Source organism: Antechinus flavipes, chromosome 5 (assembly GCF_016432865.1).
Source record: "Antechinus flavipes isolate AdamAnt ecotype Samford, QLD, Australia chromosome 5, AdamAnt_v2, whole genome shotgun sequence".
NCBI classification, from domain to species: Eukaryota; Metazoa; Chordata; class Mammalia; order Dasyuromorphia; family Dasyuridae; genus Antechinus; species Antechinus flavipes.
The window spans coordinates 100,797,204-100,859,475 of NC_067402.1; the positions used below are offsets into that span (position 1 = coordinate 100,797,204).

The following is a 62,272-nucleotide window of genomic DNA, read 5'->3' on the forward strand; positions in this document are numbered from 1 at the left end:
ACCAGCAAGAGAAATCAGGAAGTTTAGAGGAAAAAATGCTTGAAGGAAAATACAATGACCTATTGAAATTTTCATTGGTCAGTTGGTGATAAAGAATGGGAGGAAACTGAGTGTGGACCACAACATAGCATTTTCACTCTTTCTGTTGTTGTTTGCTTGAATTTTGTTTTCTCAGTTTTTTTTTTCTTCTTGATCTGATTTTTCTTGTGCAGCAAGATAACTATATAACTATTTATACATATATTAGATTTAACATATATATTTAACATATTTAACATGGGTTACTTGCCATCTATGAGAGGGGGTGTGGGGAAAGGAGGAGAAAATTTAGAACAGAAGGCTTTGCAAGGGTCAATGTTGAAAAATTACCCATAAATGTGTTTTGTAAATAAAAAGCTTTAATTTAAAAAAAAAAAAAAAAGAATGGGAGAGAAAATGTATAACTAGATGTATAGATTTATAACTTATATGCACAAAAATAATAATTGCCTCCTTTGGAGCTCATGAGAGGACATGGGGAAGACCAACTTTTAATGAGGAGGAGGTAAATGATGATGTAGCAAAGGAGACTGAGAAGGGGTAGTCAGATAGGTTGAAGGAAATCTAAGACAGAGCAGATCAGAGAAGTTAGCATTATAACATCATTAATCTATATCTGGAAGAGATCTTAGAGATCATTAAGCCCAACCTCTTCATTTTACAAATGTGAAAACTGAGACCTGAAATGATTTACTCATGACTTATCCAAGGTCACACAGTTCATAAGGATCTGAGTTGGCATGCAAATCCAGATCTTTATGATGTCAATATTAAGGCTGGAAAGGGACCCCAAAAGTTCATAGACTGGTGTCCCGAGGTGTTTCAGGGGAATTTGCAATCTTGAACCCATTTCCTAGTTAATGGGTCAAAGTTTATTGTAACTATAATGCCAATTGAGGCAGTCTAAATTCCAAGAGAATTTAGCAAAGAAACAGAAGCAAGGAGACACATCTATCTAGTTCTTCATGTACAGATATGCTAATTTTATGGCCCAGAGGTAGAACCAAGGAGTGGTCTCTGGACCACTATCTGACAGCAATGAACTGAGGAGTGGTCTATTGACTATTGTCTCAGGAGTTTGATTTGTTGGACTATCCTGAGTCCACAAGACTTTAGAAACAGATAGATTGTCAGAATAGAAACTCCCTAAAGTCAGGGGACTTTAAAATTATTTCTGTCTTCCCTAGAAACTAGACTCCATCACCAACTCCAATGCTCCTTTCACTACATTGAGAAAATATCATTGGATTTAACAGCTAAGACACTGACATTGACCTTAGAGAGAACACTTTTTTTTGAAAGGTGGGTTAACTCTTTGCAACAATGAGATGATTTATGCTAGTTACAATGATCTTATGAGGAAGAGAACCATCTACATCCAGAGAGAGAACTGTAGGAATTGAATGTGGATCACAACATAACATTCTCACCCTTTTTTTGTTGTTGTTCACTCAGATTTTGTTTTCTTACTCCTTTGTTTTTTTTTTTAATCTGATTTTTTTTTGTGCATCAAGAAAATTGTATAATTATGTTTGCACATATTGGATTTAATGTATATTTTAACATGTGTAACATATTGAATTGCTTGCCATCTAGGAGAGAGAATGGGGGAAAGAAGGGGAAAATCTGAAACATAAAGCTATGCAAGGGTCAATGTTGAAAAATTATCTGTGCATATGTTTTGAAAATAAAAAGCTTTAAAAACAAAAATTTTAAAAAGTGGGTTAAGAAAGCAGATTGTAAAGGTTGTGAAATATGAATCATAATGGAGGTAGAGAGTAAAGGAAGGAATAGAGGAAGTGAACATAATTCAATCCATCTAGAAGTTTGGCTGTGAAAAGGAGAAGGATTTGACCTAAAGAAAATGACACAAATAACAGATAACTTGAAGGGAGATATTTGGGATAGAAGATGTTAATAGAATCCTGGGACTCTCTACAATGGGATTTAGAAACCTAATGGTATTCCCAGGAAGGTATTTATCTCTAAAAGAGATTGGGGATGGAAGGAATGAAAAATATTACAGGAAGAGAACAGAGTGAGTCAATGTGAGGAAAGTGAAATAACTTTAATATTGAACTTGGACAATGGATAGGACGGTGGTGCCACAAGAGAAGAAAAAAACTTGGAAGAGGGAGTGTTTGGGGGGAAATATAATGAATTCTATTTGTATATATTGCAAAGGCATGCAAGTGGGAAATGGAGAATTGCATATGAAGAACAGCAAGTAGACCATTGTAGCTGAAATTATAGTATGTAAGGCAAAAAAAAAGAAAAAGAATACAAGAAGAAAAAAAAAAGAAGTGGAAAGGAAAAAGGGAGTGCAAAGGAACAAGAAGGAAGAAGAGGGCACATAGGGGACAGAAGATTCTGAGTTACATCATTGTTCTCTATATATCCACAGCTCCTCCTCCCGCTCCATTCATACACCTTCCCCTCCCTACATTTGCTCTTCTCCCTGTGATAATCTTAGCCTCCAAAGGGGGTTGGAGGATCAGGGAGCCGATCTCTCTTCTCTGTCTTTTTCTCAAGGACTGCCAATCCTTTTCTCCTCTGACTTCCTCCACCTTAATCCCAAACAGAGATTGGGATCAGCATGTCTCCATTTCCTGAACCTCGTGTTATCTATCTCTCCTGATAATTCTATTTTTCAAGGTCACTGCCTGCCCAAGGACTGTCTAATTCTAATCTACCTCCTTCTTAAATACTTGATAGGTCTAAGATTGGGACAACAGTCTCTAATTTTGTTGTCCTTTTTTTTTTTTTTCTCACGTCCAATTCTTTGTGATCCCACTTGGGGTTTTCTTGGCAAAAATACTGGAGTGATTTGATCATCTCCTTCTCTAGATTATTTTTGTAGATGAGGAAATGGAGCCAAACAGGGTTAAATGACTTACTCAGGATCACACAGCTAGTAAGCCTAGGAGATCAGATACGAACTTTGATCATCCTAACTCCAGATTTCTATCTACTATACCAACTTCCCCAGACTCTAATAACATAATAATTCCACAGTGTCCAAATCAAAAAGAATTAAATTATTCAATGACACCATTTTTATCATTCTCTTAATAGCATGTCTTAAACAAAGATTTATCAGATTCTATGTATGAGAAAATTTAGAAACAATAATAGCATTTACAATATCATGAATTTAAAGCATGAAACAAGATTCATTACTAATCAGATGACCTTTTAATTTAGTGAAATACATTTCCAAATTATTCCACATTAAAAATATATTTATTCTATCACAAGTGGATTTTAAATTTTCAATATTCATATTTTAGAAATGCATTAGTACAAAACATATTTCATTAAAGACTCCACAGCAAAAGGCAATATATGTATAGGACAGATGAAATTAGATAGGACAAATGAAATTTACAGCAAAATTACTAGAAAGATATATGTATATAGGACTTTATCAGTTTAAATTCACCATTATTATTATTAGGTCAAATCAAAATATACTGGATTAAAGAGCATAAGCTATTATTGTTAAAAAATAATTCCTACCATAATTCCAGAGGGAAGGTGGGTAAGACTTAAGAATGTATGCATTTCTCAGATGAAGATACCTTGAAGAGTTTTCTGCCATATCCAAATACAGTAAAAAATATTATCATTATCTATTATGCTTCCAAATAAACAGTTTTCAAACATTTGTACTACCCTCTTTAAACAAGTGAATCTATAATTTCAAAAAAATCCAGACTAAAAGAACATATATTTTTCTAACATTTGTAATACAATAAATTCTCAAATCTAAATTAAGCACTATCTTTATACATTATACAAGTCACAAAGGTAACAAATTTCCTGATCCATGCATTTTCCCAACACTCCACAACTCTGCAACAATGCTAAATAATAGAATAGATTCTAAATAAATAGAAAAGAACAAAATGAAATTCTGACATCATAGTTGTCCCAGTAGAAGAATACATACCACTTATAAATGAGACCAGAATAAATTCAATCACCTATTTCCCAAGCAGTATTATACATACAGAATCACAATTTTTGTTTCATTATTATGTTTCCATAAGGACCATTTATTCCAAGCATTTCATATTATAAGACCTGCTATTTGCAGCTAATCCACTGCCAAAAATATACAAGTGACAGTCTTATTAGGTTCTAATCCACCCCAATTATCCCATTTGGGGAGTACACTTAAAAGTACATTCTGATTTAGTTTAAGGATATATTTCAATCAAATCTGGATTTTATAATACTAAAGGCAACATTTAAAATCTCAAAAAGAATTCATTGCTATTGATACACCCCTAGCTCCCAAAACTTTTCTCTATTTACTTTTTTTTTTCTCTATTTACTTTTAAATCACTTAAAGAACCTGATCTAAACTTGCTCCTACCCCCTGTAACTTTGCCTTCTCTCCCTGCTTTGGAGGATAGGAATTCAAGCTGAACTTTTTATTACTATAGATCCCAACAAAATCAATATGTAAAGTCTCTCACATCCTTTTTACTTCAACCAAACCAAAACTTCCTCCAATTAATTCTTTCCAATATCCTTAAATATTCCTCCTTCTTATATATATCCTTCCATATATCCCCACCTTTCTCATTTTTTTATGTTCTTTTCCTGAACTTTCTTTCCTTACTCAGCCCCAGAATGCCTTTATATTTTAATTGTCTACGTGTTTAAATTCCCCTCCCCTTTTTGTTCAGAGCAAGATAATATTTTATTAGTAGGGCAAGAACCTACCAATAATCTGGATATCTAGCTTCCTCAGTTTATACTAATGGCCCAAAATTGAAGATGCAACTCTTTTATAAGCCTAGAATAAAAAGCAGAACAAGATCATATAACTGGTCAGCATCATGGGGTGAGAGACTATGATTGGTTATGTTAAGATCCATACATGTGGGATCAGGACCACCCCTAAACTGTCTTAAAGGATGCTTTGTGAATTTTTGGACTCAGCTACATCCCAAAGAAGTAGACTCCCTGGCACCTAGAAATAGGATAAGACCGCTTTTAAATAGGCCTAGGATGGAACATGGCCAACTTAACTCCCAAGGGTAACCCAGAGATGCCATGGCATTTCTCAGGAGCTGGAGAGACAAGAAATAACAAGCACACAGTGATTTTCAGGTGGTGCTGGGATATAAATTTCTTTAGTTACACTGTTTTTAAGAGTATTGAACCTTCAAACTTAGCTTGGAGTTTTTCTTTAATTTAAAAATGATCGATAGGGGAGCTAGCTTTTGGCTTTTATCTCTGAAAGAGAGACTGAGCTTTTAAACTCATGAGTTTCTTCACTCAGAAACAAAGAGGCGGAAGTTATTGTAAAATGAGAGTGAGGTACAAAATAGATTCAATGACAGAATGGAATCAAGTATAAAATATAAAATCAATGCTTGCTTCTTTCATTTCTAACAAAAAAGTGAACTTGAAAAACTTTTTAATAACTGATGTGAATACACTTTGTAAGACTGTTGGATACTGTCAATAAAAAGTTTAAAAAAAAGAAGAAGAAGACTGTTGGATAGAGGGTCCAGAGTTCTGGGTTCAAATCCTAGCTCTGCTACTTAAGTATATCACTTGGTTAAATCACATAACCTCTCATCTGTAAAATGAGAAAGAAAGAATAAGGTCCTTACCAACACCACATCTATGAAAGAATTGATTGAATAGTCAAAATTTCTGAAAAGTACATGATGACCAAAACTCTTAGTTGGAGGAGGTTGGGAGGGAAGAGGCAGTTGTGGGGTAGGGGATAGTCAGGGGCATGTTTCCCACTCCTCTGATCTTAAATTTGTTCTGTCCTCCTTTTTCCCCAGTCCTTACACACAAACGTGCTGAATGCCAGCCCAGCTGCCCTCTCCTGAAAGCTGATTATACTTTAAATCACAGCCCAGGGATTAGCAGGGAAGGATCCATGGGAGATGACAATCAGAGCCTGTCCTCCTCCCCGCAGCTTCTCTTCCTTCTATCAAGTTTATGCTGCACTTTGAAACTGGACTCCTAAACTGTCTTTGTGAATTGGCACTTTCTTCCTTTGCCTCCTTCACCCCACCCAATAGAGAAGCTGTCCGCATCTTAGGGGAAAATGGATTCCACGTATACTGTGATGCCATGAACACACTCATGAATACTGAAAAGATGCTCCTAACTTGGCCAGTGAGGACTGCAAAGCATCATGGCTAGGATGCTGGGGTCTAAATAGGCTGACATGACAAAGAACCCAGAGATCTAAAAGAAGGGCATGTTTTATGCATGTTCTACCTCTGGTACCCTTATGACTTGAATACAAAGCATCATGGCTAGGATGCTGGGGTCCAAATAGGGTGAATGAGGAAGGACCAGAGATCTAAAAGAAGCGTGTGTTTGTGCATATGTTTGTACCCCCATGGCTCCTTGCCAACCTCCTCCTCTGGAGTGCAGACCCTATCTGGTGACTTGGGCTTAACCCCCATCTGGGTACTTCTCCTCCTCGGGATTATGTAAGCGGCACCTCCCCACGCCCACAGGATAATCAGATCCCAGGACTACATCCTGTTCCTCCCCTGTGGCACGGTGCCCAAGTATCTCAGACACATATAAGCCAGACCTACCCAGGCAGGGGCTGCCTATTTGCAAGAAAGTTGCCCCGGCCCCCAAAAGGCAATGACTTGTGCCCTGCTTCCCAGGCTACTCCTGCTCTTACCCTTGGCTGCTCCTGCCACAGGAATCCCCCATGGCCCCACCTCCCCGCTTCGCTACTCTAGATTCCTTGACTCCTCCAATGTCATATATCTGCGCTGGGACTTTGACATTCAGACCGAAGTCATCACGTTTGATCTGCAGGTCCGGACAACTGGCTGGGTGGGCCTTGGTGTCACTAATCGCTACAGCAATGTGGGAGCTGACCTAGTGGTTGGAGGTGTCCTGCCTGATGGAACTGTCTACTTCTCGGTGAGTCTAGGTATAGATTCTCTGCTCTCCTAGGGATGAGAGTGACTTGCTAGAGAGGGGCCAGCTCTGGGCCCTCTGCAAGATGGAAGGGAGACCTTAAAAACAGCCAACAACATCACAAGAGTATCAGGCTGCTAATCCCCATTGGGCAATGGCGCATTCAGTCACTCAATAAACAATTATTATGTGTCAGGTCCTATGTGTAGTTTTTATTTTGTATCCATAAACACAACCTGGACACAACCTCATCAATCTCAAGGGAGCTTTCCTGAGACTCTTCACTTCCAGGGACAATGTTTACACCTGGACCTGTCCCAGTATATCTATGTCAAGAAACACATAAAGAGGATCATAGACCATTAAAAATGGAAGAAACTTCACTATCATTTAGTAACAATCTCTTCCTTTGGCTGATGAAAAAAAAATGAGATTGAGAGAATTAAAATGATCGTTTATCCCAGTGGGGACCCGACGCTACTAAGCAGCAGTACATATAGTCAACCAATGTCCAAAACTATCTATTTATAGCTGAATACAATATATTGGGAAGTGCATTGCTCTGGAAGTCAGGAGATATAAATCATTTAATTCCACTATGCCTCTCTTTCTTCACCTAGAAAATAGATTTGAAAATCTTTTTTTCTGGTTCTTCTAACTCTAGTAGTCAGTGGTCTTTGTTCATTTGGAGACACAGAAATATACAATAGAAATGACACACTTTAATAAGAATCACATGATTTGTGTTCAAATTCTATCTCTGCCATTTGCTATCTGCTTACCCTTGGACAAATCAAATCTCCGTGGCCTCCAATTCATTCCTATGTAAAATTAGGGAATTGTACTCTATGATATTCTATTGGCTCCATCCAAATCCAAACCATAAAATGAGAACCTTTGGATATCATTTCAATGTATTCTCTATTTTCTGCCTTTATGAAAGAGAAGAAAGAATACAGGGCATCATTACCACTTAATTCAAAGAATAGAAAATACACACACACATACAGAGAGCTGAAAAGTAATACTTCAATAAATATTTATTGAATGTTTACTATATATAGGGTTTATATTAGCTATGAGTTGTTGTTCAATCATTTCAATCATGTTTGATTCCTCATGACTCCATTTGGAATTTTCTTGGCAAAGATATTGGAGAGGTTTGCTATTTCCTTCTCCAGCTCATTTTATAAACAGGATTAAACAATTTTTCCTAGAGTCGTTCAGCTAATATGTGTCATAACATCATCTTCCTGACCTCATGGGTTATCTTCAAGAATGAAGTGGAAGCTGCTCACTGAGAATGCAATAGAGTTTCTTCCCTCCTTCCTTTCCTTTCTTTCTCCCTCCTTCCTTCTTTCTTTTCTTCCTTCCCTTCTTCCTTCCTTCCTTCCTTCTCATTATTTGCTTAAAAATGAATATAAGTAGTAATTGTTGCTATTCTGGCCAGAAATCCTGAAGGTCTTCCCCTCTCAGATTAACTCCTTTTATATTTATTTATTTATCTATTTGTTTGGCCATTCTTTGCCTCATTTCTTACCTAATTTTAATCACTAAATGGGTGTTGCCTCAATCAAACTGAGACCTGGTAAAGACCTTAGATTAAAAAGGCCAAGGTCTCCCACTGCATCCAGGGCCATCTTCAGTCATCCTGATGGAGCCTTTGGACTCAGCCCCTTTTCATTCAAAGCCAATTCACTTGCATTTCACGGCATCACCTTCAAGACTGAAAGACAAATAACAAGGTCAGATTTGAACTCAGGAATATTCCTGCCTGACTTCAGGGCTGGCATTATACACACTACAGCATCATCACCTAATGGCCATATTAGCTATAAGTAGATGAGTCATAATTTCAGGAAACTAAATTTGTTACATATGATCTGACAAAGGATGTGTCTTTTGCAAAACCTTATAAAAAAAGGACCTACGATGAAGTGAGCAGAAGCAAGAAAATATTGTGCACAGTAACATCAAGAATCAATTGTGAATGCCTTAGCTATTCTCAGCAATACAATATCCAAAACAATTCCAAAAGACTAGTGATAAAAAATGCTATTCACCTACAGAAAAAGAACTGATGGAGTCTGAATGCAGATCTTTTCACTTTCTTTACTTTTTTTCCAAGGTCTTTTTTGGGAGTCTGTGTTTTCTTTTACAATATAACTATTTTGGAAATATATTTTGCATAATTGTACACATATAATCTAAATCAAATTGCTTCCTGTCTCAGAGAAGGGAGAGGAAGGAAGAGAATTTGTAACTCAATTTAAAAAATGAATGTTAAAAATTAACCATGTATGTAAATTTTTTAATTTTTTTTGTTTTTGTTTTTGTTTTTTACATGCAAAATTTTTAAAAGGAACCTATAACTCATTTCACCAGTCTAGAAGTCAGTTTCCTCATCTGTAAAGTAGAGAAAGGGGTGTAGGATTGAAATATTAAGATCATTTTATCTCTGTTACTTATTATCTGATTGGTTTTATACAAATCATTAAGCCCCTCTTGACTTCTATTTCTTCATTTATAAAATCAGGGAGCCAGAGTAAATGGCATCTGAAGTCCTATGATGTAGTGAAGGTATACTCAGCTGCTCCAAATCCTTTATCTTAAGACCAATTATTCCATGAGTTCTTGGCTACTTTCTTTGAAATTAAGACTCTAAGAGCAAAATATAGAATAACCATAGGTATAAGGCATGATTCCCTGCCCTTGAGGAGCTTACAATTTAGTTTAAGATAAAAACAAATTTTGATACCTGTGAAAAATTACCTAATAGTAAAAATCAATTCAGTACTTTGAGAGTATGGTATTAGAAATAATCATTGAAGAGGAATAATGAAAAAGTTGGTGCAAATAGAAAGAGGTGATTATGAAATCAGAGACTTCAGTTTTCTCATCTGTAATATAAAGGGATTAATTTAATATATGTAATTTATATCAATATGTAATTTAATAGATATTCCAGCCTTCATGTGCAAATATTCTGAAACTCTGATGTGTGTGGGGGGGGGGGGGCGGGAGGGGAGAGGAAAAGGGAAGTGTTTCTTGGGAAGTGTGTGAATGTAACAGAGTATTTCCTGAAGCCTTAGCCTGGTAGGTGCTAACTGTTATGAGGAAAGAGATCTAAGCCTTACTCTTATGGCATTCCCCTTCTGATTCAGAGGCACAATTCTTCTGTGTATGGCATCTTCCTATTCTCTTTTTTCCCACATGGCAGGACCAGCACTTGGTAGATGATGATACCCTGAAGGAGGATGGGAGCCAGGATGCAGAGTTGCAATTGCTAAAAGAAGATGCTGTCTACACCACCATGCGCTTCTCCCGACCCTTCCGCACCTGTGACTCCCATGATGGAGACATCACAGTAATAACAGAGGAGGGTAGGGGGTACTGGTGGGTGGGGACCAATTTTCTAAAATTTGAATTCTAAAACATTTTTGTTGAAGTTCTTTCCCCTGAGGGACTTGGAATCACCCCCAAATAAGGTTAGAATCCAAGGCTCTCATTTTTTCTAGGGTTACTTTCCCACTACCCCTTGTCCTCAAACAAAGCCTTCCCTCATCCTCTCTCATGAGCCCTTCTACAGGCTGAAGTCCCATATGTGGGAGACAGATGGTACAATGGAAAGAGAAATAGATTTTGGAGTCAAGAACCTGATTTCGAATCCCATTTCTATCACTTTGTACCTGTGTAAACTTGGGCAAGTTTTCTATATACATGGGTTTTGGTTTTCTTATCTGTAAAATGAAAGGGTTACACAAAGGGTTATCCTCTAAGGTCCCTTTCAGCTCTGAAATCTATTTTCCAATTTTTATTCCCTGTCAAACTCTCCTTAGAGAAACCTATACTGAATAGGAGTAGACTCTGAAGAGATTTATTTACCTTTTGATTATATGTATGTACATTAATTTGTATGATAAACAAGGATTATCTCAATGTAGAGCTGCAACTCTTGGATGAAATAGATAGATATCATGTGTGATTGGCTTATCTTTGCTGAGAAGAGATCCAAGGGTAGAGTCTTTACCCCATTAAGAGGGTATACTGGGCTTAAAAGCACCATTAAGGCTGTATACTCTTTGATCCAGTCTCCAATAGTATTTGGTTTGTCAAGCCATGTTAACAAGAGCTTATGAAGTAAGTGCCAGGAACTGTAATAAGTGCTTGCAATGACCCTCCAAAAAAAGGTCAGAAAAAGCATTCCTGCTCTCAAGGAATACACAGTCTAAGGCAGTAGTCTGCTACATACAAACAAGATGTATATAGGATAAATTGGAATTAATCTTAAAGGTAAGGCTCTAGCATTAAGAGGATTAGAAAATCTATTTTACAGAAGGTAGAATTTTAGCTAGATCTTAAAGAAAACCGGAGAAAACAAAAGGCAGAAATAAGGAGGGAAATGATTCCAGGTATGAGGATCACAAAGTATGTGGAGATAAGGAAACATAAAAAGAATTAGTGGTCCCAAAGGAGTTTTTCTATTAGAAAGGAGCCATTAGACATATGCAAAATACCTCTAATAGTTAAAGTACAAATTGTTACCACTGATGACCATAGGTTTCCTGATACTGATATCACTGCATTTTGTAAGAGGATGTAGACATGGTTCCTGGAATGGATGCTCTAAGGAGAAGTCCATATTGCTCTCTTATAATAAATGCAATTGCATAATTATGTCCCTCATAATTACAACTATCTTTGTCCTAGGTCTTGGAAGCCCCAACCTGCTCTCATTAGAATTTAATACAAATAGTTCTCTGAGTGGCTAAAATGCTGGGATTACTGGGGCTCCAAGCTCCAAACTCCGGGAACCAGGCCCCAGTCCTAGCATTCCCCGACCATCATTGCCATCCTTATCCAACTAGAATTATATTTGCCACAGCTAAAATATAGGTCTTGTCTAGAGACACAAAGTTCAGGAAAAAAAATGGCACTAATGAGCACTCTCAAAGGGATTAAGATTAGCTCTACATTTATTTTTATTAGTTTCACTCCTTCCCACCAAACACTGATTATATAATAGTTCACCACAAAGAATAGTTAGTAAACTCTTTTAGGCAAATAATGCAGCAAACAAAAATCAGAGAAGTGATATAGATTAGAATAAAGCTGAGAAGATCAAGTATGAATGAATTCTTCAGCTGGGGTAGTCGTTAAGATCTTAACTCTAATAATCATGGTTCACAATACACAATCTTAACCAAGGAGAAAGAAGTTGTCTTTCCGCAGTTTCTAGGAAGGAAAAATGGAGACATGTTGAGGAGCCAACTTTATATCTACAGCATCTTTCTCCATGGATTCTTTTCTGAACAATGTCAATTTTAGGAATCATAACATTTCTTTCTGTACGGAGCATACTGCAGAGTTATCCATCATCCACATCTCTTCGTGGGAGCTAGGTTCAATATACATGGCAGTTATGTTTATCTAAGTGTATGATGATTGCTATTGAGAAGACATTCTTCATATCCCTCAACTGATGCTCAGTTTCCTTTCTCAGAGTGACACAATCCGGGTCCTGGCAGCTTATGGGCTGGATGACACAATAAAGCTGGAGAGGGAGCGCACCTTTGTCAAGTCAATCTTTCTGCTGCAGATTGTCCATCCTGATGATCTTGATGCCCCCGCAATCTCTTACATTCATGACTTGGAGATCACTGATGTGAGAAACATGTTCATTGAAATGCTGAGGCCCCGACTTCCAGTTCCCCAAACCTAATCTTCTCAAGCTTTCTCACACTACCCCTGGACCAGAAAGGAGAGGAGAGGCACATATAGGCAGGGGGAAAAGGAAAGTACCAGACAACTCTTAAAGATTAGAAATAGAGTTGGGGGGGGGGGGTAGAAAGGAAGCAGGACATTGAAAATGATGAAAGTGGGAAGGGGACTCTCTTTTATTTTTTTTATTTATTCCTTAAACAAAAACCCTTCAATTTCCAGAATTATAGTATAGTATAGTATAGTATTAAGGGAGTTGATATAAATTGAAAATAATTATTTTCAGCTAATGAATGAGGATGCAAAAGCAGTCATTGAACACTAAATACCTTTCTCTCATCTCATTATCTCATAAATACACCTCACTCTCAGCTATCTAATGAGTAATATTTTACTGATCTTTCAATTAGCTTCTGGATTTTTTCATGCAACAGAATCTTCCTCAAGAAGAGACCAAACTAGATCAACCAAGTCTTTTCTACCTCCCTCCCCAAACCACTCCAAATGTATATACCATATTTCCACATCTCCTTAAGAGTTGACCAAAAATTTAAAGACATGGTTATAATTCAGACATGGTATGGTCAGTTGGACCATACATTTCTCCATTCATCTCTAGAAGAACCTGCTAGAAGAGAGTTTAGAGACCATCCAAATAAAGGTCCCCATTATATAGATGAGAAATGGATCCACAGAAAGATTAAATTAATCTTCCAAGTTTATATCAATAGTATTTAAATACAGACCCTTAGATTCAAATCCTAGGCTCTTATCATGTTTTTCATCCTGTCTTGAGTCTCACCCCTGTTCCCAACCTCAGATTCATGTCCCCATCTCAGCTAGATGTTTTTGTCTCTCTCCAACCCAGTTTCTCATCCCTGAAGATGACACGACTTATGCCTGCACCTTTCTTCCCCTGCCCATCGTCAAGGAGAAGCATCACATCTATAAGGTGAAGCCAAGGTGGGAAGGGTGAAGGAAAAGCCAAGGGACTGAGGAGAAAGGAGCTACTAGACCAAGGTTATAATGAGAGGGAAGGGAATAGTCCTAGATTAAGAATACTGTAGAATGAGACCAATCCTCAAATCCATGAATTATAATTTGTAGCGGATTGGATACTCCACAGAAACATTCCATGTAACAAGTGATAATAGTTAGGTAAATTGTATGTTATGATTAATCACTGCCAAAGAATGAAGAAGAAAATAAATTTTGATATGCCTTGATCTCAGAACTTGATCCATTACAGAAAGTCCAATGGCTTCTAAGAGATAAGTAAAACAGCATCCCTGCCCTGAAAGAGTTTATAGTTGAATAGTACAGGAGGCAAGCAAGCTCCATAAACAAATAATTATAATGCAAAATAAAATATTATAGTAAATAGAAAGTTGCTAACTCTGGTCTAAAAGTTCCAAAGAAGGAAGGAGGGTAATGGGATCTGTAATGAAGGGCAATAAGAAATAAATTTAGTCTTGACCAGACTCTTGCTTCAGAGCGAGGGAAGGAGAACAAACTCCCCCTCATCTCCCTCGTAATCTTTTGCCCCAAGTTTGAGCCAAAGCTGATCTACCACAATGAGACGATGGTGCACCACATCCTGGTTTATGCCTGTGGCAATGCCAGTGCCCTCCCGACGGGCATCAGTGACTGCTATGGTGCTGATCCTGCCTTCTCCCTCTGCTCCCAAGTGATCGTGGGCTGGGCTGTCGGAGGCACTGTAAGTCCTAGATGCTGAGAGAATTATTGGCTTGAAGGAGGGCATGTAGTTGAAAGATCTGGGGGGCTGGACATCTGTCCATCAGAGGATGGGTGGAAGCAAGAGTATTTAGGGGCTAAAATGCTTGGGGGAGGATCAGAGCCTGACTTGTCTCTGCTTAGTTCTCACCATTTTTACCTTCTACCCCAGAGCTACCAGTTTCCAGATGATGTGGGCATTTCCCTTGGGACTCCCCTGGACCCCCAGTGGATCCGGCTAGAGATTCACTATAGCAATTTCCACAATCTTCCTGGTGAGAGAATAGGGATCGGGTGGCTGGGTAAGGTGCAACTAATGGGGATGGGCTGATTTCTTTAAGGAGCAGGACAAATATAGAAATGAGGGTCCCTGTCAGAGACTTTTGGCTCTTCTCCAGTCCCTGAGCCTCTTCTTCTGACCTCCTTTTCCCCCAACTAAACCTTTCTCTGTCCATTTGGCAACTTGTCCCTCACTTTCCAATAAGCATGTTTCCCTTTGGCCAGGTGTATATGACTCTTCTGGGATTCGAGTTTACTTCACCCCCATCCTGCGCAAATATGATATGGGAGTCCTCCAGCTTGGATTCTTTACCTTCCCCATCCACTTCATACCACCAGGAGCAGAGTCTTTCATGTCCTATGGGCTCTGTATGACTGAACAGTTTGATGAGGTGAGGTCAAGATCTCACCACCACTTCTCTCCTTGAGATCCAGAGCTACCCTCTGCCTTCTACATTGTCCCTCTCCAGAACCCTACTATCATCTTTGGCCCCAAAACATTACATAAGATGTGGTTCTGGAAATTAGGTGCTGGGGAATGCCTGGGGAGCAAAAGGAGAATAAGTAAAAGGTACACAGATAGTAGGGCATTTTGCAAGAAAAGTAAGAGCCTGGAAAGAAAGGGAATGAAGGGAGAATCTGGGAGAGGAAAAGCATCACTGAGAAACCAAGGTTAAATGGGCAAAGTGTGACCAAAGGCAAATCACTTCCTCAAATAGAACCTTAGTTTCTTCATTTGTAAAATGAGGCTCATGAAAATACAAGCTTATTTTGAGTAAAGTGATTTTTAAGCCTCAAAGTTCTATGTAAATGTGGGTTGTTATAATTGGACCATAGAATTTTGATAGAAGAGCAACATGACAAAGTTGATTCAGAACCCAAATGCCATGGGTTCAGGTCCTGCTTATGACACATATTAGCTATGTGATTTGGATAAGTCAATTAACTTCTCATTCCAGGTAACTCCCTAAGGATCTAAGCTGTTGGATTTTCTCATTCAGGAAATCTAGATATCAACCTCCAGTTATATGTGCCCAGGTCCAGTTCCCTATTCACATAAAATTTTTAAAGTAGCCAAGTCCTTATAGATCATACAGTTTAATCCTCTCATTTTATAGATGGGGAAATTAAGGTTAAGAGAAATAATATACTTATTTATAATTATACACAGGAAGTTAGGGTACAGCCCCACTTGGGTTTGGATTTGGGGAATCAGATGCCCCTCTCCTTCAATGTCACAGATAAATGGGGTTCCTGTGCCTGACATCCAAGTTTATGGTTATCTTCTGCACACTCACCTAGCAGGGAGGTCTTTGCAAGCTGTGCAGTACAGGTAAGGGGAACACATTGCTTTCTGGAGATATAGTCATAGTAGTTGTAGTTGTGAGAATGGAGATAGGCAGAAGAGGGCCTCTGTAGTTCAGCTGAGTGGGAGGGCTTATATCGGGATTGAGGAGCAGGAAAGGTCTTGGATTGGGACTGAGATTGAGATCCTATTTGTTACGTGTTTTATGGGCAACAAGTTTCCCTGGAAGTCCACAATACCTCCCTTGCCCTGGTTTCTAGTCTATTGTGTTCTCCTTTATTTATTCCATTTCTTCCCCACGCCACTCTCCCTCCCAATAGGAACGGAAAGCAGGTCAGGACCATCTGCAAGGATGACGCCTATGACTTTAATCTACAAGAGACTCGAGACTTAAAGGAGCGAATAACAATCAAGATGGTGGGAATCTTGGGAATGGGAAGGTGGGGGGGAGGCAAGTGGTAGAACTATAGCTGAGGGCTATCCATAACTCCCACTTAATCAAGCCTTAAGACTGGGACTGCTCTTGGTTTCTTATTGTCCCTTTGTCGGTCTGACTTCCTTCCATCGTGTTTCACTCTGGGCAGGGAGATGAATTGTTGGTGGAGTGTCACTACCAGACCCTCGATCGTACCACGCTCACCTTTGTAAGTGCCTCCCAGAGCTGTCCCTAGAAATCTGAGCATCTAGGGTGAGCATCGCTAAATGTGCCAGTTAGACACACTGCTATGGGGGAAGGGGGAGGGATCTTGAAGAGACAAAGGGGAGGGGGAGATTACAGGATATTCCCCGGGTTGGGGGAGATAGTGAAACCCTACAGTACTTCAAGGTCACTATTGAGGATGGGAGCACTTGGTGGGGAAAGAATTCATCTAGAATGCAGCCATCATGTGCTATAATGGAAAAGATCCTGGGAGTCAGAGGACTTGAGGGTGAATTCTGGGTCTGCCATTCTTATCATCCTGTGACTCTGAGCAAGCCATTTAACCCTTCTTGTCCTTGGCTTCTTTTTACATTTATGTAATGTATATGTATATGTATTTATACATATATATGTATACATATATATATATATATATATATATATATATATATTTGGACTACATGTCTCTTTTAGCTCTATGAATCTAGAATTTGATAACCCTGCTTTCTACTTCCTTCAATTACCCCTAGTTTAGATTGAGACTAATCATCAATTATCTCATCTGTAAAATGAGGGGGTTGGACTAAAAGATCTTTGGGGTCCCTTATATAATCCAATAACACTATGATCTTGCCCACTACATTGTATGCTTTTTGCCCTGAGGTTTTGCTCCTTAATATATTTAAGGTCAGAAATTGGGGACAATGAGTCTTGGACTCTGGTTCTATTAACATGGTTCCTAGAAGTCAGAGCCACTGTATTAAGAAACAATCATTGCACTTATATTTGGAGTTAAAATAGTAAGGGGTGAGGTGACTCTATCATAGAGAAAGAGGAGAAATTGAACTCTCCTGGAAGTTCCTTACCTCATCCAAGCTCTGTTGTTTTGTGTTTCTGTCTCTTCCTGCCTCTGTCCTCTGTGTTTCTGTCTTTCTTTCTCCTACTCCAGGGTGGCCCAAGTACCATTAATGAGATGTGTCTCATCTTTCTCTTCTACTATCCCCGGAACAACATCTCCAGCTGCATGGGGTACCCAGACATCATCCATGTGGCCCACGAACTTGGAGAAGAAGCATCGAGTAAGTATACCTGGAAAAGGAGAAGGAGGAGGAGGAGGAGGAGCACAATTAGAGACCTGGAAAACTTCTTTCTGGGCTACTGCTATTCTCCTAACTGCTTTCCCTACCTTTTTTTATTACCAGTATCTTGCAATTCATTACTTGATAAGGATTTTATGTATGGACCTGTCAGCAAGGGCTACTCAGAGAAATAGATTAGAATTATTGGTTCTAGGAATCCTAATTATTATGCAATATGGACTTCTGCATGAATTATGCATGTCTACATTCTTCTCATATATCATTTTGATTTAATCAAAGTCTTTGTTTTCCTTTAAAAGAATATTTCCCACCTACCTAATCTCATATCGGTCTGTTTTTATATCTCTTTCTTCTCTCCCCATCAAATTTCCTCTAGGTTTTTCATTGTGTTTCAATAGAGGAATTCATACATAATTTCTACAAATATAAATTGCTAAAAGAATTAGTGAATGGCCATAGTGAAGGAGAATGCTAGTCTTGGAGAAAGAAAACCCAAGTATGGATCTCATATCTGATACTTGCTAACTAGCTGTAGTCCTCTGGACAAATTAAACTTTTTTGTGCCTCTGATGACTTCCTAGATCTTATACAATGAGTCTTATTGTTCTTCATCCTTCATTCTTGAAGAGGACCAATGTGTTGACTTATGAGTTAATTGAATTCAAGTGAGGCAAAAGTACACAGAAATCCCTCCTTCAGAGCCCATACTGGAAGTTTCTCATTATGAGAAGCCACAAATCATGCTGATTGCCCAAAGCATTTCTTATTGGAGACTGGAGTGTTAGGAAGAGAGAGTTCTTACCTTCTTCTTGTTGTTCAATTCATTCAGTTGCCTCTGACTCTTCATGTTCCCATTTTGGGGTTTCCTTGGTAAAAGTACTAGAGTAGTTTGCTATTTATTTCTCTAAGTCATTTTACAGATGAGGAAACTGAGGCAAACAGGGAGAAGTGATTTGCCCGGATTCATACAGCTAGCATGTGTCAGAGACTGGATTTGGACTCCTCAGGAAGATGATTTCAGTTCTAGTGCTCTATCCACTGTGCTACCTAACTCCCCCAATTTTTATCTCACCATCTACTAAAAATGTCAATTATCCTTAAATTAATGTCAGATGAATAATAATCCCTGTGTTACCTGTCCAGGTTTAATCTTCATGTTAGCATATTCAACTCGACTTATTACCTAGTAAATATTATATGCCATAGAGAATAACGTTTTAGAGCATTAAAACTGTATGTCTTTATTAAAAGGATTATTTGTGTCCTTCATGAGTGCCTCTTCATGTGTTCCACTCTCGGTGGCCATCCAGCTTGTTTATCTTGTACTGGTCTAATTCCCTTTTCTATTCCTTCCACTTTATGTTTTCTCATATTTTTTTTTTTTTTATCTCATGCCCATTTTCCTAATGATTCTTATATTTCCCACCTCCCCTTCCCATTCACTCTCTTCTTACAGTTCCATGGAGGGCATGATGGCCATGAATAATGTTGACTGGACCCCAGAAAACATCAAAAAAGCAGAGAAAGCCTGCAAGATGGCTGACCAGGTGGTGGTAATAAAGACCATTGATGTGAGTGACCAAGTTGGATCGTCTCTGCTTTAAGGTTTGGGGAAGGATGGGAGGCCATGAGGATGAAAAATGAGAGAGGGAAGGAAAGGACTGAGTGTGGGAGTCTAAAGGCTGGAAAAGGCTAAAGAGAGGGAAGGGGATTGAGAAAATAAGGAGGGAGGGCAGCTGAAGAGTAGGACATTGTAGTGATGCTTTGGGAGGATAGGAGGAAAGGAATAATTCCCTCAATGAGGAGAATATCATTCGCTAGGGTGTGAGTGATGGTGGAGCTCACCTAATAAAAGGGGAAGGTGCAGACAGAGGAGGAGGCTCTTCCCCCTCCTTCTTCTCCCAGCCTCTACTTCTCTCAAAGTCATTTATTCTTCCTTTTTGTCTTCAGGAGTTGGTAAAGAATCAGACAGGCCACATTCCAGACATAATTCCTACTCCCCGTGGGCCTTGCTTGGAGTCCACAGGGGGCAAAGTAGAACCAGGAGACAAGACCCCTGCAGGATACCGAGCTGCCCCTCTAGTCCATTCTGGCTCCAGTCCTACAGTTCCCTTAACTATTCTCCTACTTCTACAGGGGGTCTTTTCTTGGCTTCTGGATTCCCTCCAAGGTGCAGTCTGAGGCCATCCTGAGACTCCCACGCTTAGGGCCATATACATGAAAACTTCCTTCCTGTCCTCACTGACCCTGATTCCTCCTCTATCCCTTCCCCCACAAAAAAAGCCTTCCCCTCATCCCACCCCTGATTCTGACATGGAGTGACAACCCTCTCAAAACTCAGTCTCGGCTCTTATCCAATAAAAGTTCTGAAATGATGAAAATTTGCCTAATAAAGCCTGAGGATTCACTAGCTAGGAGCTGGGTGTTTTTTGAATAAATCTCTGATCAAAGAGTGAAGTGGAGAAGCTATCCTAGTGAGGATGTGAGAGCACCACAATTTGGGAAAGGAGTTAAACTCTGTCCATACCTCCTCCCCTATTCCCTGATACTTCTTACTGTCTAATCTGGCACTTCCTTGGAGGATCGAGCAAAGAAGAGAGAAGCTGTATCCCTGAGGGGGTACCGGTTACATGATCTGAAAAGTAAGAAAATTGGGCAAGGCGTTTTCTTCAAATGGGGAAGGCTTCTAAAAACACAACAGAACTCTCTTGTCCCATATCTCCACCTTCTCCCCTTGAGCTAACGTGCTGCATGTGCCAAAAGCTATCCAGTTGCTTGATAATTCAAAACACATTTAAAGTCATAGATTCCCCCATCAGGAAACTCCCTGTATTTGGGCAACATAAATGCTCAAAATATCCCAGACAGGAGCCATACAGGCCCTTATGGTTCAGTCACTCCTGATATAAATGGCTTAAATCCCTCTTATTTCCATCTATCTTCCTCTGGTCTCATACACTCTTAAGCAAGGATCCAGAGCAGGCAGACCATTACAAAGATCTAGGGTACATTCTCCATTCCATCACTCTTATTACACTAATATTTACATACAGAATGATTATACTGGATATTAAGAAAGCATCTAATTTAATTAAGACTTCATGAGTAATCACAGGTGCAAAGAGAATTAAAATACATCCTCTTGTACATAAAGTTCATTAAGTCACGGTCAAAAAACAGCACTTTACCACAGATTCAAATTGACTAATTCTTTAAGATAAGACCATCAACTATCTTTGCCTAATTCACAGGCAGAACAGAGCTTCTTGGGTCCATTATTTTATTGAGAGACATAGAGGGAAGAAAATACACACATACATGTGTGTATAATACATAATATATTTATGTATGTATGACAGGAGCATTCTCTGGAGCCTTCTTAGCTCATAGAAACCTTGAAAGTCCATAACAATAGTTATTAAAACAACCATCTTTACTTTGAATTCTTAAATGGCTCTCATTTTTCTATTCATCTGACCTCCTTGGATCTTTTATTAACCCTGAAGAGGTAGAAAGGGTGGCTCACCTTTAAAGCACAACCACAGTTCATTCTAACACATTGGTTCCAATCTCACAAGCATTTATTAAGCACTTTCTACAGACAGGATATTTGTAGATGAAAAGAAAAATGGACAAAACCACAAACAACCCCTGCCCTCCAGATGTTTACAGTTTTCTGGAGGAATGATATCAGTAGACAAAAGTATATGAGTAAATAAAAATTTAAAAAAATATATTAAAAAAAAGTATATGAGACAATTCATTCAAAAAATATTTACTGAGTCCTACAATGAGTAAACTAGCTAGGAACAAAAAGTAACTTGCTCCTTGATATTAGTGGGCTATGGGGAAAGAAGGTACAACCTGAACCTGGTTTTGTTTTTATGAAATCTGGCATAAAGAGATTTGAGATTTCTTTTTCAGGATCTGAGGGAAGAAAGGAATTATATGGGTTGCTTAAGTATAGAACAAACAAATCAGAATTTTTTATAAATCTAACAAAGCTAGGTCCTGGGTCACTACAAATTGCTCATCTGTGCTAACTACAATGTGTCACATAAAAATGACATAGTAACCCTAAAAAATGCAACTCATCTTCTCACTACTCCCTGAATTCAATATCTTCCACCTCCATGTCTTTGCACAGGCTGTCCTCCCCAACGAGAAAGCACTTTCTATCACCTTTGCTTTAAGACTATAAACTTCCTTCAAGACCTAGCTCTTATCATTTCTTATATGATTTCTTCTCTGATCTCCATAGTGTTAATATTTTCTCCTTCCACAAATTATCATTTATAGTTTTTTGTGGTTGTTTACTAACAGTAAAGAGGAAAAAAACACAATACCTTAACATCTCATTTAGTTATTTACATTACAATCACATAATTACATTAAATGGACAGAAAATATTTTTAATCCATCCCGTCCCAGGCCATTCCCAGACACATGAATTTAAATAAATACACATCTATATGGATCCCCCTTTCCTATTCTCTGAGTTAAAAACATTATCTCATATATCACTGAAAAAACCAAGGCCCAATTCCCCCCACAATAAGTCAATGATTCAAATGGTGAAGGGCTCTAAACAACCCCTCATATCTATTTACACTTGTGTGTGTGTGTGTGTGTGTGTGTGTGTGTGTGTGTGTGTGTGTGTGTGAAGCAAAACATGATCTCTTAATTAGTAACCTGACGGCCTTTTCTTATCCTCATCTTTTATTTTTCTCTGGGGTCTTTGACACTATCAATCACCCTCTTTCCCTTGATACTCATATCTCTCTGGGTTTTTGTGACACTATTCCCTCCAAGTTATCTCCTTCTCTGTGGCTGCTCCTTTTCTTTTGCTGTTCCTGAATCTTTATTCAGATCCTACTGGCTAAAATGTGTGTGGTCCCTTAGATTCTATTCTGAGCCCTCTACTCTTCTTCCTTAGATCTGTGGTTTATCACCAGCTCCTATTAATTTGTCTTTTCCATACTGATGATTCTCAGATCTAGTTGTTGAGGTCTAGCTTTGGGGTACCTAAATGAAATTAGGGTTAAGGTCTAGTGGCAGGTTTGGGGTACAGACTTGGCGCAAAGGGGTCTAGTAGCGGCGCGTGTTCCCAATAAAAGCATTTATTGGCCCAGAGAGCTAGATTGATAAAAGAGGTTTATTATTAGATAAGCAAAGTTAAAGTATAGACGAAGGTAGAGATAAGGAGGGCACTGGACAGAAGGTCCAGTGGACAGAGGGTCCTCACATGGTAGCCATGTTTGGAATCTCTGCAAAGAGGGGTTCCCAGCAAGGCCTTTTTATAATAGGAGACTTAGCTCGAGGGGCTTTCGGGTGTAGCCCCAAAGTTGGCTCATATCTGGGTGGGGCTGGAGATCTGACCTGTCAGATCTTCTATTGGAATTCAAAGGGACCAGGATTTGTGAGTTAAAGGGCAATTTACATTATTAACTAGGAGAGGGTGGGAATCTAGAAAGGAATCTTTCCTGCATCATAGTTATCTAGCCCTGATCTCTCTCCTGACTTATAGTCTAGCTTCTCCACTGCCTGTTGGACATCTAAACTATGTGCTTGATAGAATCCTTAAACTTCACATGTCTAAAACAAACTCATTATCTTAATAACCCTAAATCCTCCTTTCCCCGCAACTTTCCTATTATTGTTGAAGGTACTACCATCTTCTCAGTCACTCAAGTTCAAAATCTAGGTGTCGAGAATGACACTTCTCCCTTTCTCACATCCATTATTCAATCTGTTGCCTACAATTATCAATTCTGTTGGACATTTTGTTTATGCTCTTTTCTGACACTGCCATTACCCTGCTGCAAGCCCTCATCATCTCATTCCTGGATTATTGCAATTTTCTTTGGTCTGGTCTTCTTTCCGTAAGTTTCTCCTTTCCAATCCATTCTCCAATTGATCTTTCTAAAACATAGGTCCACCCATGTCACTCTTTTATTCAATAATCTCCAGTAATTCCCTATCACTTTCAATATCAAATATAAAATCCTTTGTCTGACACTCACATCGTTCCCTTTCCTACTTTTCCAGTCTTCTTATATCTCGCTCCCCTTTACAAACTCTACAATGTGGGAATACTGGCCTCCTTGTGATTTTTTTTTAATTTATTTTTTCCTGAGGCAATTGGGGTTGAGTGACTTGCCCAAGGTCACACAGCTAGAAAATGTTAAGTATCTCAGACCAGATTTAAACTCAAGTCCTCCTGACTTCAGGGCTGGTACTCTAATCACTGTACCACTTAGCTGCCCACTCCTTGTGATTCTTAAAACAAGACAACATATTGCCTGATGAAATGTATTTTCACTGGCTGTTTCCCATGTCTGGAATTCTTTCCCTTTTCATTTCTGCTTCCGGGCTTATCAGTCTTCAGCTAAAACTCACCTTCCTCAAGAAAACTTTCCAATCTTCCTTTTTCCTAGGACCTTCTCTCTAAGATAATCTCCAATTTATCCTATGAATATCTTGTATATACATATTTATTTACATGGTAACTTCTCCATTATTTGACTTCAGTCTCTTGAGAATAGGGTCTGTTTTTGCTCTTGTTTATTTTTGCATTTCTTTGTATTCTGAATGCTTAGCATAGTGCCTGGGATTTCTTTCTGGAGAGTTTGAGTATTGTCCAATTTTCATTATGGGCAAATATCTAAATCTTGTCCTGGATATTTATATGTGCATACATACATATATACATACACATATACATGTATATTTGTATATGTGTTATATGTGTGTGTTGTGTATATATATATATGTGTGTGTGTGTGTGCGTATGTGTGTGTGTGTATACTAATTGTATTCCTTATCTGTAACCATGTACCATCATACTCAGTATTGGTAGTGGTGGTGTTCAGTCTTTTCAGTCACCTTCAACTCTTCATGATCCCATTTGGGTTTTTCTTGGCAAGGATTCTGAAGTGACTGGTCATTTCCTTTTTCAGATAATTTTACAGATAAGGAACTGAGGCAAACAAAGTTAAGGGATTTTCCTAGGGTCACACTGCTAAATGTCTGAGGCAAGATTTGAACTTGGGAAAATAAGGCTTCCTGACTCCAGGTCTGGCACTCTAGTGCACCACTTAGCTGCCCCATATATATAATGATTGTATTCCTTATCTGGATCATGTATCATGATACTCAGTATATAAATTTTTAAACTATTTCAAACTCTCTGGTGAGTAGGTAGACCCTGAAATATGGAACACAGAAAAGTAAGTATTAGTCACTCTAATCATTATTAGAAAGCAATACTAACAATTTTTTCAGATGGAAGAATACTGGGATGTATAAAGAGTTAGCCTGATGAAACGAGTTTCTAGAGCAACATTAATTTCAAAGACCAAACATTCAGAACTGTGATTCGCAATACCCTAAAGCCTCTGGTGCTAAAATAAGTTATGACCATAATCTGTGACAGCTCGAAGAATATTTCTTCTAGAAGGAGGAGGAGGAGATTATACTCATGCTTTATTTCCATTTAAAATACATTCTACTTAATCACAGGTTCATCAACATTCCTCTCCAGGGAACAGATGAATAAGACAATTGTTTGTTTTTTTGTTATTGTTGAGGCAATTGAGGTTAAGTGAATTGCCCAGGTTCACATAATTCATACAGGAAGAATTAGGTGTCTGAGGTGAATTTGAACTCAGATCCTCCAGATTTCAGGGTCAGTATTCCATCCACTGCCCTGTGTAGCTGGTCTGGGGTGGGGGGGAGGGGGTTGGGAGTGTGGGAGGAAGGAAGCATTGCAAGGACATTCTCAAGGTCTCTTTTAAGAACCTTAGCATTGATTCCACAACATGGGAGACACTGGCACAGGACCATCCAGCGTAGTGTGCCCTCATCAGAGAAGGTGCTGACTGAGCTCTATGAGCAAAGCAGAATTGAATTAGCCCAAGGGATGTACAACACAAGATGCACAAAGGTAGAGAATCCACCCCAAATGTTCCTGGGGACTATTTGTGTCTGACATGTGACAGAGCATTCTGAGCTCATATTGATCTGATCATCCATAGTCAGACACATTGAACTCAACCCTAACATAGAGATGACATCTTGGTGCTCTTCAAGAACAAAGGACAACAACCAATCAACCAACCAACCAACCAACCCTAAGACAAATTTTGCACACAGTCTGACCAGCGCAAACTTAGGGTATACAGCAGTCAAAAGGTCTTCTTCCAATTCAGATGCAGAACAAACATCATCACAAATGATTTTTAGACAAATATGAATTCTGGAAAATGCTAGTTTCCATGGTTGTTTATTATTTAAATAAACAGGGTTGTTTGATCTTATTTCAAGACTGGTGAATGAAGTCTGTATAATATATCTATCTACTTATATCTATCCATATGTATCCTTATATATTTCTGATTAAAATTCAATTTTCTGGGTAAATCCAGATCTCTAGATACAGAATGAATGGGTTACGTAAGCACAAAAACCCTTCTTCTGATGAGTTTTCATCTTCTAAAGAGAAACTTCTCTCTCAGGAATGAGTGTTGTTCAGTTCTCATACTAGGAAATATCTAGATCTCCTCCGGGATCTTTTGATTTCTCAATATTTGTTCCCAACAGAGAATAAAGTAAGTAAATAAGGGAGTCAGAACAAGATTAAAGATTGAGGGGGCCACAGGTCAGATGCAATGAAAACAGATGGGAGAAATATTTAATTCAATTCAATTAGTATTTATTAAGTACTTTTACATATAATGCACAATGCTATTTTGTGATGATACAAAGACAAAAATGGATCGTAAGGTTATTTTCTTCTTGGAGTATATAGCATCTACACAGATAAGAACATACAAAGCTTGAACTGTTTAATATTAAGTAATGTCAAGAAATTGAGAGCATTAAAAAGGATAATGAAAGAAGGCTTTAGGTGGCATTCCAACTAAATTCCAAATTTAGGTGCTTTGAAAGAAAGGCATCCTAAGGAGGAGAGATAAGAAACAAAAGATTACAGATATAGATCACATACTGGGCATCATGGTAGGAAATGAAGGTATGTAGAGAACTGGTAATCTGATTTTATGGAATGGAGAATACCTGAAAGTAAATTATATGAAATGTATCCTACATGTCAACTTCTTTCCAGAGTATGTCATTCCTTCAAGTATCTCTACTGAAGAAAAGTTGGAACATTATGAGTCATCCCTTAAAGCCCAAAGCCAAAAGACATAGTATCTCTCTAACTCCCAAAGTCTTCCCAAACCAGCTTCTCACACAATTATGGGGCAGGGAGTGATCATTCTCTACCAATGTGGATAATGTTGTACAAATGAGTTTGAGTCTCAGATTTCAGAAATAAGAAAGGTATGTAGGAATCAGACTGTGCAGTCCTTTAAATATTAGGCTAAGAAGTTAGTTTTTCTTCTAGAAGGAATAGGGAAGCACTGAAGATTTTTGAGTAATTTCATGACCATTTATGTGTTTAGAGATGGGAATTTGGCAAGTATGTGGAAAATGGATTAGACAGGGAAAGAATGGAAGTGGAGAGACAACATAAAAGACTATTGCTATAGTTCAAGAGAGAGATGATGAGGAATTGCATTTTGTATAATAGATATGTGTTTAGAGAGAAGGGAGATTGGATATAAAAGAGACTGTAAAGTTAGAATTAACAAAATTTGGTAACTGATTATATATGAAGGAAAGAGAAAGAATCAAGAATGTCTCCAAGACTAAATACTACAGATGATAACCACTACAACAAAAATAGAGAAATTTGGAAGAAAGATAGATTATAGGAGGAAGGACAGAAAGGGAAAAATAATGATTTTCATTTTGGACATGTGGAATTGTGACAAACTATAACATACTATATAAGGTAACAATTATTATTATTATTAAATTCAATAGTTTAGAAATATCTATGGAGAAAAAATTAAATTATCAGTGGATTCACTTAGAAAACAGTATTGCTTTCCTGGGTAAAAGAATACCAGGAATAGTAAAATATGCTCAAAAAATTACCTAGCTGAAAGGGTGCCTAGAAGGTTTTGCAAAGAGAGGTAATGGATCAAGAGCCAAAAATTGACAGGTTTGGGGATGGCATAAAAGAAAATCACAAGTATAGAGAGGTGGGGGTAGGATGTGATCCTGAAGCTCAGATCTCACCAAGGAAACCAGTGAGGATCCCAAACAAAGTCGATGTTACCACAAGTACAGAAGAGAAGAACTGGTGAATGGGGCTGGAAGGACTAGAGTCTGAAGGAATTTTGGAGATACTTCGGAAACTTAAATTGTCCTGGGACTCCACTTTGCCTCCTGAAGATTCCAAACAAGGACCCCGAGGTGGAGATATGATGGAGGGAATCCAGCCAGTTTCATTTCTCACCACTTCCTGTGAACAAAGGGTAGCAAGGGGCTCAGCTTCCCCTTCTTTAATATGCCCACTTTTATTTGCTAGCCTTGACAGTCATCATAGCTAGGAAGTAAGATATTAGGATTAGGAAGACCTAAATTCAAATTCCACTTCAAACATTTACTTGTTGTATGACCCAAATCCCTTAACTTTAAGCATTGATCTCTTTATCTGGAAAGAGACAAATAAAGCACCTACTTCACAGGATTATTGTGACAATGTGAAGCATTTTATAAACCCCAGAAGTCTAAATAATACTCACTAGGGATTTTGAGATTGCAATGTGTTATTTCTATATCTCCCATTCCACCAAAAACCAATCAACTCTCTACCTCCTATCAGCATATCTTAAAAAAAAGTCACAATCTATGAGTTAGAAGGGATCACACTATCTATGGACAGTGACAATTACTTCTCTTCAAAAAGCAGGAAGTTGAAAAAAAAAATAAGCCATGTGGCATTTCATACTTTTTAAACACAATGCCACATGTTTTCTGGCCCAAAATTCTCCCATGGATTCCTATGAGGCCATTTCCCCATGCTACGTTCCATCCAAAGTTTACCCAAATCTTAGAACAGAGAATCATATTCCCAGTGTTTAAGGAAGGAAGGATCAGGTTGGATAGAGTGAATATGATACTCAAGAAAGGCAGGATAAAGAATGAAAAGATACCCTCTCAAATCTCCTAGAATTCCCAGAGAAACATTATATTTGAGAAATGTTCTGGCTTGTGGTATATGTAAGGATTAGAACCCTATGGCCCTCTTCCATTCTTTCCAAATTTCAATGTGATCAGCCCCCCTCAACCTCCATCCCCACCTTCTCTCTCATACACACACACACACACACACACACACACACACACACACACACACACACGCACACACCCCATGCTTCTGAAGAGGGATTGCATCTACTTACATTCACACTCTTTATGATTACCACCTGTTCTGAATCTCTGCAGACTTCTTCTGCCTTCTGGATACTCTCATTGTTCCACTCAATATCATTCAACATCACCATTGCTTCCATGTTACTGTGGAAATGAAAAAGAATGGGAAAGAAATAGGAGAAGGAGAGAGGGACAGACAGACAGACACAGACAATGAGACAAAGAAGAGTGTAGAGGAAAAGAGAAAGAGGGAGGGGAAATATTAAGATTAATGAAAAATAAATTAGTGGAAAAAAACAAGTGCAAGGGAAAAAGAAGGGGATCCCGAGGACATAAAAGAAAAGAAATGGACAATTAAAAAGGATCATGCTTTGCATCCCCTTGCTCCCAGTGCCTCCATTTTCCTCTCACCCTCTATTCATCAGATCTGAGGCTGCCCCCAACTCACTCTGCAGGGTCCTGACCCAACTCCCGTACAACATGCATTATATCTGGCATGCCCATGCAGCTGGAAATGTTGTTTCGAGGATAATAGAAAAGGAAGATCAAACACATTTCATTTAAAGTGCTTGGGCCACCCTAGGAAAGAAAAGAAAGCAAGCAATGGGAGAAAGGTCTACAGTTTGCCTGTGAATTAAGGATAATGGCCAGTCTTCACTCCCCATCGACTCTTAGGATGTCAGGTTCTCAAGGCTATGATAAGCATAGAACACTTATCTTCAATGACAACTTTGGATTCATGCCTGTTGAGTACAGGTCTGGACCACTAGGCTGAAGTCATATGGGGACTCACGTGGACTTGTGGATGGAAAACAAAGATACATTCAATCCTTGATTATGCATGAGAGAGCTAGGAAACAATGGCAAGGATAATCTAAACCCATCATATAATTCAAATACTGTGTCTACTATCTTTTAAAATACATTAAATCCCAAACCTTACAAAGAAGATTCAGCTTCTGATTTCATTCATTTCACAATGCTATTGAAATGACCTTCTAGTGGAAGGGGGAGAGGAATAAACATTTATTAAGAACCTATTATACTATCAGCATTATGCTAAGCACTTTACAAATAGTATATCATTGATTCCCCCAACAACCTGGTTAGGTAAATGGTATTTTTATCTCCATTTTACAAATAAGGAAACTTAAGTCAAAACAGAGGTAAAGTGATTTACGGGGTTATCATAGTATGTATCTGAGGCCAAATTTAAACTCATGTTTTCCCGACTTGGGCCCTTTTGTTGTTGTTGTGGTTGCTTTCATTGTCTTTGACTATTTTATAGTGCACTGAGTTGAGAGCTATCTGAATTTAACATGGAAGTTGATTTTGTTTTTTGGAATGACTATGAACTCCACTAGAGTTCATGTACCAAGTGAAGGGAGGAATAATAGGGAAAAGGAGATGACCTAAATACTTACAAAAGTCAGCATGGTACGATCCAGGGTCTGGTAGTCACATTCCACCAGCAGCTCATCTCCCTAACCAAAAGCAAAGCATCAATATCAAGTTAAAATCAGGTCAAAAAATCAAAGGGCAAGAAGGGATTCTGAGAGGTTATCTTGCCCATCATTGACCACCCAAGGACACAGTCACATCAGCCCCAGAGAAATAAGACAATGAAGAGGTCATGAATTTATCAGAACCTGGACTTGAGGCATCATGGATTTGTATGTGTGTTTGTATGTATGTGTGTGGGTATACACATAGGTAGGACCACAGTGATCACCCATCCATGTGCCCTTTGCCTTACATGGGAGGATGGTTCTTCCTGATGCCTAGAATGTCTTACTTCCTCATTGCTGCCTCTTAGAATTTCTATTTTTCTTCAACTCCACTTCAAAACTTAAAACAAAAACCTACCTTCATTATCTCTCTTGATTCATCCCAACTGCAAGTGTTCTCTCCCCCATCACAATGAAATTAAATGAATGAATACACACACAAATCAGAGAGAGAGAGAGAGAGAGAGATAGACAAATAGATGGATGGAAAGAGAGAGACTCTTTCTATCATTTCTATCTATCATTTCTTTGATATGGGAATTTCCAGGTTAGAAAATTCTCCTACCAATACAGACAAGTATCTTCTTTATTTCTCTTAAAAATGAAACACTGAAAGGTTAAATAATTTGCCCAAGGTCTCAGAGCTAGATTTCTATCCAGTATGACACAATTATCTTTTTTGATTAATATTTGTAAATACCTAAACATATTGTTACTGTTCATCCATTCACTAGTGTCCGACTTTTTGTGATTCCATGAACTATTCTGTGCATAAGGTTTTCTTGGCAAAGATACTGAAGTGGTTTAGCATTTCCTCTCCAATGGATTAAGGCAAATAGAGTGTAAGTGACTTGCTCAGAGTCATGCAACTAATTAGTGTCTGAGGTCAGATTTCAACTCAGATCTTTCTGACTCTAGGCTCAGTATTCTACCCACTGAACCATCTACTCACCATTTTGTCTCTTTCTCTCCCTTCCTCCATCTCTCTGTCTCTGTCTCTGTCTCTTATCTCTCTCTCTGTCTCTGTCTATATTTCTCTCTCTCTCTCTCTCTCTCTCTCTCTCTCTCTCTCTCTCTCTCCATATACACACACACACACACACACACACATATATATATATGTACATATATATATATATATAATATACACACAAATACACATACATATGTGCATGCAAGTCTTTTCTGATAGAGCATAATGGCTTTGAGTGCAAGGAGTATTTGACTTCTCTCTTTGTGCCCCCAGAACAATATCTGGCTCACACACACACATTTAACAAGTACTTGTTGAATAATGTTCTGGAGGAACCTACCATCTTGATCACAACCTCCTCCTTCAGATCTCGGACCTCTTGCAGGTTGAAGTCATAGGCATCGTCCTTGCAGATTATCCGCAGCTGGGAGCCGTTCCTGGGGCAGGAGGTATGTCACCCTGGGAATTTTCCTGGGCAGGGACTGATTTTTTTTCACTCTGTCTCCTTTCACACAGTGCTCAGCAAAGGGGCAGGGGAAAGATTAATAAACAGGGGAAATAAAGGAGGTGGGCAGAGAGAAGGGTTGAGAGGGAATTGTAATCACTTTTCAACAGAGTAAAGGGGGTGGGACAGTTGGGGAGCCTCCCCTCTAGTACCCGAACCAAAGTATGCTTCCATTTCATTCCTTTCTCACCTATACTGCACGGCCTTGATACGTCTCCCTGACAGGTGAGTGTGAAGCATGTAGCCCTGGACCCGTAGGTCAGGAATTGGCTCCCCATTCATCTGTGACACAGGAAAAGGCAGGAGTCTTTGAGAAGATATTGTTCTACTAGTCCCTAAGCATTGGAGACAAACTTCTATCTCTTCTGTATACATCATATGTATATCTTGTTCACATCCTGTCTTCCCCATTAGAATGGGAACTCTGAGCACAGGGCATTTCACTTTCTTTTCTTTGTATCCCCAGTGCCCAGCATATGATAAATGCTTACCATGGACTCTTTGGGCAGTCTATTGAAATCTATACAACCTTTCTGTTTCTAAATGCATAAAATAAAATACACAGGATTATAAAGGAAACCAATTATATTGAAATAATTTTTTTTCTGCATGCAATTTCACAGACTTCCTGAAATTTATCCACATAGGCCAGGAGTCTGCAAATCTCAGGCCTAGAATCCCTGGTCTAAGAGAGTTTCCTAAAGCGTTTAGAGGTTAAGCAACTTGGCTAGGATCAAGTAATCAATATATGTAACACATTCCCAACTTTGACGCTATCTACAACACAAGAAACCTCTTTTCTTATCAATGATATCATCTCAAAAAGTATATACATATCCCAAACTCTCCACTTCCCTTTGGTAACTTTGAACCCAGGTCTTCCTGGCTCCAAGAATAACTCTTATGTACTAAGCAATCTAGAGATGAACATGTATTTATCAAGCATAGATAGAATCACAGATAAATTCATAGACATAGGAAAAAATACATAGGCAGCTAGGTGGCACAGAGGATAGACTTCTGGACCTAAAGATAGGATGATTCACCTTTTGGGATTCAAATTTGGTCTCAGACACTTACTAGCTATATTATTCTGGCCAATTCACTTAATCCTGTTTGCCTAAGTTTCCTCATCTGTAAAATGAGTTGGAGAAAGAAATGGCAGACTTCTCCAATGTCTTTGCCAAAAACAAAAACAAAAACACCAAATGGGGTCACAAAGAGTTGGATGTGACTGAAATGGCTGAACAAAAAGATAGATATTGGACATGTGTCTGGACATACAGAATAAGACAACAAAGTAAATATTACTCAGAGAAATATTGCTTGGACAGCTAGGGAATGACAAGACTATAATGCCAAGGGAAACTGGGATATAGCAACAGTAATAACTAGAGTTTAAAACATAGTGTTCTACAATTTACTAAACACTGTTCAACATCTCAAAAATCTGAAATAGGTTTTGTGAATACTATCATTCCTACCTTTCAAAACAGAAAATAGGGTTCCAAGGGATAAAGTGGGGGGGGGGGATGTTGGCCCGAAGACACACAATATATAATTGATTAAGCCATCATTTAAATTCAGGTTTTCTGACCATAAATCCAATATTCTTTCTACTAAAGATTGATGTTAGAAAAGAAATTCATTTCCTTTCAGAAGATGTTTCTTGAGGTGTCAATTTCTTGGAAATTGACTATTAAGCTGAAGAAACTAGAAGTTTGACCTGATACAGTAATATTTGTGTATCCTACCTCTTCATCTCAGTCAGTGGGGACGACCAAGGACCAGACAGAGGGATTAGTTCATAAACACCCCCAATTGATGACATGAACAGGAGACCAGCAGAAATAGAAGATCTCCATGCTCACCTCTTCAAACTGGCCTGTTTTGCAAAGACCATAGGAGCGAAAATTCTGGGCTCCTGGGGGGATGAAGTGTATGGGAAAAGTGAAGAAACCAAGTTGAAGAACACCAACGTCATAGCGACGAAGTTCAGGGGTGTAATAGAGACGGATGCCAGAAGAGTCATAGACACCTATGCAGGAGAAAAATGGTTGATTAATAGAACACTCAAGAAGAAGACCAACACTAGAGGCTTCTAGTGCTTGAGACTTTCTCCATCTTTTTAATAGATTTCTAACTCTCTAGAACAAAGTACGATTAGAGGGACAAACATATACCTGAATCAGAAGAAGAGACAGTAATGATAAAAGGCAAAATTTGCTGCTCCAATAGTAACTAGTAATCTAGAGAAAAAATACTCTCATTTTGACCAGAAATAGAAGCATTGTAAAAGCCAAATTTCTCATGTGAGAAAAATAAATGAACTAGAAGGGAAATTAGCTCATAATATCTAATTTCCAAAGGAAATTCCTTTGTTATAATGGTGATCTCACATGTATAGACACACTAGTAGTTCTGGCTTCTGCGGCAAGGAGTATCAAAAATAAAATCAACTTTATAGTTTATTATAAGAAAATACTACAAGATGTCATTAAAACAACAATAATAATAATAAACGGGGGAAATACAGGAGGTGGGAATAAGAGAGGGAATTACTATAGTGACCTAAAGATAGGTGTTTTAAACAATGACCTAGCATCTTATTGTTTTAATTAATTGCTTTCTTTCTAACTAGTTCATATAGTTAGTTGTTTCTACTCAATCCAAGAAGTATAAATATTGCATTTTTATATCCACTAAATATTGATATCTTGGGCCAAATTCCAGATTACCTCATTCTAGTTATATCTCTGTATGGGTTGAATGAGACTGGCTGAAACACATTATGTACCCATAATTAGCCTCCCTGAATATAGTTAATTATTTCTTTAGAACCCTCACTCCATAGTAAAATTGATCTGATACCCTAACCAATTAGCTGAGTGCTATAGGGCTGATAATATTATTGAAGAGATATTTAGAAAGAGGTAAGAGCTTCAATCTGAAAGAGAACTTGGGAATAATTTGATATAACTACCCTTGATGCTGCAGATAAGGAAATATAAACCTAGATTTTAAGGGAAATGACATGTCAAGAATACACCGATAGTGATAAGATCTGACTATACAACCCAAATCTCCTAATCTCTAATTCCAGCACTATCTATACTATATCATTGATGTTGTACAACTAAGACAAAATGAGATGGTTATAGATTTAACCAACTATAAAAGCAGAAGCCTTCCAGTTGGGGTATACCTGACATTCTGTTTGTCTATTCCAAAGAGTGAGAAGAAAAGGTAAGAAGGAGTAAAAACAAACAAACTATAAAAAATCTCACTGAAACTTGAGGCAAAGAGTCTCAGGTTGATTTTAACAACTACTAATTATAAGCCATTTCTTCTGTAGGCTTTAGTTTTCTCATCCGTAAAATGAAGATAGAACAAGATAGCCCCAGTGGTCCCTTCAAGTTTCAAAGTAAAAATTATGACTGTAACTATAGCTATGGTCTATTTCTCCATCCTTCCCTAGCTCCACATAAAATCCCTCATTATGACTTTGCTTCTTAAATACACAACCTGTATCCCAATTCACCCAACCCTATCCTCTTACCTGTCAGACCATTGAAATTGCTGTAGTGAACCTCTAGCCGGATCCATTGAGGGTCCAAAGCAGTCCCCAAGGAGAAACCCACATCATCAGGGAACTGATATATCTTTAATGTAGGACAATGGTTAGACAAAAAAGGAGAAAAAAAATGATTCTTTGGTTTTCCTCCAGAGGTGGATGTATTAAACATGGCCCAGCATTTAATCCCTCAAAGTTTTGACCTTATCCAGTAGACTAGGGCAAAGATAGAAAGATCCTCTATCCAGTTCTTTAAAGCCCAAATAGATATGTAGACACATGGAATAGGCTAGGGAACATCATAAAGGAGTTCTCAGAACTTAATGATTTGACTGGTTATCAAGTCATTGGGTTCCTCAATTTTTTGGGCATCCAATCCTTCCATTCCTTTGTCTACCAATGTGACACCATCAATTGCTCATCCCTAAGGTCTTACACCTTTATGTCCCAGCCTATAAACCCTCATGTCCTGTTCTACAGACATTTATCAACTCATTCCTCCCAATCACAAGGCCTTCAGCTACCAATCTGTTAGCCCATGTCTTTTCCAAAGCTCAGTTTTCTTGCTATTGGCCTTCCAAAGCCCAAACGAGCAACCTCCCATGACTTGTTTGCTCTATGCCCTGTCCTTGGACTTACATTGCCACCAACAGCCCAGCCTATGATGACCTGGGAGCAGAGGGAGAAGGCAGGGTCACCACCATAGCAATCATTTAGACCGGTAGGGAGGGAACTGGAATTGCCACAAGCGTAAACCAGAATGTGATGCACCATTGTCTCATTGTGGGGAGTTATTTTCCCCTCAAACTAGAATCAGTGAAGAAAGAAAGGAAGAAATAGTTGATGTATGTTAGCTCTTCTCTTTACCACCTTTCCACACCAAGTCACCAAAAAATAAAATAAAATAAAAGAGCTATCCTTTTCCAGGAGAAAGTATCTTCTCATTCTTCCTCTCAGACTTTTGAAATGAAAAAAGATCCTACCTAATACCCTTGTCCCCAAATAATACCATTTCATTGGACATTGCCTCTTTGCATGGCTTAGAGCCCAAACTGCCCCCTCCCTGCCCACGGTTCTGACTCTCAGCCACACCTTGTAGATGTGATGCTTCTTCTTGACGATGGGCAGAGGAAGAAAGGTGCAGATATAGGTTGTGTCATCTTCTGGGATAAGAAACTGTAAGGAAGGCATAGAGAAGGCAGATGAGCCTTGTGCTTGATAGCAAGTTTGGAAGTCAGTAACAGGAATTAGTGGAGCAAGTCAACTGGGGTAAGATAAAGAAAGAAATGGCATCTGAGGATGGAGGAGAGCCAGCTTCTCCAAGCTGCCTCATCTCTGCCTGAGTCTCTTAAAGACAGAGAGAATCCCTGAATTGCAATACCTGACCCTCCTATCCCATATGTTCTCATACCTACTCCACATTTAGGTTTTAGAAAAGTGGTCTTGTGAGGTCCAGAGAACCAAGGATAAAAGAGGGAATTATAGTTTTGTAGGGTATCAAGCAAACAGCCAGGAGAATTTTTTAAATTTGGGCATTGGAGGCCCAATGGTAAGAAAGCTGAGGATTAGAAAAAGAAGGGACTATGAGACTAATGGACTGAAAGACTAGTAGCTAAAGACCTAATGGTTGGGAGAAACTAGGTGATAACTAAAAAACAAGAGCGAGGGGGTCTCACATCACGGATCTCTAAATCATGTATGATGGTAATTCCTGGAGTTGTGAGATCATCAGGGTGAATAATTTGTAGCAGATAGATAGACTTGACAAAGGTCCTATTCCTTTCTAGTCGTATTGTGTCATCCAACCCATAGGCTGCCAGGACCCGATTAGTTTCATCCTAGGAGTAGAGGAGATCAAGAAGGGTTAAATTAACTTACTCCCATGTATACATACATTTACATTCACCTTTATACACCTTCAAATACACACACACACACACACACACACACACACACACACACACACATATATACATAGCATATAAAGTATGGGTTTTTTTTTTTTTGGCAAAGACCTGAAGTAGTCTTCCATTTCCCTCTCCAGCTTATTTTTATAGATGAAAAATTTGAGTCAAAAAGGGTTGAGTGTCTTTGCCAGGGTCACACAGGCTGGATTTGAACTTAGTTCTTCCTGACTCCAGGCCCAGCATTCTATCCACCACATCACTTAGCTACCGCTACACATATATACATACATACACACATATATACATACATAAGTAGTATGTGTGTATATGTATATATATATATATGTATATATATATAGACACACTCAAACATACTATCCCCATGTACGTAGAACCTACTAACTCCAGCCATACAAAATTAAACATATAAAGTTATGTATCCATCCCAATTTGCATACACAGTCACACTTACTCATGTGCACTTATACAAACACACACCAATGTATAAATCTAAAAACACAGGACTCTAAGATGTGCACATATTCATGTATACATACCACTGCCCTACATATGAAGGCATATATTTGCATTCACTTATGCACATCTACAGGTTGGGGCACACTAGGTCTCACACCAGAAAGACTCCCCTTTCTGCGTTCAAATTTGGCCTCAGACTTGCTGTGTGACCCTGAGCAAGTCACTTAATCCTGTTTGCCTCGGTTTCCTCATCTGTAAAAGGAGCAGGAGAAGGAAATGGCAAACCCCTCCAGTCTCCTTGCCAAGAAAATGTCAAATGGAGTTATGAAGAGTTGCAAGAAACTGAAAAATGACTCCACAGACACAAAACAAGCCTATAGACATTCTCACTCAAACACACCAAATGGAAACTCCAGGCTTAGGAAAACTTCTGAATCCACACTCTCTAAAAGTCTCTCAGATGTCCCAGTTTGGGAATTAGTAGAGTGTGGAGTAAATTAATTAGCTTAAGGTGGATTTATCCTTCCCCTACTCCCACCTCCCTCACCATTCTTCCCTTCCTATTCCTCTCCATTACCAAAATGTCCCGGTCATGAGGGTCACAAGAGCGGAAGGGCCGAGAGAAGCGCATGGTGGTGTAGGCAGCATCCTGAGTCAGAGAAAGCAGCTTGGCGTCCTGGCTCCCATCTTCCTCCAAGGTGTCATCATCCACAACATGGTGGTCCTACCGTAGGGAGAGCCAGGAAGAGGAAGAAAGGGGGTTCACTTAAGCCAGGCTCATGACTCTTTCCAGTCCAGGACTTTGTCTCTTACGGTGAGACCAAGAGAAAGTATGGGAGTTGGGATTTTTAAATCAAGGAAGGGAGGTGCTATAAGAAGACAGCAAAGAAGAAAGTATGAAAAAGGAAGTGAGACAGATCATGAAAGTGGAAATGTCAAAGCAAGTGGAATTAGGATAGGGAAAAGCAGCTAAAAGGGGAGGAGAGATGGATTGGATTGAAAGATACATGACATATCCATAGAGATGACACACCGTGACATGCAAAGAAAAGGAAAGAGGGGGCAGAGGGGAAAGAATTTGTGTGGGATTGTGCAGAGCATTGTATTTAGACTTGGGAGACCCAAGAACGTCTGCATACTCACGGAAAAGTATATGTTGCCTTCAGGTAAGACTCCCCCGACCACTAGATCAGCCCCCACATTGGTGTAGCGGTTAGTGATACCGAGACCCACCCAGCCAGTTGTCTGCACCCGTAACTCAAAAGTGATCATTTCAGCCTTAATATCAAAGTCCCAGAGTAGGTACATCAGATTGGAAGGATCCAAGAATCTGGAGAAACGCAGAGAGGCTTTAGGGCCAGAGATGACACTGAAAGCTGGGGTAGCCAAGACCAACATTAATAGCCTTGAGAAAAAGGCACAGCTCATGTCTCCTAGAGACTGGAGCATCTGTCATCAGCCTTAAGGGTTAGCAGAGCTTCCTTTTTGTAAGGACCAGAGATAAGCATCAAGTCACCAAGAGGCAAAAATGGGCAAGAAAAGTGCCATATCTTTCATCCGAGCAGAGAAGGATAAAGGGATTTAGAAGAGAAAGAACAGTAGAGATAATCTAGTCCAACCCCATCATTTTGCAGATGAAGAATCTGATTTTGAGATTGGGCTATTTTACCTCCCATCTGAGAACCCACAGCTCACCTGCTTCATTCACTGCCAGGAAGGACAGAAAAGAGGCATTAGCATCCCCTTTTTTGTATCTGAATTCAGGTCTAGGGAAGCACCCCCGGCTTTTAGTACTTTGATTTTGCTCCCAGGAGAAAGTGATTTGTCCAAAGTCCCAAAGGTAGCCTCAATAGGATTAAAATTCAAGTATTTTGACTCTAAGAGCTCAAGTTGTGCTGTCCAAGGGATAATCTTCTTGTCTCCACTCATTCAACCACCTTCCTATTTAATCCTTACAATAAACCATATGATATGAGGCACAATTAAAGAAACTCTAGATATTTACCCTGAAAGAGAGAAGACTTAAGGGATAACATTTGTCATCAAATATTTAAAGGACTGATGTGGGAGAGGATTAGATTAATTCTAATCATCTTCAGATGACCTCTGAAGTCCTTTCAACTTTTCTAAAATATTGTGGAATGTTAGAAGGCAACTAAGATTCATGAGTTGGAAGAAGCAGAAAGACAAATTTCAGTTCAGTAGTAGGAAAAACTTCCTGAGTATTCCTTGAAAAATAATTCCCCATTACTGGAAATGTTTCAGCAGAACCAATGCAACCTTTTATCAGACATATCTAAAAGGAGATTAAATTTTCTATACTGAGCATGAACTTGTATTAGATTATTTCTAATGATCCCTTTTAATCCTAAAATTTTTTGATTCTCTCTAGAGAGGTAATGTGAAACAGTGGAGAAGGAACCAACCCCAAAGTCAGGAAGCATTAACCTTCTAGCATTAGTTGGGTTACCCTGAGCACCTTGTTTAACTTGTCCATGTTCTAAGTAGCTCATTAAAACCCTAAGCTAATATTTTTATCTTTTGGGGGTTAACTTTTTCTTTCTCATGGTTCTCCCCTTTTATTTGGATTTTTCTTTCATAACAAGACTAATACAGAAATATGTTTAAAAGGATTGTATATGTATTACCTTCATCAGATTGCGGGGGAGGTATAGAGGGGAGAGAAAAACATTTGGAAATTTTTCAATTTCAAATTTCAAAATCTTACAAACATAAATGTTGAAAATCATCTTTACATGTAAATGGAAAAAATAAAATACTATTGAATTAAAAATAAAATTCTAAGTTAAGATTAAAATTTTGGCAGGACACTAAAGGATTCTCCATACCATTTAAACCTTGCTTCAGTCCCTAGCTTTTCCCCAAGCTTTAAACAAACAGATACTCACAATCGAATGGAAGAGTTTAATATTCTAACAACAGAAAGTGTCTACTATTTAATTCACCAAAGATATGAGATCATGAATCTAAAGCTTCAAAGAACTTCAGGGACTATGTAGTCTAACTCATTTTACAGATGAATAAACTGAGATCAAGGAGTAGGGGTATATTATTTGTTCAATATCACAGAGACAGTAAGCATCAAAGGTTCTTATAGAACATAGGTTAGAAGCAAAACTCTTTTTTGCTGGGCTTCTCCTCTGCCATCCCCCTAAGAGGTTTGGGGATTATTCTCCATAATTTCCCTCTCTGCTCAGGTTTCTGCCCAGATCTTTTCTAAGGTTTTCTAAGAGATTAATAATAGAGAATAATAATTGTGATCTTCCCAGCTTGGTTAAAACTCTAAGCAAGACTTGTTCCTCCTTGTTATCTCATAGACAATACTCACATTTGAAGTTGATCTACCCCACCAATCACAAAAGAAAGTCCCCATAGCTTCTATAAACAGGGATTCAAGTACTTGCCTTAGAACAAGATAGAATTCCAGAAATGCTCTTAGAGGGAATAAAGGCCAAAAAAAAGGAGAGATTTTTTTTGAAGGTTGTATCTATATAACTCTTTGTGTTTTATATTTCAACTCATCTTTATTAAGAGAACACTAAATTCTTTCATCTCCTTTTCAGCAAAATTAGAAATATTTTCACCGGTCATAAATGCTTAGAAATGGATGCTTCTCCATCTACACTCAGAGAGAGGACTGGGGTGACTGAGTGTAGATAACAACATATTTTCACTTTTTTGTTGTTTGCTTGCATTTTGTTTTCTTATTTTTTCCTTTTTGATCTGATTTTTCTTGTTCAGCATGATAATTGTGGAAATATGTATAGAAGAATTGCACATGTTTAACATACATTGGATTACTTGCCCTCTAGGGGAGGAGGTGGGGGGAAATTTTAGAACACAAGGTTTTACAAAGGTGAATGTTGAAAATATCAATGCATATATTTTGAAAATAAAAAGCTTTAATTTAAAAAAAAGAAAGAAAATAAATGGGTCTCCCAAAGTTCCATATGTTAGAATAGAGGGAATAAATGGATAAATACAGTATAACACATAAGAAAAGGAAAAAGCCTCCAACTGTATTTCACCATTTTCTCTTTTTAATCCTATATAATGTATTTTTTGCATTTAAATTCTGAAAAGGGGTTCATAGGTCTTACCAGATTACCAAAGAATCTACAAGTTAGAAAAAGTTTTAAGAACTTCTCATCTAAAGAGATATTCACTTCTAGAATTGATATCTTATTCTGTGGATTCTCTTTTGCAGCAAGGTTCTCAGAGGAGAGAGGAAATTTGGACCCTAACCTATCCTAATTTAGGGGAGTTTCCAATTAATTAGAAAATCAAAGTCCTGGCCTTTCAGACCCTGACCCCATCAGTTTTGAAGAGAAGGTATTATCTGGACACTATTAAGAATGACCAGGAAAAGAACAGTAGACTGGGACAGTTGTGACCTTGGCAAGCAGTAAAACAGAGAAGAAAGATAACAGGTATTGAGAGGGGAGGAGAAGCCAGACTAGAAGGCACTGTGATTAAAATCTCTACCTGAGATTAAGAAGGAAACAAAGAAGTTCCTCCTGAAATAAAACCCACCCACTTGTCCTCCAAAGCACTCCTCTTTTATGATATTATTTCAATCTTCCTATTCCTTAATAAAAATATTAACCCTCAAGTCCTAAAATATGACATACAACAGTCTAGAACATGCTTTCTAAAATGAGGTGTTTGGATTACCACTCTGCCAGATCTCTAGGGTATTCAGATTTATAGGTTGTTAATTTTTTCCCAAGGATTCAGATTTATAGGTTATTTTTCTCCCTCTTCCTTCCCTTCCTCCCAAAGAAGTAAATCATTTAGGTTATCTTTCTGTCTCCTCTTAAGCCTATCAGAACCACTTTGCTAAATGCAAGTGGTTGCAGTGTTGAGTGTCTCAACACTCTTATAGAATTTGGGGGTCCCCAGGTTGGTGTCACAGGTATTGTGAAAAAATTCACAGTCCCAGTCTCCAAATTATATTGGCAAAAAATGGGTTTATTGACTCTGAGAATTCTCAGCTGGCTAGATTCCTGATTGGAAATAGCAAAGCACTGAAAGACAGAGAACAGCTTTATAGTCTTTTATAGACTAAGGCTAAGAAGTCCATGTTGGTTCTATGATCGAAAGCTAAGAAGTAATCTCCAGATGAATTAAGAGTGGTGGAATAGGGAATAATTTTCAGATGTATTAAGTGTGAAGGGTGGTGGGCTAAGAAGTAATCAGAATCAGTAGAGTTTCCTGAGATAGACTTCAAGCCAGAAAATTTAGGGTTTCCTGAACCAGGCCTGACCCCTAAATATCAAGAACCAAAGAATCCTATTACATCAAAAGGATGATGTAATGAGAAACACTTTGGAGCTCTAATTAGAGGACTTGGATTCAAATTCTAACTCTCCCTCTATACTTTGTACTAGAAAATAATTTCTACGCTCACACAATAAAAGAATTGAATTCAGATTGATATCAGGCAAAACTTTCTAACAAGCGGAGCTATCCAAAGGTGAAAGGATTTTCCATAAAAGCTTGGCAATCTCAAGTACACACTAGAGAACCATTGTTTGGCTATATTGTAGGAGCATAAATGGATGGAATTAGCCTGATACTAAGGTTTATTTCAAGTGTGAAATCCTGAGATTCTACAATCATAAAGATATCTTCTAACTTCAAATTTTAGAATCATCTTGGAACCCATCTATAAAAGGGGGAAAGGGGCAATGATACTTGCCTCATAAGGCTCTTGTGGGGAAAGTGATTGATAATTCCAAAACACTATATAAATCAGTTTTTATTACAATTTTAACATTAACAAATTTCAAATAAACTAATGAGGATAGGCTGGAAAATATGAAAGTGGTATTAAAAAAAAAAAAGGAAGATATGAATATGGGGTGAGAAATGAGCTACAGAACATGAGTCCATTCCCTTACTATGTGAATGAATTCTCTGCTTTGTAATTACACAAATAGGTGAAGAAATGAATAGAGCATTCACTAGGAGTCAGAAAGTCCTGAGTTCAAATTTGGCCTCAGATACTTACCAGCTGTGTGATCCTAGGCAAATAACACGGTTTGCCTCAGTTTCTTTGTCTATAAAATGAACTGGAGAAGGAAATGTTAAACCATTACAGTATCTTTGCCAAGAAAACCCCAAATGGGGTCAGAAAGACTAAAAATGATGAATAACAAAAAGTGAGTAGGAGTTTAGTCTGAGGAGGGACACTATTATCACAGCTATTACAGAACTGTTTCTACAGCATTTCTATTTTGGTAGATAGAAGCTGGTTTAGTGATAGAAGCACTGGGCTTGTGATTACAACAAATGGACTCAAATCCAAACTCTGCCAAATATTCACCCGTCTGTGTGATCTCAGACAAATCTCTGGGCTTCAGTTTCTTCATTGGCAAAATGAGATTTAGATTAGATGTTTTCCAACACATCTTCCAAGTCTACATCTCTGATCCTATGACCTTTCTCAAGAGCAACCAAAATTGTTGAAAGAGCGCTAATTTTTCCTTCCCTTACTGGGCTGTTTTTCTCTATGTATCTCCGTCTCTCTTTCTGGCTGTCTCTGTCTCTTTGTGTCACTGCACCTCTGTCCCTGTCTGTATTTCTGTGTGTGTATATGTGTGTCTGTTGGTTTCTCAATGTGTCTGTCTCTGTCTTTGTCTGTCTGTCTCTCTCACACTCGCGTGTGCACACACACACAGTAAATAAATATCTATCAAATCCAGGCACATATACCATGTCCCCTATCAAAAACCAATGGCTGAGAAAGTATCTGATACCTGTAATTTACACCTTAGAGTGGATTTAAGACATTGTTTCCCTTCCTCAAGAGGATTTGCATTTCAAGTTTTATCTCTATTTTCAGAATGACTGGGTTTGTCCTCCCTAAAGAGATTTCATGGATCAGTGAACAGTTAGGAAAGCGAACTAACAAGAGAAACTACAAGGTCTTATTATACACCCCTCCCACAGCTTTATACAACTCTCTGTCTCTGTCTCTGTTTCTTTGTCTCTCTTTGTGTCTCTATGTGTGTCTCTCTGTCTCTTGTCTGTCTCTTTCTTTCATTATCTCCATCTTTATCTCTCTCTCTATCTCTCTCCTATATCTCTCTACCCTATTTTTCTTCCCCTTCCCTCTCCATTTATCTCCATTTTGTCTGCTCTTCCCCCTAAGAGAAATATTGCTTTAGAATTAATAGTCCAATATAATTAAAGAAAAGAGGAAAGGGGGCAGCTAGGTGGTGCAGTGGATAGAGTACCAACCCTGAAGTCAGGAGAGCCTGAGTTCAAATCTGGTCTCGGACACAAAATACTTCCTAGTGGTGTGACCCTGGGCAAGTCACTTAACCCCAATTGCCTCAGAGAAAGAAAGGAAAGAAGGAAAGAAAGAAAGTGATAGAGAAAATTTTAATAATGCAGATTAAATTTTTGAAAGTATCATTAGTGTTGGAGAATCTCTTGTTAAATACTTAAAAGCACATAGCTGCTTCTGATCAACCAGGGTCCTTGCCTAAAAATACTACCACAGTCAGTCAATATTCATTTATTAAGCACTTATTATATACCAAATCAGGGCAGTTAGGTAGTACAATGGGCAGAGCACTGCATTTGAGTCAGAAAGATTTGAATTTATATCAGACTTCAGCTATTACTAGCTATATGACCCTGGGCAAATCACTTAATCTCTATTTGCTTCAGCTCCTCATCTTAAAATGGGAACATACTGGAGAAGGAAATGGCAAACCCATTCAGTATCTTTGCCAAAAAAATCCTATGAACAAACTTCATGGAGTCATATAGAGTCAGACATGGAATAAATAACAAATATATGAGGCATTGTGCTAAGTAAGTACTGGGGATAAAAAAAGAGGGAAAAAACAATCTCTATCTATCCTCAAAGAGCTCATAGTCTAATAAGAGATATAATACATAAACAAATGTGTACAGCCAAGCTATAAACAGGATAAATAAGAAATAATTTACAGAGGGAAGATACTAAAATCAAGAGAAACTGAGAAAGGCTTTCTGGAGAAGATGGGATTTTAGCTTGGACATGAAGGAAGATAGACCACCACTCTGTGGCCAGAGAAGCCATCCCAAAAGTATAGTCCAATTTATGAATAAATAAGAGAACAAAATAAGGTGTAAATGGATAATATTGATTACATTAAAATTTTAAAGTTTTGTATAAATAAGACAAAAGATCAGAAGGAAAGCAGAAAACTGAGAAGGGGGATATTTATATACAGTTTCTCAAATAAAGGTATTGTACATCAAAAACAAAAAAAAATTTTTGTCAAATCTATAGGAATACAAGTCATTTTCCAATGGTTAAAGGATATGAACAGGCAATTTTCTAATTTAAAAAATCAAAACAATATATAGCTACATGAAAAAAGTGTTCTAAATAATTCTAGATTAGAGAAAACAGCAAATTAAAACAACCTTAAGATATAATTTTATACCTATCAGATTGGCTAAGATGATTGAAGGGGAAAATAACAAATGTTAAAGGGATGTGTAAAAATTGGGATACTACTTCATTGTTGGTGGAATTGTCAACTGATCCAACCAGTTTGAAGAGCAATCTGGAATTTTGCCCAGAAAGATATTAAATTACTTATATCCTTTGACCCAGCAATAACACAACTAGATCTGTTTCTAAAGATGAGTAGGGGAAAAGAAAAAGAACCTATATATTCTAAAATAATTATAGCAGTTCTCTTTGTGGTGACAAAGAAGTAGAAATTTCAGGGATGCTTATAAATTGAGAAATGGGTGAACAAATTGTGTTATATTATTTGATGGAATACTACTGTGCTATAAAAATGATGAGCCTGATGATCTTAGAAAAACAGTCACAGACTTGCATGAAATAATGAAGAGTCAAAATGATAAAACTCAAACAACATTGTATAATGTTTTAACAATATTTTTTTAACAATAATATTTTAAGAGTATAACAGAATAAGTAATTTTGACTATTATAAATACCAAAATTAGCTACAAAGTACATATGAAGGAAAACATCTGCATTCAGAGAAATAACTGATAAATAGAAGCATATAGAGAATAATGCATTCCCTATATACAAAATATGTATATTTGTGTCTAATGACAGACATCTCTATGACAGGGAAAGGGAGGAGGAAAGAAAAGAAAGAATTTACATGATAATGTTATTATATATTTAAAAGGAATAGCAAGTTATACTTAATAGATCTGCAGTCTTTTGTGCAATCTTTTTTCTATTATACTAGGTTATGGAAATGCTTGTTTTATTCCACGTTTGGGACAAAACGATCTACCCAATTTGACTACTCAGAGATCATTCATAGAAAGCAGAATTATTTATTAGAATCTTGAGAAGTGGACCCCACCCAAGTGAACAAAATTTCACAGCAGGATAGGGCCAGAGCCTCGAAAAGCTAATAGCTTTTATACATTTCAGACAAAGAACCTCCAAAATCCCACCCTCTATATGTTGTGATTGGTCACATAAGTCTACTGTTCCCTAGTTGGTCTGTGGAATGTAGTATACAAGGTGATATACAGCTTCTTTGGCCACGTTGGACAATGGAATGTAGTCTCGGCCTTATCTAAAATCACATGATTCTGGAGAAGCCGAAACTAAGGCCTATAGGCTTGATCTACTTTAGCTAACAATTTCTGATCAATATGTGCTTAAACTGTAAGTTCTTCACCTTTTCTCATACATTCCATAAATTAAAAATTAAATATTTTTAAAAAGTATAGTCCAGGGAATTTCTTCCAATGAATCTAAAATAAATGCTCACTTAGCCCTCAAACATCATGGAAATCAAGAATTAGAAACAACCAGCATTGAAAATCTTCTGTTACTACCCCAAATAAACCCTCCACTCTAAACATGACAGCTTCTTTAAAGTTCCCATACATGTTGTTTGTCCTTCATTTTTTAAGAACAATGACATCATAGGATCTGATGTCTTGACTTATGCATGAACTTTATTTAAGTGAGTCAGAGTTATACAAAGTTGTCAATCTCACTCTTTCTGAGGCAAAAAAAAAAAAAAATCCAGTGGTCTTTTACAGTGGATGATCTTGGTATCTTCAATATTAAACCAAGCTTTGAAAACTCCATAGCATCTACTTCTGTCACCTTTATGGCTTTGGGAATAAATGGTTCTCCTCCACACATTCTTATGAGAGAAGTCTTTTTATGTTTTGTGTATATACACCCCTAACTCACTGATAGGTCTGAGACTCTTGGTTATCTTCAAACTAATTTATCTCATCTGATGAGACGGTTTATGGGATTGTGGCTACATGCTATTACTTCTTGGAGCCACTAGGGAGAGCTGGCTGAATCAGATGGACACCAAAAGTAAAAGAAGATCCATGAAAAGGATCTTGCCAAGGCAAGCTTTCATACCACAGGTGCTACTCTCCTTGAATACCCCATACACCTTTCCCATATACCATATTTGTAATGACTAGGGTATTAGTCTGAAGGATGGGGAAGATACACAGGTAGCAGGTACTCAAGCTACATTACAGCACCCAGGATAGTGCATTTATACTGAAATGTTCCCTTGAAGGTTCTCCCAAATGGTGGCTCTAAGACATTGTCACACTAGGATACAAACTTCAGAGTGAGAGACCATCCAAGTTCATGCTGAAAGTCAAATAGCTATCCCAAGGTGTCTGGGAGATACAGGTAAGGTTCCAATTATTAAGAATAATGAATCCTTTCAAGTAGTATCATTATTTAAACTTCAGACTACATATTTCCATTGGGCTGAAAACTGACCACATTTATATAATTCATACAGTATGAATTGGATACAAGCAACCATTTCAACAGATTTATTGTTCTGCTAATCAGGACCTAGCTGAACTTCAGTAAACAAGGATCCAAAACCAGAAAGTCATTAAGCGTAGAGATAACAGGTGTCATTAAGTCTAGATAAGCAAATGCTAAAGAAATGGAGATCTGATACAGAAACAAGAATAGAGTGCACCCTGTTAAAAAATAAAAAAAAGGGGTAGAAAGGGGTTGAGATCACTGGTTCTAGGACAGATAGATTTTGCTCTGGGTAAATCTGGCTCACTTGGGATTTATTGAAATCAAAAGTTCAGAAAAGTAGAAATGATACCAGATTCTGATTGAGACTGTGTTTATCTTATATACACTTGTGAAATGTGAGATTTTGCCTAAAGTAGCAGTAAACTCTTTGATGTCCTTGAGGAGCTATCTTTCTTTTTGGTTTCATTTCTATCTCCAATGTTTAACACAATGTCTGGAATATAGTAAGTACTTAATACTTTCTTCCATCCTACTTCTTTCATTCCTTCTTTCCTCTTTTTTCTTCTCTATTTCCTTCCTTCTTTCTTCCCTTACTTCTTCCTTTCTCTCTTTCCTCCTCCCTTTATTTTTCTTCCCTCCTTTCCTCCCTCTCTCACCCCATTCCTACATACTTCCTTCATTTTTTTATGTTCCTCTCTCCCTCCCTTCCTTCTTTCCTCCTTTCCTCTTTTCCTTCTTTTCCTTCCTCTCTTCTTCCCTTGTTTCCTTCCTACAGGAGAAAAAACATACCTTGAGTATCTACAATAACTGCTGCCATAGTTAGTAGTCTTAATTGTGTTATTTACAGGAAAAGGAGTTCCTGTACTTTAAATAGTGGTGGCAATTCAAGTACAACTCTTGGTAGTATTATAGTTTCAGGAATAAGAATATCTCTAGAACTAAGGGCCATGCTTATACTCTTCGCAGTGAGTGGTAATACTTTTGAAATCTGGAGTAGTAATAGTTGTATTTCTAGTCATTATATTTGTAGCAATAGTATTTGTAATACTAAGACTACAGTATTCTTAGTATACTATCCAAGGTCCTCAGAATAGAAACATTGTAGACTTTTTTGTAGGGGGGGAGAGAGCAGAGGGTGTTGGCTACTAGGGTTAAATGACTTACTAAGGATCATACTATTGATAATTATCAGGTGGTGTCAAAGGCTGGATTTGAATTCAGTTCCTCCTAACTCCAGGGTTGGTGCTCTATCCACAATGCCACCCAGCCGTTTCTTGGATTCTTTTTGTAGTAATAATAGTAGTAGTTGTAGTTGTTATTATTGCTGTTGCTGTTGTTACAGCAGTAGTGGTAATAGCAAATATGTAGAGTTTTAAAGTTTGCAAAGCACTTTATAGATATGATTTCATCTTCATTTTATAGAGGAGGAAACTGAAATAGGCAGAGGTTAAGGATTTGTCCAAGTTCACACAATTTATAAGTGTAACTCAGGACTTCCTCTTTCCTGGTGCAGTGCTATATCCACTTTGCCACCCATCTACCTCAGTTATACTTAAGAGTATCCTCAATGGTATTTTGGATATATGATGAAATACAGAATGTCCCAAAAGTCTTAGTGTTTGCCTTCTGTCTGAGTCAATTAACTTCCCTGGGCCTCAGTATCCTCATTTGTAAAATGAAGCGTTGAACTAGGTAGGCTCTGAGACCCCATTACCTCAAGATCTATGATCCTATGTTTCCACGATCCTAAGTAATCATAGTATCTGTGGTGGGAATAGGAACCAAATTTATAGTAGCCATATTTAAAGAATTGTAAGTATTTACAATATAAGTTACAAGCACCATCACTCAAGTAGTGCCTATAGCTGTTGTTTTTTGTGCTTTTAGAAGAGGATATTTTGGGATGATATCTTGATTGTACATGAATTGGACTTAATCGAGGCCAAGTTGTGCAAAGTCATCAGTTTCACTTTCTTTTCCAGAATCATCAAAGTCCAGTGGCAAGACAAAAGTCAAGATGGATGACCAAGCAAATGATTTTTGCACCTTCAAAATTTGACCAAGTTTTAGCCATCTTTGTGACCCATTGGAACAAATTGCTCTCATCTGCCATTTTATCTGTAGCAATTAGTACAGTGCAGTACAGGGATATCTCATTTTATTTTATTTCTCTTTATTGAGCTTTGCAATTTTACATTTTTTATAATTTGAAGGTTTGTGGCAACATTATATCAAACAAGATTATAGGTACCATTTTTTCCAACAATATGTGCTCATATCATTATCTTTGTAATTCTCACAATATTTCAAATATTTTTATTATTATTATATTGGTTATGATGTTCTATGATCAATAATCTTTGATGTTATTCTTATAATTGTTTTGGAGCTCCACAAGCCATGCCCATGTAATCTAGTGAACTTAATTGATAAATATTATGTGTGTACTGACTGATAATTCAATCAGCCCTTTCCCCATCTCTCTTTTTGAGTCTGTATTTCTAAGACACAAAAATAATGAAATTAGACTAATAACTCTACAGTTACCTTTAAGAATTTAAAAGGAAAAAAGTCAAATGACATGATAAACATTATTTTCTTATTAAGAAACTGTCACAGCTACTACCCCAAATTTCAGCCATTACCACTCTCATCAGCAACCATCAGCATCAAGGCAAGACCCTCCATCAAGAAAAGCTTATGACTCACTAAAGGTTCAGATGACAGTTGTCATTAACAATGAAGTATTAACTTAAGATATATACATTGGCTTTTGACATATAATACTATTGCATATTTCATAGACTACAGCATAGTATAAACATAACTTTTTATATACCAGGGAGCCAAAAAATTCATATGGCTTGCTTTAAATCAATATTCACTTTATTGTGGTGGTCTGGAACCAAATCCACAAGATTTCCAAGATATTCCTGTATTTGTAATGGTGATATCTGTAGTGTCAAGCTTTCAACAATATTAGTTGCAGTATTTATAAAAACTGTGGTATTATTTGGAGCAGTTGGATCTATGATACCTAAACTTATAACAAGAATAGAACTTATTGTGGTTGTTTTTAAAGTAGCCACCATATTTGTTGTTATATTTTTTTAGTTATGCCTCTGATTCCAGGAATAGCTGTGTAAAGAGAAATATGTGTAAAGTGAAGACTTGTGTTTTCTATACTAGTATTAGTAATAGAAGTGTATATGATATTTAGAATATCAAGATTAATATTTGAAATAATCATAGATGGAATACCAGTGATAATTCATCTTCACTGTTATCAGTGCCATTAGGAAATGTGGCTGTAGTATAATAAGTAGTATTTTCAGTGGTAAATGAAATATTTTTTAGAAAAGTACATATAGTAGTAGTATAATTACTACTATAAGTATTGCCAAAACTACTATTATCACCAGTACTAGAGCAGCACTAGGACTAATGGTTGTTAAGTAGGAAGAACAGCACTAGTACTAAAAATAATGATGTTAGGCTTCAGTGTAATGAGTAATTATATAAATAGATTAAGTATTGTTGCAAAGGTGCTGAAGGCAATAGCAGTACTAGTGTTAGTAGCAGAAATAGCACTAAGGGGAGGAATAGCATTGGCACTATTAATAATAGTGGTTGGAATATTGGCTATACTGAAATAAGTAATATTTTCAGTAGTAGAAAAATATTTATTGAAAAGGTATTTAGAATATTAGTATTACCAATACTAGTATAACTAATACTAGCGTTAGTATTACCAATACTAGTAGTACCAGCAGTGCTAATACTAGTATTGTTCATAGTAATTGGATTAGGAGGAGGCTCAACACTAATATTTCTAGTAGTAGTGTTTAGAATTGTATCTATAGTGCAATGAGTAATTATACCAGTGGGAGATAAAATATTTATTGAAAAGATACTTGGTATAGGAATATTACTGCTACTAGTATTATCCATTAGTCTCAACAGTACTAGTATTATTAGTACTAACACTACTATTATTCATGGTAACTGGACTAGTAGGGGGAAAAGCACTAGTACTACTAGTAGTAATGTTTACAAGTGTATCTACAGTGTAATAAGTACTTAAATCAGTGGTAGATGAAATACTTATTGGAAAAGTACTTGGATTAATAGTATTACTAGTACTAGCATCACTAGTTCTATTAGCACTAGTAGTACTAATACTACTATTGCTCATGGTAACTGGACTAGGAGGGGGAACAGCACTAGTACCACTAGTAGTGATGCTTAGAATTGTGTCTGTAGTGAAATGAGTACTTGCATCAGTGGTGGATGAAATAGTTGTTTGAAAGGAACTTGGAGTACTACTAGTAATATCACCAGCCATATCAGTACTAATACTAGTATTGCTCATGGTAACTGGATTAGAAGGGAGAGCAGCACTACTACCACTAGTAGTGGTGCTTAGAATTGTGTCTGTAGTGTAATCAGTAATTGCATCAATGGGGGATGAAATACTTGTTGGGAAAGTGCTTGGAATTATAGCAGTATTAGTAGTAAAAGCAGCAGTAGTACTAGGAGGAGCAGCACTGGTACTAATATCCATGGTGTTTGAAGTTATTTCTGTTGTGTAATGAGTGGTAGGTGAAATACTTGTTGGGAAAATATCTGGTGCATTAGTAGTAAACACACCAGCAACACTAGTAGCAAGTGAAGTAGTAAATGTAGTGTGACTTCTGGTAGAAGTAGTCAGAGAAAAATCAGTAGTAGTTGTTGGGATGTTACTTGAAGTAGTAGTCACATGATTATTACCCCTCCAAGTAACTTGAGATAGTTCTTGCAGGCTGATCATCTTGTTAGTCAACTGAATGGTTAGTATCTGCAAGGAACAGAAAGATGTTGTCAATGTCTTTTTTTATAGTTTCTAATAAACAAAGTGAACTCATATATAATTACTAATCATATCCTAAAAATCACTCATGCAGCTGTCAAACTGAACTGACATGAAGTGTCTACAGGTGGTGCATGCTGTGAATATGCACATGAAAGCACACACACAAAACATACGCCTTCAATAAACTCCAATGGCTCCCTATTACCACTAGCAAAGCTTCTTAAACTATAGTTCTCAACTCCATATGGGATCATGTAACTGAATGTGAGAATCACGAAATTAGGATTTATTATCAGTAAATGTTTTATTTGTATACTCATTTTACATATGGGGGTCATGTAAAAATTTATTGGGTGAAAAGGGGTTGTGAGTGAGAAAAGTTTAAGAAGTCTTGATCTATAGTATCAAATTAAAATCTTTTGGATTTCTTCATTACCTGAATCCTTCTTATCTTTCCAGTCATCTTACTCCTTACTTACTTCCACATATTCTGCTATCTAGTCTTTGCTCTTTCTCATACATGATACTTATCTCCTGCCTGAGCATTTTCATTGGCTATTATTTCTCATGTCTAAAATGCTTTGCCTTCTCACTTCTTCTTCCTGGCTTCCTTCAAATCTCAGCTAAAATCTTATTTTCTGCAAAATAAAAATGCTCTCAGAGGTTATCTCCAGTTATTCTGTTTACAACTTATTTGTAGAGTCATTTACAGGTAGTCTCCTTCCATCAGAGAATGTTTATTAACCGTTCTTTCTATTCTAATCACTTAGCACAATGCCCACCACATACCAGAAGCTTAAGAAATAATTGTTAACTAACTGATAAAACAGGTAGGAAGAGAATCAGGAAAGACCAATGTCACAGAAGCCAAGGGAGGAGATTTCATTAAGGAAGAGAAGATGGTCAAAGAGGTCAAAAATTGATATCAGATCCACACTCTTAACAAGTCACTCTCTCAGCTATGGCCACAATGTAGATTCAATCAACAAGCTTTCCAATAATGTATCTTTCTGATTTAGATAGTGACAATTGAAGGTAAATTCAAGAGACATTAATAAGATCTTATGGGGATGGGACAGGAATAGAATTAAGTTCTTGTGTAGTATAGGATGGATTTCAAAAGAAAGAAACACTATATAATGCTGGTATATATATTTAAGACACTGTGACGAACATTTGCCAGTGGTCGCTATTTTATTATATTTTCGTCTTCAAGCAGATTTTAAAATAATTTTAAAAGTAAATTAAATTTTACTTTTTAAAAAACATACAACTTTCATAAAATTATAGGATCATTCAGTAAAACAAAAAAAGTATTTATTACGCCTCTACAAAGCTCCAAAACATACAAGAAAAATGATGGGTTTAATAATGAGCTTCCTTTAGCAAGGAGTTCTCAAATTATGGTGGGAGATAATAAAGGGAGATTAATGCTTAGAGGAAAATAGCTTTTAATATGACAACAGTGACCAGTATATGGTCATAATTGAAGTAGGGATCCATTTACAAAGCTATCTATACATTGTCATAAATAGGCAGCCTCTCAGCCACAAAGAGGTTGTGCTCCAAAAGTCTGAGTCAGAATTGGGAATTTAGCATGTTTCTTTTTTTCCCTTCATTAGAAATAATGTCATAAGGTATGGTTATGATCCAAGACCACGCTCATAAAGTTTAATAGCCTTTAATGTATGTGGATACAAAGTTCAATTATTCACACAATTTAACAGGATCAAATTCAATGAACAATTTGAGTATCTACATGTGTACTACACAATGCTATTCTATCATTGTTTCAACTATGCTCTTTGTAACATTTCTCCAGTGGGAAAATGTTTTCTTAATTTCAACTTAGAATAAAGGAAACATTTGCCCCCAACTAGCAGGAGGAATGAGTATTACCTTTTGTAGAGCATGGATCCTGTAAAGGCGGAATGAGTGGGAAAGCTCTTTGACAACAGGTACTGACTTATGCCTTTTTTTGTATCCTTAGCACTTAGTACAGTGCCTAGAATATAGTAAGTGCTTAATAAATGTTATTTACTGATTGAGAGTTCCAGCCTATCCACAGTCATAAGTATGAGTCATATGTAAATTGACAATTTTCTCTATTTCCCCAAAAAAGACCACTGGAAAATGATGAGACCTATTAAAACTATATAGAACATTGCAAAATATGATCACACATATATGAACTGTCTAGTCACAATTTGCTAAGAATTGATTTTGTATGCAGAATATAATATAAAAATAATTCTAAATAACTTTAACAAAAATGAGGCAATAATACAATTATTGAAGGATAATAAAAATCCACTTCTGAAGACACATTTACCTGTTTTGATGGGTCACTGCTAAAGTTAGTTTCCACAGAAGTCCCGTTGGCATAAGTAATGTTGACTTGAGTTATGATGTCATAATTTATTCCCCAAATTTCAATCTTTCCAACTTTTAGAGTGTTTGTTTCATTCAGGTAAAAGTTGTGACTAATGATGATTTCCAAGACATCCTATTAAATTGAGAGACAGAGAAGTAAATATTCCCTCTGTACATCATTTGACTTTGCTCAATTTTGCTGTGGGACAGAATGTCTTAACTCATGTCTTTGTTTTACCTGAGGCAACTAGGTATCTCAGTGAATAATGCACCTAGAGTCAGAAAGACATGAATTTAAATCCTTTTTCAAACACTTGCTAGCTGTATAATCTTAGACAAGTCATGAACTTCTGTCAGTTTTAGTTTACTTAACCCTGAAATTGATATAATAATATTAACAACACCTTGCAGGATCATTGTGAAGACCAAATGAGATATTTGTGATGTATTTAACAGAGTACCTGACACATAGTATATTTTATATAAATGCTTATTCTTTTCCTTTCCCCTCTGTTAAACGAATTTTCAACAAGTACATACTAAATGCCTAGTAAGCATAGAATACAAAGGAAAATTAGACAAGGAAAAATTTAGACAAGATGCTGTCTCTGCCCTCATGGATTTATAATAGAAGAGAATTAAAAAGTAAATATATATATATATATATATATATGTATATACACATATACATATATTACATATATGTACATATGTGTGTGCATATATATAGATGTGTATATATAGATATATGTATATATATATATATGCATGTATCATTTACAGTGTTAATATACTGCTTTGCATAAGTAGGTGTTATAATTATCCCCATGTTTTAATCAAGAAGAGGCAGGTAGATAGATAGGTATATGTACATAAATATAAATATATAACATCAGGTATCATCAGGAGAATATCTTGCAAGAGGGGGAGGGGCTCTCCTTCATCACTACCCTCTTCATTTCCTGCACTACTTATGTTGAACAAAATGATTCTGATCTGTGCACACACATAGTGGAATTTCTAAGGATTTTGCAATGTTTGCTTACAGAGAAAACAGGGCATACCTGAGTCTTCTGCCTGACCACTATTCCATCCTACACCAAAGATTTATTTGCCCAGGATGAAAAGAGCCAGGATGGTTGGGCAGAACCAAGATGGCAGAATAAAGGCAGAAATTCCCCTAATTTCTCTCTTCAACCACTCCAAAGTCCTTTAAATAAAGACTCTAAAAATTTGTAAAGTGTCAGAACTCCCCAAAAGACAGAGTAGAACATTTTTCAGCCAAAGGCAACTTAGATGCTTGGCAGAAAAGGTTTGCATCACCAGTGTGGGAGGGCAGCGTGCAGTCCCAGTGGTGTCAGGACCTCTGAAGCAGTGGCAGTCCTGGCAGCTTCCGGACCTCTCAGCCCAGAGACCCCACAGAGGATGGAAAGTCAGCAGAAAAGGTCTGTGGCAACAGGTCTGGAGCCCAGCGTGCAATCCCAGCGCAGGCTGCACCTGTAGCACGTCCCCACTCCTGGCCAGGCTTGGACCTAGTCTGGGTAGAACCTCTGAATCAGCAGCAGTGCCAGAGACTTTAGGATTTCTCGGCCAGAGAGAATACCAGGGAGGACAAGATGGTCTGTGGCACCAGGGTAGGAGTCCGGAGTACAGTCCCAGCACAGGCTGCACCACAGCAGCCCCAGCCCCAGCATCAGCAAAGCAGGACTCTGTTGCTTTAGTACATAGATTTTTCTTTTCTTTTGGCAGAGCAATGGGAGTAAAATGACTTGCTCAGGGTCATCAGGATCACCCAGCTAGGAGTGTTAAGGGTCTGAGACCAGATTTGAACTCAGATCCTCCTGGCTCACGGGCCAATACTCTATCCACTGTGCCATCTAGCTGCCCCAAGCACATTCGATCTTACAGCTACAGTGGGGTTGGGACACCTAACAAGTCCAGGGCAGAAAAGAGAGCTTGTAGATTTCAAGTTTCTTTCCAGCCAGGAATCCATGATTATATTACCTCAGTAAGCCTCAAAATTGCAATAGGATAAATCCTTATAGGGAAATCAAGTCATAGGCTTCCTGTTTATACACTCTGTAGTTTCTTTTTTTAATCAATAAAATTTTAATTTTAAAAAATCCAAAATGAGTCCCAAAAATAGGCAGAGACAAATAAGAAAAAATAGTCCCATAACATCAACAATTTATTGTCACTTTAGAAGGCACAGATTACCATCCCCAGCCATGTGATGATCGGTAAAAGGACAGAGCAATGAAGTCTGCATCCAGTGTATTTGACTCAGAATCTGTTTGCACACTTATGTGATTGATTTTGTGAATGTGATATTGTGACCATGTGATATTGATTTTTCATCAGTTTTATATTTGTCTACATTCTCCTCCACATTTGTATTTGTTGGTTTTTTGTTTTGTTTTGTTTTGTTTTTGCAGCTATGCCTCAAAAGACTTGACCAGCTATGGCATTAAAATCCAGCCTCTAGCAGTTGGAAAAAAAAAAATAGAGTCTCCCTTTGCATTTTCCATCCACTCCCATAGCTAGAAGACTCCCCAGCAGGTAGGAAAGTTCACTATCTCAATTGTATTCATTTTTATGTTACTTTCTTCATTCTTGAGTTTGTATTCTATAATTTTCTCTCTTAAATTAACCTGAAATTTTCCTGAAACAGAACCCAGGTCCAACATGGGACTCTTTACTGGAATGGGTTTAAAAATGTTAATGTAGGTGAAAAAAAATTAGGTGGCATTAACAATTAGTCAAAGTACTTGGATTAAGCTGGAATTCTAGTCAATGATTCCAATGAATCCATTTTCTTCAAACATGTATCGAAAGCTATCCTTGAAAGCTTCTGACTTATATTGACTGTGTGACCCGGCCAAGGAACTGTTCAATGCTCTGTTGTTTAATAATGTCCAATTTGGGATTTTCTTGGTAAAAATACTGGGGTGATTTGCCACTTCCTTCTCTACCTCTTTTTACAGATGAGGAAACTGAGGCAAAAAGATAGGATGACTCACATGGATAGTAAGTGTCTGAAGCTGGATTTGAATCAGATCTTCTTGACTCTAAGTTCAGGACTCTATCCATTGTATTTTCTACATACCCTAGTTGCTTTAGAAAGCTCTAGCTCTATAAGTTGCAAAGAAGCTGTTAACCTTTGTTAGTACAGGGAGTTTTCTCCCTCTAAGGAAAGCACAAATCTATTTCCTACAACAATCTAATAAGTTTTATTATTACCTTCACTCTCCTCAGTAGACCTTAGCTTCAGGTTTACTAAATAGGTTGGCTCATGGTTGTAGTAGCCTAGTTCTTTAGTAGGAACTTTAAAAATATTTGTTTATGAGTGAATGCTCATCAGTTGGAGAATGGCTGAATAAGTTATGATTTGTGTATGTAATGGAATATTATTGTTCTATAAGAAATGATCAGCAGAAAAGCCTGCAGAGACTTACATGAACTGGTGCTAAGTGACGTGAGTAGAACTAAGAAAACATTGCACACAACAAGAAGATTATATGATGATCAATTCTAATAGACGTGGCTCTTTTCAACAATGAGGTGATTCAACAATTCCAGTAAACTTGTGATGGAGAGAGCCATCTGCATCCAGAAAGAAGACTAGGGAACTGAATGTGGATCACGGCATATTATTTTTATCGTTTTTGTTGTCATTTGCCTGATTTTTTTTTCTTTCTCATATTTTTTTCTTTTTGATCTTATTGATATTTCTTATTCAGCATGATGAATGTGAAAATATTTATAGAAGAATTGCATAGATTTAACAAATATTGGAGTGTTTGCTGTCTAAAGGAAGGGGTGGGAGGAAAGGTAGGGAGAAAAATTTGGAATACAATGTTTTGCAAAGGTGAGTATTGAAAACTATCTTTGCATGTACTTTGAAAAGAAAAAGCTATTGTTATTAATGAATAAATAAATATTTATTGAATGAATGAATCAACTATGAGAGGATAGGAAAAGAAGAAAATCTACTCAATGAGATAATATTTGTTAAGTGCTTAGCACAGTCATAAGTACACAATAGATGCTATATAAATGCTATTCCCTTCCCTTTCCCTCCAATGTAAACTAAGTCATGAATAAATAGCATCATGCTCACAAAAATATTTTATCATCCTTAAAATAATGTTATTTTTGTTGTTTTCTGGCCAAAGTCATGCAGTGGAAAGAACACTAAATTAGGAACCAGAGGACTTGGATCTGAAGCTTAGCTCTGCTACTTATTACCTGCTACACAATTAGGCAAGTCATTTAAGATGTTTTGGGCTCAGTTTCTTCAATGGTTAAACTAAATATTTTCTAAAGTCACTCTCTAAATCTTATGACTCTATGGTTCTAAGCCCAACAATTTAGTCAAGGAAGTAACAGCCACTTATACCTAGTTGACAGAACTATAGAGCAGAGTCAGAAATGATGGAGACAATTAGATTAAGACTGTATCAGAGTACTCAGGAACTCCAAGGCCCATTGAAATAGTCTATAATCTGTAGTCTATAGCCAACTAAGAAAAGAATATTTGAAAAATGATATAAGGTGCCTTACCCGAGTCACATTAAACTCTGCCAAAAAAAAATGTTCTTTCTCCTTATATTCTGCAATAGAAAAAAAAATATATATATATATGATATATACATATACATATATATACACATATCAGAGCAAAATTATATTTATTTATTAGCCCTGGAAAAAAAGAATATACTAGATTAAATCAGAAACTTCCAACAACTTTAGGATACTGGCAGCTCTTAATGAAGATAGCTAATTAAAGTTAATGAATATGACACCTAAATCACTACTTAATTCAGCCTGTGGAGGGGTGGGGGAATTAGTTACAGTATTTTTGTGTCATTTAGATAAAGTGATTCCTAAGAGTTTTCTACTCTAGGCTAGTTAGAGCTTCACCTTTAGTTTTTATAAAAAAATTTAAGAAAATCTCTCAAGTCTCAAGTTTGACCTGCTTCTGCACTCACACTAAGCAATGTCAGAGTGAAACAATTAAAAACCAACTATAGTACATGCTTCCAACAGAACCAGGGATGGGAATTATATTTCTCATTTTCATTACAATTCTTAATTTGCTAAAAGTCTTATTCTTTTAAATCTAGATCAATTTATTCCACTTCACAAACTTTGGGCTAACCAATTTTTGTACTTATTTTTATGATAGCAAAAATATCTAATTATCATGTAAGACATCATCTTATAGTTCACAAAAATATTTAATAGGAAGATGAAAGAATCATACTTATACAAAGCAATATGCACACCAGATTTATGATTTTATTGGATCTAAGGACTGGACAAAGTTTATAATTGAAGAGACCTTCTGGTTTAATTGCTTGTATATATACCTTATATTTCCTATTCAAGGACAAGTATATTCTCTTAAAACTTCTCTGTAAATATCATAATCCCTGCCACAGAGTTTGATTATAATCAAATATAATTTCTCAGCAAATTTAATTTCTGAATAAATGGAATTATACTGATTTTATTTAGGATTCTGTCATGATCATGAACTATGATAGGTTTGCAAGAGAGGTATATGAAATATTACTGTAAATATGCAAATATATAGTATAAGTTCTCTTTCTTTCCAGTAGAACCAAGGAGTATTTTTCATACCTCACCAACTAAAGGTATTGAATAGTACTAAAATGGTTTTTTTTTTATTTTTTTTCCTATACTGGACCAATAATTTCATTGAAACAGATTAGGGAACTCTTGGTGAGTATGATCTCTCTCTAATAATATAGGTTATCATGGGCTTCTCAGGGCCGCTAGGTGGCAGCATAGGGCATAGAGTTCTGGGCCTAGAGTCAGGAAGACTAATCTTCCTGAGTTCAAATATGGCCCCAGACACTTCCTGGCTGTGTAACCCTGAGCAAGTCAATTAACCCCATTGCCTTAGTTTCTTCATCTATAAAATGAGCTGGAGTATCTTTGCTACAAAAGCCCCAAAAGGGGTCACAAAGAATAAATGAAACATCTGAACAATATCTATTCTTCAGAGTATGGTCCCCCAAAGTTCTTGGGTCATTGAAAATTGGGGTGATTTGCCATGGAGTCAGTAAGTGTCAGAAGTGAAATTTAAATCTAGGTTCTCCTGACTCTCTAAAGATTATTTTACACTGCTTCTAAATGTTCTCTTGGCAACTGGATTGATATTATATTTACTAATTAGGTAGAAATCTTTTATAACTGGGAATTTAATCTAGTTTGGCAACAATTGATAATTCTGATGTCTGTCCCTATAAT

The 62,272-nt window shown here is 37.4% G+C and overlaps 3 protein-coding genes across 3 annotated transcripts; 1 reads left to right on the forward strand and 2 right to left on the reverse strand.

The window, feature by feature from the left end:
• Window positions 1–6,660: 6,660 nt before the first annotated feature.
• Window positions 6,661–20,124, forward strand: LOC127564784 (putative DBH-like monooxygenase protein 2). Its single transcript, XM_052001538.1, has 13 exons — window positions 6,661–6,966; window positions 10,184–10,330; window positions 12,467–12,628; window positions 13,553–13,636; window positions 14,234–14,401; window positions 14,591–14,693; window positions 14,923–15,089; window positions 15,939–16,030; window positions 16,324–16,420; window positions 16,588–16,647; window positions 17,593–17,726; window positions 19,200–19,314; window positions 19,694–20,124. The coding sequence occupies exons 1-13, from the start codon at window positions 6,679–6,681 to the stop codon at window positions 19,922–19,924; spliced, it is 1,848 nt and encodes a 615-aa protein (XP_051857498.1). The 5' UTR covers window positions 6,661–6,678; the 3' UTR covers window positions 19,925–20,124.
• Window positions 20,125–27,763: 7,639 nt separating this feature from the next.
• Window positions 27,764–39,401, reverse strand: LOC127538456 (putative DBH-like monooxygenase protein 2). The gene is made up of 13 exons (XM_051962245.1): window positions 39,117–39,401; window positions 38,551–38,697; window positions 37,266–37,427; window positions 36,682–36,765; window positions 36,229–36,396; window positions 35,575–35,677; window positions 33,887–34,053; window positions 32,206–32,297; window positions 31,851–31,947; window positions 30,454–30,513; window positions 29,478–29,608; window positions 29,059–29,173; window positions 27,764–28,115 (listed from the first exon to the last, which is right to left on the reverse strand). The coding sequence occupies exons 1-13, from the start codon at window positions 39,399–39,401 to the stop codon at window positions 27,879–27,881; spliced, it is 1,848 nt and encodes a 615-aa protein (XP_051818205.1). The 3' UTR covers window positions 27,764–27,878.
• An 11,520-nt stretch (window positions 39,402–50,921) lies between these two features.
• LOC127563942 (uncharacterized) lies at window positions 50,922–60,600 on the reverse strand. The gene is made up of 3 exons (XM_052000128.1): window positions 60,554–60,600; window positions 55,950–56,123; window positions 50,922–53,602 (listed from the first exon to the last, which is right to left on the reverse strand). The coding sequence occupies exon 3, from the start codon at window positions 53,573–53,575 to the stop codon at window positions 52,709–52,711; it is 867 nt and encodes a 288-aa protein (XP_051856088.1). The 5' UTR covers window positions 53,576–53,602; window positions 55,950–56,123; window positions 60,554–60,600; the 3' UTR covers window positions 50,922–52,708.
• Window positions 60,601–62,272: the final 1,672 nt, after the last annotated feature.

Bases quoted from the DNA above. Each gene is read 5' to 3' on its own strand.
- LOC127538456 (XM_051962245.1), bottom strand. From the start codon at position 39,401: ATGAGCTGTGCCTTTTTCTCAAGGCTATTAATGTTGGTCTTGGCTACC. The intron at 36,766-37,265 runs GTGAGACCCCCT...CCTTCCTTACAG, and splicing joins ATGATTTAGAGATCCGTGAT to TTTCTTATCCCAGAAGATGA. The intron at 34,054-35,574 runs GTAAGAGGATAG...TCTCCTGCATAG, and splicing joins CAATTTCAATGGTCTGACAG to GTGTCTATGACTCTTCTGGC.
- LOC127564784 (XM_052001538.1), top strand. From the start codon at position 6,679: ATGACTTGTGCCCTGCTTCCCAGGCTACTCCTGCTCTTACCCTTGGCT. The intron at 10,331-12,466 runs GTAATAACAGAG...TTCCTTTCTCAG, and splicing joins CCCATGATGGAGACATCACA to AGTGACACAATCCGGGTCCT. The intron at 13,637-14,233 runs GTGAAGCCAAGG...TTTTGCCCCAAG, and splicing joins AGAAGCATCACATCTATAAG to TTTGAGCCAAAGCTGATCTA.
- LOC127563942 (XM_052000128.1), bottom strand. From the start codon at position 53,575: ATGATCAGCCTGCAAGAACTATCTCAAGTTACTTGGAGGGGTAATAAT.